The sequence below is a fragment of the Fistularia commersonii genome, chromosome 35, assembly GCF_037954325.1.
Source record: "Fistularia commersonii isolate RoL2024-O1a breed Wild chromosome 35, RoL_Fcom_v1.0, whole genome shotgun sequence".
Taxonomy (NCBI): domain Eukaryota; kingdom Metazoa; phylum Chordata; class Actinopteri; order Syngnathiformes; family Fistulariidae; genus Fistularia; species Fistularia commersonii.
Genome location: NC_141318.1, coordinates 10,131,269 through 10,203,357, shown reverse-complemented (window position 1 = coordinate 10,203,357; position 72,089 = coordinate 10,131,269). Strand labels below are relative to the sequence as shown.

The following is a 72,089-nucleotide window of genomic DNA, read 5'->3' as shown; positions in this document are numbered from 1 at the left end:
TGCGACCCCAGAGAGAACTCTTTTCCCTGCACAGCCCTCCATTCATCTTCCTTGTGAAATAATACCATCTAAAACGCCTTACCTCCTGAGTGTCCTTGTGTTTGGGTCAGGTATCACCTCTGAAATCATGACACTCTGGGACCTCCGCAGCTGAAACAAAGGTCGGGCATGGCCCACCATCACCTCCGCAGCCGTTTCCCGCCTGTCGGTTACTTCTGGCGAGGAGTGGCGCAAATATCCAACGATGACGTCAGGCCAGCCTTGTTAGCCAATTTCTCTATGGTGTCTCTCAACCGGTCTCTGGCTGCGTGTGAAGACCTGACGAACTGACCAGCCATCTCCTTCGACTAGCTGTAAGCAGTCCCTGTCGGACCTCTCCTTCATCTTCACTGTCAAGCCTGGGCATGCACCGGCCAATAAGCTAACTCGAGAAAAACTGCGACAAACCTTCTGACACCAGTGTAACACCAGTGTAATGTTAAGGTCCAGAGAGTGACAGGTCAAGAGCCTATAGCTTCCATTTCAGGGGTCACTACGCTATAAACACTTCAAAAAGAAAATTACATAGTATTTCTCCATGGCTCCCAGTTTGAAAGTGGTAGTGCAGGCTTAAAAACAACACAATTATCTGTCCGGAGTCCTTAAGGCTGTCTTTCTTCTGGAAGACTGGCTCTCCCATGTTGATGGTGATGCTGATACCCTGTGATTTTAGGCTGACCTGAGCCTTGTCCGGGACTTTTAATGGCCCCCAGAGGGGATCAGTCACACAACAACACAATGCATCCACTCCAAATCAACATGAAACAAAAGGTGAAGACAAGAGTATTGTGCCAACTTTATTCAACCCTACAGTTATCTCAGAGAAAGACTGGCACCTGTATAATTGTATTATGTGTTCACCCAAACTTTTCAAAATGAAGGTGTCTGAGGATGAGACACAGAAACAAATTAATCACATGAACTGGTTTAGTCCAGTTCAAGCTTTAATCAGATTCAGCTTTATGGGCCAAGTTCATTGCCCCGTTCAATGCAATCGGCTTCAGTTAAAGCAGTTTTCAGTTAAAGCTTTTATTGTCTTGAAACACAAAAAAGAATTTTGTGAACCTCCTACAGCCAAACGCAAATAAGCCCAATTGTTTGTGTCACATATGTTAGATCACATATGTCAAAGTCAAGGCCCACAGGCCGGATCCAGCCCATGAACAAATTATATCTGGCCCCTGGGATGAAACTAATTATTATTGGAACCGGCCCGCAGGCCGCACCAATACTACATTCCCCACAATGCAACGATACCCTGCGAACTCACTGCAGCGCAGCTAGCAGGCTTTGGTTTCATTCTTCATCACCAGTCAGAGCAGATGTAAAGTTTCAGCTACCTCTTCCCCAAAAATGGCTAAACGAAAGATGGACGCTGAGAACAGGGGATTTCAAGGCCGGTGGGAGGCAGAGTACATGTTTACGGAGGTAATAGGCAAACCTGTGTGTCTTTTATGTGGAGAAAGTTTGGCTGCAGATGCAGATGGAAAACTTGAGCCACTTTTCCAGCTGCCAGACAAATGAAAGAGAGGCTCTCGACCGCTCTGTTCCCAAGTGCACTGTTTACTGATAAACCCAACATATTTGCTGCTGACTTCCAACGCTGATTTGCTGACTTTGAAGCCCAAAAAAGCAGGTTTGCACTGCTTGGCAATCCTTTTGCAGTTGACATGGAAAGCGCACCATCAAAACTACAAATGGAGTTGATTGAGCTCCAGTGTAATGACAGACTGAAGGAAAAATATGTGAGAGTGGGTGCTGCTGAGTTTGCACGTTTCATCCCTGACAAAATGCCCCAGCTGCACATCCAAGCTGCTCAGATGCTCTGTATGTTTGGCAGCACATACCTGTGTGAACAACTGTTCTCTTTGATGAAGCTAAACAAAACATCACACAGGAGCCGTCTTAGTGATAAGCACCTTCACTCAATCCTGAGGATTTCCTCATCTCAGAGCCTGATCCTGAACATTGATTAACTTGTACAAAAGATGAGACACCACCAAATATCAGGCTCAGCCTCAGACAAGGGATCATAACACAGCATAAACGCATTTTCATTTTTTAATTCAGTCACATTTTTACATTTGTTTCTACAATACATGTGATTTTTCTTTGAAGAAAGTATTGTTTTGTCTGTGTGCCATAGATTTTTGTATTTTAATTTATCGTATTTTATTTATTTATATTTATTTTTGTAGGTAATTGTAGATAGGAGCCATCAGAAGGAATACAACTGATTTGATTTATTTATTCTTATTTTCTCATTTTAGTATTTGAAAGCAGTCATTGATATGATCATAGAGCAGCACAATATTGCATTTTCAGTTTATAATGCATGCAATTTCATTATGCATTTAGGTCTTGGTTCAATAGGCTATGTTCAGTCAGTTCAATATGTTTTAATAAATTCTGAATTAGTCCGGCCCTCGGCTTGTAACAACATTGTTTTTTTGACCCTCGGTGAATTGGACTTTGACATCCCGAGTGAAGGTGTTCTATGTTAGTACTGCTGAAATGCACTAACTTGCTCTGTATTTTGACATAATGGAGGGCAGAATGTGGAAGCACCATAAGCCTTACTGTAAACATTCTCTATTACTGCTGAAGTTTTCATGCATATTGTTGTGTACATCAACTATAAAAAATTACATTCTTAGTGCTAATCCCTGTAACTAATGACCCATTGTAAACCCAAACCCTTACTAAAACATTACAAAAATCCACTGATTTTCCCAAAAGCAACTGAGGGAATGCAAACTGGAATAGTGATCTCTTACCTTCAAAATCTGATTCAGAGATAAGTTTTGAAGGTAACATCACCCGAGCAGTTTGTGACAGTGATGCTGAGTCACAGATGGGGCCCTTACCTGTGCAGCCTTGATGTCACATCCTCTCTCATGGCTTGTTAGGAAAACTCTTCTTTGAGTTGGGATTAAATGGAAATTATTGCAGACAGGTGGCCCAGAGCTCTTTTGGACCTCCTTGTTCTCACGCAAAGTGTTGTGAAGGACATCCAGTGAGTTGTTCAGTTGACAGCAGCCATCATGCTGTTATCTGGTGTCTCTCAAGCTCTGGGCTCAGCTCTCTACAGATTTGTCATTTACTCAGAATATACGAGGCTCGCATGAGGACAATGCTTCCTGCGCACAGTAACATTTGCCTCACCGGCACCAATGGGTCTCATGGAGCTGCAGTTTAGCTGCAAAGAATATTTAGAGAATATACACGTGTTCAGTGAGGGCAGTCACTGGAGGCAGGGGAGGCACCTGTCATGTGGAAAGACAAAAAGGCATAATAAAATAAATAAAAAAAGGTTATATTTATTCAGTGATTTGTTCTATAAAGTTATTTTCCAAGTAGCTTCACCATTTTTAGTTTTTTTTTTTTTTTTTTTCAAAATCGCTGAAAAAAATTCCCATTTACCGTTTACCAAATGTGAATAGGAGACGTGCGGTGACGCGGCAACCAGCTGAGCCCACTATGGATTGTGGAATAGTGACGTGTCGTTCGAGAACGTAACGGCTCTATGAGCCGGCTCTTTGAAGTGAACGACGGGAGCCGGCTCCTGATTGGTGGGGTGCCGGCTCCCTTCGAGGCGCTTTTTTTTCTCTTGAAGGCGCACGTGATTGGTCAATATGCGCGGTGTCTTCTCTGTGTCTGCACTTGGTGTTTCTAAATCCCAATCTTCAGTAGAGACTGCTGATCTTTTTCTTCTTGTTGTACACATTTTAATTTATATTTTTTGCGTGTTTTTCAGGAGATCTGTGTTGTTTCAGTCTGAATTGGTTAAAAGTTGATGGGTAAATAGTTAAAAGTTCTTGTATTTTATAGTTTATTTATAGCACTGAAGTGTTAATATTTTTAATTTATTTTTAATTTTTAATTATTTTATTTTGTTGTTTTGCATTTTTTCAGGGATTCTTGGTTGTTTTTTGACTCTAAATTTGTTGAGTGTATAAAAAGCTAAAATTGTTTTGTATTTTATAATTTATCTTTTGTAGATCTGTAAATATTTTAATTTTCATTTCGTGTGTTTTTCAGGGATCCTGTGTTTCACTTTAAATTTGTTACGTATAAAAAAGTTAAAAGTTTATTCTTGCATTTCATAGTTTATTTGTTGTTGCACTGAAAAGTAAATATTTTTAATTTACATTTTGTTGAGTCGTGTGTTTTTCGGGGATTCTGTGTTGCTTGACTTTAAAGTTGCTTAGTATAAAAAAGTTAAAAGTTTAAATTAGTCAAAAGTTCACTGTAGAGCGAAAAAATAAAGGCTCTTATAATATAGTAGTATAATACATTTTTTTTTATTAATTATTAATTCATTTTGTGCATAATGTTACATTATTATTGGTAATATGTGGATTAAAGCAACAAAAAAAAATCTGAAGAGCCATTCGGGAGCTGAAAGAGCTGGCTCTTTTTAGTGAGCCGAGTCCTAAGAGTTGTGTAGCTCTATGCCACACTTTGTATATATAAAGAATGCTGATATGATATTTTAAACAAAACATGTCAACTGCTGCCAATAAAATGATGAATAAGCTACTCTGTATGTTTGTATGTTTGTAAATCTGACTTCAGTGATGACGTCAGTGCCTCACCGGCCATGAATCTCACCGCAGTTCACTGTTTTGGCCATACAATGACAGCTCTGTACCTGCATTCTGTGATGTAAGTATGTGGACAAGAGGGTGGCCAACCAACCTGGGTAGGGGGACAGCTTTGTATTGTCTGTCATGCTCGTGTGCTCCCATGCTCTACTGTACCAACCAGCGATTATGTGCATATATGCACCTGGTACCAGGACCCCTAGGTGCAGTTCGATGATCAACTTTGTGGTCATGACATTTTAATTGTAATTTTTTTCTGCAGAATACCATTATGTGATTGGTTCATACTTTTTCGCCTCATTGTTAGCCTGATTTTTTTTTTGTTTCTCTGACTTAATAATGTAATATTACGCCAATAATTTAACTACTTTGTCTCTGTGTGGACAGCATAATGAGCAAAAGCTATTGGGACATAAATGCTGACAAATAGTGATCTGAGTCATATGATGTGTGATCCGCAAATATTCTGTTCTCATTAGAGATGATTGATGGGCTTGTCCTTTGGCGGACAGATTGACTTTTTCCATGTCACAAAATCTGACTGTAAACATGTGAAAATGCTCCATCGGTTTATTGGGCCATGTTACCTTATGGCTTCCTTTGTTTACATTGACCTATTTCTAATGTGTAATGCTTTGCCTTGAACTCTTGATCATACAGTATGGTTGATTAATTTCCAACTGTAGGAGGCACACAGTGAAGTAATTAATGATTTTGCTGTTTTTGTTAGTTTTTTTTTTTTTGAAAAGAGGGTTCATTCGATTGTCAATGTAGTACAATATACTTCTCTAGCCTGAATCGCCATGTGAAAAAAAAACAACAAAAGCAAGCCCTGTCTTTAAAGTGTATTAAGGACCAGAGTAATCATTTTACCATGCCCATACTGATGATTTACAGCCTTCTTTATCTAGTATTGCTAACCTACATATTATGTAAATGCAATGTTGGGCCGTCAGGGCCTGCAAGGCCTACTCTGCCGGCCTAAAAAATATCTGGATCACAGACTGATTATAATTATATTTTGTCCATGAACACTCATTAAATAATTCCAAATGGTCTGTCCACTTCCTTTCATAGCTTTTTCCCAGCTTGTGCTGCTTCCAGATATGTATTTTCATATTAAGCATTTAACCAATCACATATCAGCCATTATTTGTTGCCAGGCAGGGTGAAAGTCATAGAAATCTGCCTGGAGGCCTGTAGAATCAGATTCATAGGCGCTCCAGCAAAAAATAAGTGTCAATAAAACTGTTGCTTCAACAAATCAGATTTTGAGTTGTGACACCGAGGCCTTCTCAAAGGGTACAGAAATGTCAGAATGTCACACACCCTTTGATTGAATAGTCAGACAGTGTACTAACCAGACCATCTGTAGCAAGCTGCACAAATACAAATGTAGTTGTGTTGATACATTAGGTAATTTGTCAACCCATGCTGGCTGAAAGAAGAGAATAAATTGATGCGGTTACATATTTATTGCCAAAGCCATTTTCAAGAGAGACTTTTTAAGAAAGCTGGACATCGTTAAGAAAGGTTGGATAATTCTGAACCTAGCAAGCCTGTTACAATGAGGAAAAGGATTTGTCTGTTACTTTCAGTTCACTAACTATGACCGATACCCCTTGCTCACAGGCTCCGAGGAACACTGAAAATTGTATTGCTGTGAGTGCGTGTTATTTGCGACTGATCGACATGATGTTTGGAGCCACACTGGGTAAACTGTAAATTTGACTTGCCTAACCAAGGCAGCATTGAGACACATGTCTGCATAATAGGGTGGTCTTTATAGCCATAACAACAATAATTGGGGGGCGCATTGATAAATGGAGCACCACCGAAGGCCGAGATGTGAATTGCACGGACTGCAACTGCAATTACATAAAAAAATCTAGGATTAGAAATACTTTGCTAATTCTGGAGGAAATGAATTCAATCAGAAAACATCTGGTATGATTTGTCTTATTAAGGTTTTTGTTTAAATTTTTTATATAATCAGTAATTTACAGTCAAACAAACATATGACTTATCTTTCAACTGGCTTATCCCAAACAACAACTGATGACGCTTATTAGTTCTTCTTAGTTTATAACAGGGCCTGCATTGCCTATTGAGGTTTTTTTATTTTTTTGCAAGGACCTTAATATAACTAAACTATTTCTCAAGGGTTGGGCTGAAATAAAATTCATAATGTCTATGGACATGATGGTGCCACCAGCATCTTGATAAAAATGACTTGAACATTTAAACAAAGCACCAGATGTTATATAATAAATATTAATTTAACAGGATACTTTGTCGCTTGTAATAGCAATGTAATGTAACAAATAATGATGGCTGTTTGATAATTGACAGTTTTAAAGAACAAAAACATAGTGACAGCTTGAGTCCAGGTGGTGACAGGTGTGTATGTGCACACGTGTGTGTGTGTGTGTGTGTGTGTGTGTGTGTGTGTGTGTGTGTGTGTGTGTATGGATGTTAATGAAATGGAGAGCAATGCCACTACATACACTTTGTGCAACATATCACTGTCAGCTGGAGAATGGTATAAACGAGGGTCGTCCCTCCTCCAGAGAAAGGTCATCTCAATACACACACACGTTCATGCACACACAAACACACACGCACACATGTGCGTATAGGCTGCTGTTTGTGGTATGTGTAGGCATAGACACAGGCACTTGATCATCCCGTGTCTCTTAGAAAACATCTTCAGTCTGTCTGATGAGGTGCTAAAAGTAAATCAACTAATTCATTTAGAAAGCATTGTCACAGTTCAGTCTAATTGTTGCTTAGTAACATAAACTCACTGTTCCCATATCAGGGTATTGGGGTATTGCAAATCGCATTTTATGTTCAGTGATGATGATGATTATTTTTAGCTTGGGGACATTAAAAAAACAGCCAATAAAAGCTTGGGTCTCATGGGGTTAAAGGTGAATTATATCCACTGAAACAAGGGTAAAACATTAAAAAAAAGATTCCACTGGAATAAAATTGCCTGGTCTGCTTTTCCATTTTGATTTGTTTGTACAATCTAAAATATAGATTATACTCAGCAAAAGAAAGACACTTATAAGACATCTAATGTCTGTAATAATGCATTGGTGGATTTTTGTGTCTGAGACAGGAGAATGGTGAGAGAAACGACAAGGAGAACCAGCATTAATGAGTCCACCCTGTCATATAAGGAGATAAGTTTCAAGTAAAGTACTTTTACGTAGTTGGACTCACTGAATTCTTGATGTCAAGGAACTCAAAATGAGATTCAGACGGTCAGATGTGATAATAAGTGTGTCTGAAATTTACACATACTATGTATGTGTGTGTTTTGTTTGTGTGTGTGTGTGTGTGTGTGTGTGTGTGTGTATGTGTGTGTGTGTGTGTGTGTTTGTGTGTGTGTGTGTGTGTTTGTGTGTGTGTATTTGTGCTTGTGTTTTTGTGTGTGAGTGAGGGTGAGTGTGTATATATTTATTCTTTTATCTATTTTTATTTTTTAACCCATTGCACAGCAATATAAGTTGCCAAAGGTCAACTTGCAAGACTGACTTTGAATCTGGCACTGGAATCTTAATCACAAAACCCACTGTAGTCATGTTACCGGTAAGTATTAGTTAAAGCTAATAATTGATCAGAATTAGGAATAAAGTACGACCATCAAATAATTGACAGCACTAATTGATGACTATTTTTCATTATGTTTTTTTTTCTGTAGGTTCAGAACTCTTGTTGACTTGTTCATTTACATGCATATCATGTGATATATTTGGGCATTTTCATTGCTTACAACATTTTACAATATTTTTAGTTTTAAATCATTAATTTGAAATGAATTATTTTGGAATATATTATATTATCCCAACTGTTTTACTGTAAAAGGTAGACCCAGGAAAAAGTTATGAATGTTCTGTTTTGTACAATTTTAAATCAATATACATCCTATACACTACTACAGAAACGTATTGACAGATGCTAGAAGAGTGTTGGGAAGATGGAAAGAGTACTTTGAAGAGCTGATGAATGTGGAAAATGAAAGAGGCAAGGGTAGAAGAGGGGACTATTGTAGACTACAAAGTAGCACAGATTAATAAAAGTGAAGTGAGGAGGCCGCTGAGGAGGATGAAGAGTGGAAAAGCAGTTGGTCCTGATGATATCCCTGTGGAGGTGTGGAAGTGTCTAGGCGAGGCAGCAGTAGATTTTCTGACTCGATTATTCAACAGGATCTTAGAGAGTGAGACAAATACCTGAGGAATGGAGACAAAGTGTGATGGTGCCTATGTTTAAGAATAAAGGGTATGTGCACAATTGCGGCAACTATGGAGGGATACGGTTGATGAGACATCCAATGAAGTGTGGGAAAGAGTAGTGGAAACTAGACTGAGAGCAGAAGTCAGCATTTGTGAACAGCAGTATGGCTTCGTGCAGGACATGTATGCTAGCTGTGAGACAGTGGTGCAGTGTGCTATAGTGGTAACAGAGAAGTTCAAGGTGGAGGTGGGACTCCATCAGGGATCAGCTCTGAGCCCCTTCTTGTTTGCAGTGGTGATGGACAGGCTGACAGATGAGGTTAGACAGAAATCTCCATGGACTATGATGTTTGCAGATGACATTGTGATCTGTAGTGAGAGCAGAAAACAGTAAGAGTAAAATCGAGAAAGGTGGAGATATGCTCTGGAAAGGAGAGGAATGAAAGTTAGTCGCAGCAAGAGAGAATATATGTGTGAATGAGAGGAACTTGGGTGGAACGGTGAGGCTACAGGGAATGGAGATCAAGAAGCTGGAGGATGTCAGGTACTTGGGGTCAACAGTCCAGAGAGAGTGTGGAAAAGAGGTGAAGATAGGTCCAAACAGGTTGGAATGGGTGGAGAAAAGTGTCAGGGGTACTATGTGATAGAAGACTATCGGCCAGAATAAAAGGAAAGGTGTACAAGACAGTGGTGAGACCAACAATGATGTATGGACTAGAAACAGTTTCAATGACAAAAAAACAGAATGCAGGTCTAGAGGTTGCAGAGATGAGGATGTTGAGATTCTCTTTGGGAGTGACCAGGATGGTAGGCTCAGGAATGAGTCTATCAGAGGAACAAAACATGTTAGATGTTTTGGAGAGAAGGTCAGAGAAGTCAGACTGAGATGGTTTGGTCATGTACAGAGGAGGGATTGCGAATATATTGGTAGACAGATGCTGGAATTGGAGCTACAAGGCAAGAGGTCTCGAGGAAGACCAAATAGAAGATTTATGGGTGTAGTGAGAGAGGATATGAAGGTGGTGGGTGAGAGAGAAGATGACAAAGAGAATAGGGTTAGGTGGAGAAAGTTGATTCCCCGTGGTGACCCCTGAAGGGAAAAGCCGAAAGAAGAGCAAGAACATACATACACATCACTAAAATAAAGTTTAAATTCGCTTAAAACCGGAGCTCATTATTGTATTTTTATTTTTTTAAACTTTTTTTCTGATAATTTCAAGCTAATTTCCATTAACAATTATACATTTCAGGCAATTTTTATTGTATTTTTATTTTCTCTCATTTTAATTGTGATGATATTGTTTTTTCTCAACAAGTTTCTGACACAATACACGCTCCAGTTTGGAGCTCCGTATTTTTTATACTTGTCAGAGTGAGAAGCATAAAAAACACCCTGAATCTGCTCGGACATTCAAAGGCTAACATGTGCAGTAATGTGCGGAGAGGTTCATGGCTGGTGAGGCACTGACGTCGTCACTGAAGTCAGATTTACAAACATATGAACCCTATAGAGAAGCTCATTCATCATTTTATTGGCAGCAGTTGACATGTTTTGTTTAAAATATCATATCGGCATTCTTTACATATCAGGAAGGGCATGTGGCATAAAACTTTTGCCAAAACCAAACATTAGAGTCAACCATAACTATATCACACTGGATCGGTCGTGGATCGGGTTAACAATGACCGCCATTGGTACTGATGACCTACAGGGGACTAATGGAAATTGGGCTACTGTAGGTTGAAGAACAAGAACAAGAAGAAGAGGAGGAGTGCGTGTTCGGAAGCAGAGACAGAAGAGGAAAGGAAAGAGCCTGGGACTGAGAGTAGGGACTTTGAATATTGGGACTATGACAGGAAAAGGTAGAGAGTTGGTTGACATGATGCAGAGAAGGAAGGTGGATATACTGTGTGTCCAGGAGACCTGGTGGTTTGTAGGATGACTGGTGACAAGGAAGATGAAGAGGACAAAGGCAGAGCAGAGGACAAAGTGGTGGAAGATGAAAAGGGAGGAGTGTTGCATGGTTTTCAGGGAGGAGTTGAGGAAGGGTCTGGGTGGTCAGGGTGAGCTTCCAGATGATTGGACAACAACAGCTAGTGTTATCAGGGAGACAGGTAGAAGAGTACTTGGTGTGTCATCTGGAAGGAAAGTAGAGAAGGAGATTTGGTGGTGGAATGAAGAAGTGCAGGAGTATATACAGAGAAAGCGGTTAGCAAAGAAGAAGTGGGATACTGAGAGGACTGAAGGGAGCAGACAGGAGTTCAGGGAGATGTGGCGAAAGGTAAAGATAGCGGTAGCAGAGACAAAACAAAGGGCGAACGATGACTTGTATGCTCGGTTGGATAGTAAGGAGGGTGAGAATGATCTATACAGGTTGGCACAACAGAGAAATAAAGACGGAAAGGATGTATGTATGTATGTTAGTTTTTAATTAATTTGAATATATGTGTACATTATATGGGTGGCACAGCAGTTAGGCCTCACAAAATTAAGGACCCTGGTTTGATTCCGACAAGGTACCTTTCTCTGTGGAGTTTGCATGTTCTCCAGGTTCTCCAGTTTTCTCCCACATACCAAAAACATCAGCAGGTAAACAGCAGCAGGGCAATTGGGAAAATTCCCCCAAATAAATGAGTTAGTGAGTGAGTGAGTGAGTGAGTGAGTGAGTGAGTGAGTGAGTGAGTGAGTGAGTGAGTGAGTGAGTGGTTGTTTGTCTACATATGTGGCCCTGCGATTAACTGGTGACCAGTTCAGGGTGTACCCCGCCTCTCATCCGATGACAGCTGGGATAGGCTCGAGCACCCCCCACGACCCTGATTGCAGGATAAGCAGCAGAGGATGGATGGATGGATGTCAATCATATACATGTGAGTGTGTGTGTATATACATAGATTATAACATACATATTTAACAAATGCACTATGAGCTGATCAGTTAATTCTTCATTTAGCTCTTAAGTTGAGACAATACTAGAAAGGTGTTACCTCATGCAAATGTATCCATTACATAATAGCATAATGGCCCTATAATAACATCTGCCTGTGGGATGATTCTCTGTTAACCTGCATGGCAAGTGTGTTTTTCTGTCACTGAGAGTTATTGCTTTTGTTCTACATAAAATCCTGTATTTCAGAGGTGTGGAAGAACACACCTTGGGGTGGAACGGTGAGGCTACAGGTAGTGGAGATCAAGAAGCTGGAGGATTTCAGGTACTTGAGGTCAACATTCCAGAGCAACGGAGAGTGTGGAAAAGAGGTGCAGACGGGTCCAAGCAGGTTGGAATGGGTGGAGAAAAGTGTCAGGGCTACTTTGTGATAGAAGACTATCGGCCAGAATAAAAGGAAAGGTGTACAAGACAGTGGTGAGACCAGCGATGATGTATGGACCAGAAACAATTTCAATGACCAAAAGACAGCAGGCAGAACTAGAAGTTGCAGAGATGAGGATGTTGAGGTTCTCTTTGGGAGTGACCAGGATGGATAGGATCAGGAATGAGTCGATCAGATGAAAAGCACATGTTAGATGTTTACAAGAGAAGGTCAGAGAAGCCAGACTGAGATGGTTTGGTCATGTACAGAGGAGGGATAGTGAATATATTGGTAGATAGATGCTGGAATTGGAGCTGCCATGCAGGAGGTCTCAAGGACGACCCAGGAGAAGATTTATGGACGTAGTGAGAGAGGATATGAAGGTAGTTGGCGTGAGAGAGGAGGATACAGAGAATAGGGTTAGATGGAATAAGTTGAGTCGCTGTGACGACCCTTGACGGGAAAAGCCAAAAGAAGAGGAAGAAGAAGAAGATCAGCATTCTTTACATATACAAACTGCGGCATAGAAAAAAGCACATGTAAAAAAAAAAACGTTATTATCTCTTACCTTTACTTATAAATGAAGTCCATGCGCCGCTCCCTCTGAAGCATTGATAACTTGCTTGTAGAAGTCTTCCTTTTTTTTCCTCAGTTTTAAAAGTCTCTCTGTCTCAATGGAAATCACTGCCAGTGAAGACAGTTGTTCTTGATCGGTCCTGTTCTGACTGTATGTTTTGAGTCTTTTCGGTGCCGAGAATGACCGCTCCACTGATGCTATCGTAACCGGAACAGTGACCACCGGCTGGAGCAACTTTGTCGCCTTAGGAAAAGTTTGAATGAGATCCTTCTGAGCGAAAAAGTTGAGAAGCTGCCCAGGAGATTTACATTCATCCCTCATCGTTTGTGAGATATACAGCCCGATGAGATCGGCAAAAAAATAGTTGGATGGCTGCACTTGACTTGCTAACTGTTTACTGTAGCTTGCTATTGCTAATTCTATTATTCTGTGGCTGAGTAGTAAGAAGGATCCCTGGGATCAACGGTGCCCCATACCATGAGGCACCGTCACTGCATGTCTCACTTAATGTCTCTTCGCAGTCGTTTTATGATTACGAGAAACATGAGAAACACGTTACATCTGTTGACGAAAAACATTAGACACATCAGCTTAATTGGACTGGGACATAAATCCCACACATACTGATACTGATACTGAATAAATTCAAGAAATGAAATAGAAACCAGAGTAGATAAGAAATTTGTTTTCTTAAACTGCAGTTGGCTGTTATTTTTGCAATCGTAGCCACACCTCCACAGAGTTTCAGGTGAGGATCATATTCCAAGAATGACTGAGTGAGTTCACGCCCCAAACCTTCTGTTTACTGAGGAAGGAGAAGTTAAGCTCATATGTCTCTGGATCCAAAGGTTAGCCAAGAACCTCTGCTCCCTCTATGGACTCTCATATGAAAACAGGGACGGTTTACCTTCGACCTCACAAAGCTGGAAGAGTGAGTTATTTCTTTTCTCCCTTTTTGGTAAAAAAAATGGCGCCGTCTTAGAAAAATTGTTAGAAACTGGAAACCTTTTGTAAAATGATAATAACTCAAGAACAGCAAATTTGTGACCAAGACAAACAACATTCTTGTACTTAAAGCATAGCAAAGCATAACATTACCATTAACAGATGATTCGTCAGTTTCATCAGATACATTGAAGCAGAGTGAAGGAACCCTTGGCCAAAGGTCTATGTTTTAAGTTTTTTTCTCTGGCAGGAATGATAGACACAGCAAAGATGAACAAGTTGCAACGCATTCAATACATTCCTGTCCAGCACTGCCAGGCAGACACATGCACACAAAAACACATTGCAAACTGTGTATGGATGATATGCTAACCTTTGTATTGTTCATTCAAAAATTAACTTGACATGTTTTTTTACTCTTAAGTGCTGCGGCACATTACAAGAAAAGAAATCTAAAAGGGTCAGCTGATTGATCATGAGATTATCTTTAAAAATCCAAGATGGAGGAAGATCATGAACAACTAATTCTGAGACAGTTGTTGCAAAAAAATAAGTAAATGACACATCTAAAAAAACAACCAAACAAAAAAAACTGTAAGTAAATTGCTTCTAATACCTTCACATCTTCATGAAATACATATAAAAATAAACGTATCAATCATTTTAACATATAACAAACACACCAAAAATTGGTATAGCATCATCACAAAAGAAGAAATGGAAAAATTGTTCGTTCTTTTGTTATATGATGCATGTCAACATATGTTACCTTTAAAAAGTCACTAATGTCTGTTTATCCTAAATATAGACAGTTATTTATACCACGGATTAATTCATTTTCAATGTGCACAATAATTCAAGCATAAAATGCATGCATTTAAAATTTCAAACTGGCCGCACGAATGTGTACTCAATCATCGTACCTATACATTATAGAAAAATATATGCAATATTTTACATAAACTAAGGAAGTTTAAAAATCCTCTGAATATGTTGCCAGGGCTGTGGATATTTTCACATGTGTTTTCAAAAATAATACATTTCCTTTTGATATTAGAGCCCAAAGCAAGTGAGGTAATTCCATTCTTTTGAGAAGACAGGGCAAGGTTGAGGCTTTGTACTGGTTTATAATGATTGATGTCATTGTACTAGGATATGGCTAATGTTTAACAATCTGTGTCTCGCAAAGGAGTGCTGGAACATACATCCATGGAAAAGGTTTTAGGTTGAGGGTGTGTTTGATATGACGAGAACTGTTTCCAGCTGATGAAACATACCCTGTATCCCAAGGTGCCCTAGGTTTTGACATTGTTTCTATTTCCTCCCAGAAATGGAAGCAGGTTTGGTTGTCTCTGCTACCATCCAGCAGCAGTGGAGTGGGAAGACTGGAGATCCTGAATACTGAAGGTACACAACCATAATGAACATAGGTTTTGTTGTCTATATTACCCAGATCCCACAGAATAGCCAATTTTCCATTTTCTCTCACAAGAACATTCTTTTAATCCTTTATCTTGATAAAAGTTTTCAAATGTTCTGCTAAAACTACTAGCGGATTATGGCAGTATCGCACTAAAGATCTGGCCTCAGTAGCAGATTTACATGTTGGCCACTTGCTTGTGTGTAGGGGTGGGTTAGTAGTCAGCCTTGGTGAATATGTAATACATCAAAGGTGTTTTCTTCCACACCTCTGAAATACAGGATTTTATGTAGAACAAAAGCAATAACTCTCAGTGACAGAAAAACACACTTGCCATGCAGGTTAACAGAGAATCATCCCACAGGCAGATGTTATTATAGGGCCATTATGCTATTATGTAATGGATACATTTGCATGAGGTAACACCTTTCTAGTATTGTCTCAACTTAAGAGCTAAATGAAGAATTAACTGATCAGCTCATAGTGCATTTGTTAAATATGTATGTTATAATCTATGTATATACACACACACTCACATGTATATGATTGACATCCATCCATCCATCCTCTGCTGCTTATCCTGCAATCAGGGTCGTGGGGGGTGCTCGAGCCTATCCCAGCTGTCATCGGATGAGAGGCGGGGTACACCCTGAACTGGTCACCAGTTAATCGCAGGGCCACATATGTAGACAAACAACCACTCACTCACTCACTCACTCACTCACTCACTCACTCACTCACTCACTCACTCACTCACTCACTCACTCACTCACTCACTCACTCACTCACTCATTCATTTGGGGGAATTTTCCCAATTGCCCTGCTGCTGTTTACCTGCTGATGTTTTTGGTAAGTGGGAGAAAACTGGAGAACCCGGAGAACATGCAAACTCCACAGAGAAAGGTACCCTTGTCGGAGTCAAACCAGGGTCCTTCATTTTGTGAGGCCTAACTGCTGTGCCACCCATATAATGTACACATATATTCAAATTAATTATATACTAACATTTTTACATATATATAAATGTATGTGCTTGATCCAACTCCAATTCATAATTGTACATCTATATGTGGCGGGTGGAGGCTACAGCCATTAGAGGCACGAGAGAAGAACATAAAACATATACCTTGAGTCTTTTTTTTACTTTTGTCGTCTACAAGGCTCAAACACAAACACCAACTTATATTAATAGGGCTCATCTTTATTTATCCATTATTGGTGTTTAGTTCCTATAACTTTGAGTAAAAGAAACATATTGAATAGGCATTAGTGAATATGGTTCAGTATCACATGGCAAGAGACCCCTCCTATTGAATCACATCCAAGATTTGGTGGCTAGCTGGTTTGCCTTATAGGTTTATACAGTTAGTATCATGGGGATTTGCACAAAAATACCCAGAATATTGTGCACTTTCCATGTCAATGTCAATGTTTTGCAACCCATTCATTTGCTTAAAAAAATCAGTCAACTAACAACATACTTGCTGATTTACATTCTGCTTTTATTTATTTATTTGGTAATTGTTACATCAGAGAGCTATATTTTGTTTTTGTTTTATTATTATGATTTTTTCTTGTCGGTTTTTCTATAAAGACAAGACGGATAGAGTAAACCAATATACTTTTAATTTAACGGTGTGGACTGTTGCTGAGTCAATAGGAGGGAAAAGGCGCAATCGTGTGTCATAGCTGCAGTATGGCAGGGTTTTAGTGCCACAAAATGAGGTGACAAATTGACAAAAAGAGGCTCTGATATGACTTGTTTAATTTCCAGTATTAGCAAGGTTGTAACTATAACCGTGCTATATTTGTCTGTCCGACAGGGAGCGCTGCCGGAGGTGATCATGGCGTCGGGCTGAGGAGACATCACACGCCTCACGGGGACAAGAAACCCAAAATAGTTCGCTTGTCCGAGCTGATCAGCGTCCTGAGACTCCCGCCCAACGCCGAGGCTTGTCCCATGGTCAGCTCCCATGCTGTCTCTGACAGATTCAAGTGCAGAGGCTTACCATCATCTAGTGGTTTAAACAAAAACTGCACCCTGATTGAAACGTTCAAAAAGTTCATTTATGTACGTAGAGAATCTAGCTGAATATGCTGGATGAAGAGGTAAATGACAGTAAATGTCAAAAGAAAATTTCAAAAGTGATATTAAACAAATGTTTACAATTGTTCCTAACATATCACTGAACATCAATCTAACTACAATATAACGAATGGCCTAATATAAAGGAAATGCAAAGAAATTGTTTGACTTAATATTGATCATATAAATAATATTTCTTTATCCTGGATTTCTCGTAGCATCGTAAGCAGCATAATTAAAAAAAAAAAACAATTATTCATACTATATATTTAACAATGAAAAAAGCATTTTTGACAAATGATATTCAAGGGACAATTTAAAACCAGTTATCTGAGAAATGCATTTTCAAAAGTTGAATAAAAAGAAAAAAAAATCAGATCCCAGGAAATTAGGATTAGATTATTATAAAAACAAAAAACAAAATCTAATATGAACATGTTTGAAAATATCACATTTCACAATCACATGAAAATACAAATTTATAAAATAATATGATAATTGTAAAGAATGAGAAGGAGAAGAATGTCTGAGGACTGTTTTTTTTTAAAAGTTGTTAGATGACTAAGAATTATTTTTTTTTACATCATACATTCTTTACTTTTTTTGTAAATTCCTGACCTTTATCTCATTGTTACCGGTCTGACCTGAAACTATATTTTTTTTCTTTACCGTTACAGTATATTGATCATACGTTCAGGTAAACCGTATGCTTATTTCACTAATCAAACCAATGCGTCGACTGAATACTGAAAATGGAAAAATTAAGATGAATTTTGCTTCCTGCTTGTTATCATCTTCATACATCTGTATCCGTATTTAGTTAAACAATACTTTAAAAGGTTTAAAAGCTTTGTATATGAATCTATATATGCTTCTGTGATGGATGAGTGAATACCATTTTGCAGGAGAACATGTCGGCATTTTGTGTGGAGACACAGGACAGAACCATGGTTTTTGCAGCATTAAAAGATGACTGTGTGGACTGGGTGGAAAAACTGTGCCAAAACACTTTTCAGGTACGAAAAAAAGAAATTGCAATTGTTGCCACACTTCTTTTATTGCAACAAATCATTTTTTTAAATTACTATTTTCAAAAAGGAACATTTAGATATTTTTGTGTGTCTCCTCCAATTGATGAGACTAAACAGCTGTTTGTTGACATTTTCAAAAGCCAACTCAAGATGTAGCCTATGTTTTTTAGAATGGATTTTGGTTCGATAATATGTGCATAGTTCTATTTCATCATATTATTTGCTATATCTATTATTTGTTTAGTCTTTGGGTCTACTTAGCTTATTTACTGTAAAACCTAAGTTGGTAATATCATCAGCATCCCACATTACAGCTAAATTTTTTACTCCAGTTTTTATTTAGTTTTCATATGTCATCATTCCTTTTAGCTTTCATAATGTTTAACATTATTATCTTTTAATGAACAATGACTGCCATTGGTACTGATGACCTACAGGGAACCAATGGAAACTGGCCCACTGTAGGTCAAAGACGGAGAGTAGGAAGGCATGTTGGGAAGCAGAGACAGAAGAGGAAAGGCAAGAGTCTTGGACTGAGAGTAGGGACTTTGGATATTGGGATTATGACAGGAAAAGGTAGAGTTGGTTGACATGATGCAGAGAAGGAAAGTGGACATATTGTGTGTCCAGAAGACCTGGTGGAAGAAAGGTAATAAGGCTAGAAGCTTGGAAGCAGGCTGTACGTTGAACTATCATGATACTGACAAGAAGAGAAATGGAGTAGGAGTTATCATGAAGGAGGAGTTTGTTATGAACGTTCTGGAAGTGAAAAGAATGTCAGATAGACTTGTGAGTCTGAAATTGGATATTGAAGGTGTGATGGTCAATGTTGTTTGTGGCTATGTCCTGCAGGTGGGATGTGAGTTTGAGGAGAGGGAGAAGTTCTGGAATGAATTAGATGAAGTGATGCAGAATATCCCCAGAGATGAGAGAGTGGTGATTGGTGCAGACTTCAATGGGCATGTTGGTGCAGGGAATGGGGGGAATGAAGAAGTGATGGGTAGATTTGGTATACAGGATAGAAACGCAGAGGCATAGATGATGGTAGATTTTGCAAAAAGGATGGAAATGGCTGTAGTGAACACTTTTTTCCAGAAAAGACAGGGGACATAGGGTAACTTATAAGAGCGGAGGTAGGCGCACCCAGGTAGACTACATCTTGTATAGACGAGGTAACTTGAAAGAGAAAAGTGACTTCAAAGTTATTGTAGGGGAGAGTGTAGCCAGACAGCGTAGAATGTGGTTTGTAGGATGACTCTGGTGAAAAGGAAGATCAAGAGGACAAAGGCAGAGCAGAGGACAAAGTGATGGAACCTGAAAAGGGAGGAGTGTTGCATGGCTTTCAGGGAGGAGTTGAGGAGAGAGGGAGAGCTCCCAGATGATTGGACAACAACAGCTAGTACTATCAGGGAGACAGGTAGGAGAGTACCTGGTGTGTGATCTGGAAGTAGATAAGGAGATTTGGTGGTGGAATGAGGAAGTGCAGGAGTATATACAGAGAAAGCGGTTAGCAAGGAAGTGGGACACTGAGAGAACTGAAGAGAATAGACAGGAGTACAGGGAGATTCAGCATAAGGTAAAGATAGAGGTAGCAAGGGGAAAACAAAGGGCATACGATGACTAGTATGCTTAGTTGGACAGTAAGGAGGGTGAGAATGATCTATACAGTGTGGCGAAACAGAGAAATAATGAAGGAAAGGATATACAACAGGTCCAGGTGATTAAGGATAGAGAGGGAAATGTATTGACAGATGTTAGAAGAGTAATGGGAAAATGGAAAGAGTACTTTGAAGAGCTGATGAATGTGGAAAATGAAAGAGAGGTAAGGGTAAATGAGGTGGCGGCTATTGTAGACCACAAAGTAGCAGAGATTAGTAAAAATGAAGTGAGAAAGGCATTGAAGAGGATGAAGAGTGGAAAGGCAGTTGGTCTTGGTGATATAGCTGCGGAGGTGTGGAAGTGTCTTGGAGAGGCAGTGGTAGAGTTTCTGACTAGATTATTATTCAACAGGATCTTAGAGCGTGAGAAGATGCCTGAAGAATGGAGACGAAGTGTGATGGTGCCCATTTTTCAGAATAGGGGGTATGTGCAGAATTGCGGCAACTATAGAGGGATAAAGTTGATGAGCCATACAATGAAGTTATGCTAGCTGTGAGACAGTGGTACGGTGTGCTATAAGTATAACAGAGAAGTTCAAGGTGGAGGTGGGACTCCATCAGGGATCAGCTCTGAGTCCCTTCTTGTTTGCAGTAGTGATGGACAGGCTGACAGATGAGGTTAGACAGGAATCTCCATGGATCATGATGTTTGCAGATGACATCGTGATCTGTAGTGAGATCAGAGAGCAGGCTGAGGAAAATCTAGAGAGGTGGAGGTATGTGCTGGAAAGGAGAGGAATGAAAGTTAGTCGCAGCAAGACAGAGGATATGTGTGTGAATGAGAGGAACTCAGGTGGAATGGTGAGGGAATGGAGATCAAGAAGTTGGAGGATTTCAGGTACTTGGGGTCAACATTCCAGAGCAACAGAGTGTGGAAAAGAGGTGAAGAGACTGGTTCAAGCAGGTTGGGATGGTTGGAGAAACGTGTCAGGGGCACTATGCGATAGAAGATCAGCCAGAATGAAATTAAAGTTGTACAAGAGAGTGGTGAGTCCACAAATGCTGTATGGCCTAGACAGTTTCAATGACAAAAAGGCAGGAAGCAGAGCTAGAGGTCACAGAGATGAAAATGCTAAGGTTCTCTTTGGGAGTGACCAGGATGGATAGGATCAGGAATGAGTCTATCAGAGGGACGGCTCATGTTAGATGTTTTGGAAAGATGATCAGAGAAGCCAGATTGAGATGGTTGGGTACAGAGGAGGGATAGTGAATATAATGGTAAAGGTCTTGAGGAAGACCAAGAGAAGATTTATGGATGTAGTGAGTAGTTGGTGTGAGTAGTTGGTGTGAGAGAGGAAGATACAGAGAATAGGGTTAGATGGAGAAGATTGATTCACTGTGGTGACCACTGAAGGGAAAAGTTGAAAGGAGAAGTTGAAAGGAGAAGAAGAAGATTGATTGATCCCAACACGACATGACTGTGACAAAAATGGAAACTTTTTATTTCTAATACCTACTTGAAATCAAGGCTGTTATTCTCTCCTTTTTTAAATATTGACTCTCAATGATGTCTCCTCAGAAAATGACCAGCCCAGCAGCAAATCAGCTCTACATGGAGGAGAACCAGATTTATGTCACAGCAGGTGAAGGTAAGTCTGCTCCTTCACAATTTTTATCTACCTTTCATCCTCTCAAGTCTTTTCCTCCAGTTTGGAAAATCCATGGAACAAGCACCCTACCAAGGACGGCGTGGCTTAGGGTGTTGGAATGGTTGACCTTGGAGCCGAACATCTCTCGTTTGAGTCCCACACTCCTTCTACCCTGTCGAAGTATTGTTGAGCAAGACAAAGAACCCCTAACTGACCCCTGTGGCACTGCTCATTAACTCTTCTGCTCATGGTTCATCCATGGTGAAGTGGTCATGTTGTGCTGTATGAATAACTAAATGGGACACTAAAGCTATTTCTTCTTCTACCCATGTGGGTAGAACAGTGACAGTAACAGTGTATCGAAAAAAGCCTTGTTTGTTTAACTGCAACAGCTGCTTGAGAAAAAACGCAAAAATGAATATATGACAGTACGGAGTGATGAGTTGTTCTTTCTTTGTCCTTCCAGCTTCAGATTTCTGGGTGGTGGTGCAGAGGTCGGATGCAGCAGTACGCTGCGGCCTGGAGGGGTCTTACTGGCTGCAGGTAGGGGAAAAGGCCTTGCTTCTAAAAGACACTCAAAAGATGAATACCGTAACAGAATGGCCATATGAACAACTGAGACGATATGGAAATGATAAGGTGAGATATGTGAGATACAGTTTCTTACAATATTTGATACTTAAATTACATCACAAAATAATTAGTGAAACATTGGAATAAGTATGATACAATCCATACAGGTGTTTTTTTTCCCGTTTTGATTCACACTTTTATGCCTGAAATATCCCCTGCGCTTTGTCTCTAGTCTCTATCCCCTGTAACTATCTGTTACAGGCAAAAAAAATCCAAAACAAAATGTATTTAAGTGAAGGACCATTTCTCTGGATCCATTTATCCTCCTTAAACTTCAATATATGTTTAGATTTTTTTCCTTTTTTTGATGCATCACAATTTTCACTCAGACTCGTTCTGACAACCTTTCAACTCTTGTTGTAATGTGCAAATCTATCTCTTATGTCCTTGAGCCACCTTTCCTCTGACTGCACATTGAGTATTAATGCAAGTGTCCCTCGATCTTTGACAATGTAATGTTGCTTTGCTCTCTGTTGTGACAAGAAGCTTTGTCATTGCCCGTTTTTTTTGTTTTCTTAACAGCTGGCTTTAACCATTGAAGCAGGGAGGCGGTGCACGAGTGGTCCTGGAACCTTCAGCTTTGAGACAAAGCAGGCAGAGAAAATATTCTCCTTGATTCAGAGCGCAATCAAACAGAAGACTTCAAGCATCGCTTCATGCAAATTAGAGGGTGTTGTAACCAACGTCATGGCTCAGTCTCCCCTCCCAAACATACCTGACATGAGTGGGGTGGCTGCCCTCCTGGAAAATCATCTCAAAACTTCGGACACCTCGGAAAAGATTGGGCGGTCTCCAAATGGTTCTGCTGGGTCACCAGAGACTGTTGCTCCTATCACCCTCATGCCTCTCCCAATGGTGCCCGCGTTTGATCAACCATCTGGTGATTTTAATTGTACTTATATGGAAGCAGTGTATGCTGATCCAGTTGACTGCATCAAGAATTTTGAAAAACCATCAATGACCACAGCAGAGTATATAGACCCTGCAAGTATTCTCCCACTTCAAGCCCCAAAGTCAAGAGAGCCCATCAAAATTACTTTAAACTCACCTGACTCAAATCCGTGTCACACAGATTCAATTTATTCAGAAGTGTTCGATAAAGTCATTCCAGTCCAGAATGAAATGAATATCAGCCAGAGTAAAACAAAGTCTTATACAGAAGATGAGCCAATTTACACTGAACCTGTGAGGGACAATACATCTACGGGTCATGAAAATAAAACCAAACTAGACCCATTTGCCCATCTTTATGCTCAAGTATGCAAAAAACCTCCGTCATCTCGACCTATTTCATCCTCCTTAACCATACCTGTTACAACCAGCATAACCACAGACCCATCTCGAGATGACATAATCTATGAAAATCTGGGGATAATTTAATTCAGCGCTTTAAAGTTTCTCATGACAATGTGACAATAAAATGACAATATCAAGAGAGAGTCAAGGATTCCCTTCTACAATATTATTTAAAAGCTGTGAAAGTACATTTTTAAACTTGGGTAGTTTAATTTTTATTAGTTTAGTTTAAGTTTGATCAGAAAACAAACTCAAAAAATAAGGATTTATTATCTTCCTAGGAGGAAGTTTCCATCACTACCAAGTTGTAATCGTTTTGTATTCCATTTGTAAAGATATATTGCTCTTCATCCAACACGGTTTTATATGTTATATATATATATTTATTTTCAAAATATCATTCATATATACATATATATATCTATGTATGATATATAAATATAATATATTAATATATATATATAAATGCAATTGCATCACTCTGTAAAATGCAGAACGGACAGAATGTCACTTGAAACCTCATTTATATTCGTTATAACGTTATAACGTATTATAACGTTTCTCAGATTTTCTAAAACGTATTTTAAGAGGTGGAGCTAGCGGCAGGATTTATTACTTCAGATATAGTTAGAAAACAGTTCAGGTCCAATATTCAGGAACACTAGTGTGTTCCAATTTCACAATGGCATTTATTAGATTACCGTAACCTTTTTCTCATGTTTTCTGTTTTTTTTTTTTTTTTTGTTTGTTTTGTTGGTACTTCAAGTCCTAACAGATTCATTTTTATTTTATGTAAGACCTTCCTTAAGACTGTTTTATATTCCTCATGTAATATCACATGTATATGTTGAAAAAGATCAATTCTGTGTATGTTATTTCACCTCTTTTCATCCTGTGAAATTATTTGAAATGATCAGTGACTTATTCAGTACTATAGAATAAAATAGAATAGAATAGAATATTGCTTAAATCATCCCGCAGTGGGAAATAGTTCAGTTACTTATCTTGTGTCCACTGCATTTTAAATCAATTAATTTCTTTGAATTTTATTTGTTGTGACTTCTTGATGACTAAATGAATCTCTATAACAAATTTCAAAAATGTAAGGAAAATTTTATATATATGTATATATCCTTTTTTAAATGATTGAATACATAATCATGGCACTGACACCAGCTCTCGTAATTAATCTCATATAGTACTTATTGTTGTTTTAATAAATGAAAGAGAAATTGCTGATTCTATCAACAATAATTTGTTGATTTTTTCAAGCCCAAAAACAGATAGATGAATGAAAAGTGTCCACTTTGTTGTGGTGAAGTCTTTGAATATAACTGCATAAAAATATGTTGTTTTTTAAATGGTTGAGCATGTAAATGTGCAATCAGGATACAAATACACAATTAAAAAAAAACAAAACCAAATAAAGGGCCTTCAGGCTTCCATAGTCCTTCCTGATTCTACACAATTTTAATCAGTCAATATGTGAGAGTGCAAAGACCAGACACCCCCCCTCCCTTTTTTTGATATTTAATTTATTTTATTTCCTGAGTCAGCAACTTGCTCCTTTCCTCTCAATCACTGTTCGTAAGTATGTAGTACCACATTCCACCACAGGATGGTGTGAAACCAACTGTGATTAGTTTGCCGAGACGCGGTCACAGCATTAGTTCAGTGCTGTGTCGGCGGCAAAGAGGTTGGACGCCAGCAATGTGGCTAATGTCTGTGTTACAGGTAAAGATTTATAAAAGACACGTAAATAGGTAGAAACGGGCGAAAGAGTCCCGGTGAAGTGAGTGAATGGGCGTTTAACTTGTAGGGTTGAGGTCGACAGTAGCTTGGGTAGTGCTAATAGCATGCGATCGCTAGCCGCTAGCTAACTGTAGCCTCGTGGCGGGACTACTGTGTATTGGAGCCGAGTGTCGGTTTGGAATGTGTGTAAATGTACATGTACAGAGGGGAAATGGGAGCAATTGCTATACTGGTTTTGTAAATAAGGAAAACTGTATTTAGTTTGCCGAGACGCGGTCACAGCATTAGTTCAGTGCTGTGTCGGCGGCAAAGAGGTTGGATGCCAGTAATGTGGCTAATGTCTGTGTTACATCCCACAATTAAACCCGCAAAACCTACACACTGAAACATCATCATTCACGTGTGCAACAAATACACTAATGGAGACAACATTGTTGGGGATGGATGGTATTCTAGTTATTTATTCAGAGAGCTATGCAGCCAGGAAATCAAGTTTATGGGATGTAACCGCTACTATGTTCCTTGTCTGGTCATTGTTGTTTCAGTGTTTCAGAATATAAAATCTCTTCAAATTATCTGATCCTTGATGGAATACTAGGTTTTAGGCAGTCAATTAGTGTAAACCAAGAGTATTACTGAATATACATATATAGTTAATATGTCCAGTTGTTGTGAAATGAAATGAAGACACAGACTCCACATGTTCCCTTATTAACAAGTACACAAGTGTATTATTTAATTTTATTTATATATGCAAGCAAATCTTTACAAATAAAAAAAGCCACTGTCTGCCCAAGCTATTGGCACAGATATGTACAAAAATGGGGGAGTGAGTCCGACAAAGCCTGCTACAAAAAAGTGTACAATGGAGATACTGAAAAATAGAAAAGAAAGGAAAAAAACAAAAACTACTCCTAACGTCCAAAATGTCCAGCTTGATGTGATGCATGGATCAGGGGCAGGTGATCGTCACTTTCAGTTTTTAGAGTTAGGGTTCAGTTTGTGATAGACAAGAGCTGATATCACTCAGGCACAGAGGATCTGAGTTGTCATGCTGATTAATTTTCTTCTACTAATCAAAAAAAAACAAAAAAACAGATCAGATCTCGCTCACAGTGTGAGAGATATCTGACACCATGTTTTTTTCAAATCTCACAGAATGCTGAATGTCACATATGCATGCGGAGCTAGATGGTGGTCAGCGGGCAGACAAGAAGGACGAGGAGTCTGAACGTGTCAGTATACATGTCATCTTCACGAGGAGTTGTGGATGAAACAAGGAGACAGAAAGAATGGAGAGCAAGTGGCACACATCCTTTTCCTCGCTCATTCTTCCAGGAGTATAAATGACCCACATTCATATGAGGAGGAATAAAATATTTGTTAGTGAGCACCGTCATAGCCTCCTCATCCTTTTTCTAACTGTCTAACATGATTGTGCAGCTCCAATTTACTTCATGAATTTGGCTTATTCAGCCTAAGTCTACATCCATTACAGATGACGTTTGGTTGCTTCAGTAATGCAGTCGATGCTTGTTACTAGGTAACACGGTGCTTTCCGTATGGATGGCTCACTCTTGTGCCACACACAGTGGTTGTCTTGGGCACTGGAAATTCAGTTTGAAAATGCCCCCAATGGATATGTATGGGACATTAAAAGCTGCAGTGGGAGTTGCATGAGGAAGAGGATGTGGGCAGCAGCGGGCAAAGGGTAACGGGTGGCCAGAGCAATACATTACACCACATCTGCAAATCTGCTTAATTAGATGAAACAATAAAGAACACCATGATCATATCACTTAGGACTTGCAGTCATAGAGTCATGCACTTTTATGCCAGAAATGAATGATTCTTTACTTGGTGACTTCATCAAACTGCTACAATATATTGCTCTGGTGATAAACAACTGAGCAAGCAAGTTTAGCTTAGCAACACCATTAGCAACAGCGACTGCAATACTGCACACAAAAAGTGTATAACAAAACAAAAACAGTAGAACAGCCCCAGTGGATTTTTTTTTTTTTTTTGTATTATTTAATCATTTAAAATTATGACCATTAAATGCATAACCATGCCACAAACAACAACTAGATTCACTGTCTTTTTTTTTTTTTTTTTTTTAAGTATAAGATTTTTTCATTATTATGAATTCATTCGTTTTCATCATTATTTCTTCAGGTTTAAACCAATGCTGCAAGAGTATACACAGGCCCCACAAAGGGGATGTCAATGCACTTATACACCAAGAATAAGAGAGAGAGAGAGAGAGCTCACAATGGTCAATAAGTGCACAAAAAACTATTTTTTTATCTGAGGTTAAAAACACTGACAAGACATCCATTGTCAGGCAATGAAATGATAGAATACTGTTACTGTAAAACTAGACCCTTAAAAATACTGACTTTTTGCAGCCAAGACACCTGAACAGGACAGGATTCTGTTGGGAGTCCCCCTTCACGGGCCTCATGTTGCTCTTTAATACCATTTAGCCTCGTTCAGCTGCATTTACACAGTCAAAAAGATAACTGTTCAACATTTTTTTTCATGAAGGAATTCAAGCAACTTTAGGGCCTGTAGGTTCCATGATTTATGTATTTTGCTCAGGTAAATCCTGGCTTCAATGCACACAAAAGTCCAAATTAAGGTTGACATTACAATATTTGGCAACACATGCACAAAAAGAACTCTGTATGGCACATCTTTTCCTTGTCACAATCCCTCTCAGTTGATATTTGTCCAGCTTGTCAGATGTACAATTTTGGCCAACTATTTCATGTAACCCTCCCAAAACCAGACCCCAAGAAGAAAAGAAAAGCAAAGAATACTTCTGCAGTTTGATGGAAGCTCAATACTGATTAGTTGCCATTGTTTCATTTGCTCACAACTATCCCTACTTTACTTTGTCATTCAGCTCAATCTGGACCTGGTCTACATCTTTAAAGTGGACCTTATTAATGAACCATTCACATCTGCCACTATGTTTGTATCAGTCAGTTCTCCTTAAAGTGGGGTATGAGTGGGCTATTTTATCAGAGGTTGGGTGTCATCTTTTGACAATTACTGGCATGTCTTTACATTTGTCATTACCCCAGATGTAACTGCACACTCAAAATTAAAGCCAGCTTAAAGCTTGACGTCAGTGTTTTTCCCTACGTTTTAGAATAGTCTCTCAAAGAGACTTGAAACACATTATTTATTGTTTTTTCTCTCCTCCTTTGGTATCCTTAGTGTGTGTGTAAATGCAGCTGAGATGAGGACTGGCAGCTCAGGACATTGTGACTGAACCACATCCTCCAGACCCTGTGCCTTCTTTACAGAAAATCATTCTCTTGGCTGCTCACCTCACCTGTTTCACATATATGTATATCTTTATACAGAGTTCATGTAGGTTTCATGGCCTACAAGAAAAAAAGGAGAAGCACACTTTTTAATTAAATGATTTCACATTTAAAACGTTTCGAACATTAAAGGTTATTAATAAAATAGTGAAATGTTATTTGTGAACATTAAAAGAGCAAAGAATTATGGCTCAGAGTGATGATGGTGGTGGGTTGCGTGTGTGCATATGTGTATGTTTGTATTTATCTGTGCTTGTAGTTTTACCAAATCAAACCCGTTATTACCTGTATTACCATAATCACCTCTCAGTGCTCTATATTGGTAGTAAAGAATTACCTTCCTTCACAGCTTAGAGGAAACGACACACATTCCTTTTATTCCAATTGAACTATACATGAAGCAAACACAACACACTGGCGTGCTGATTACACTTGAGAGGTGTTGCCCTTCAACAATCTTATGTCAGCAAAGAGAAGTGTAAGTCCAGTCAAGAAAAGCACTATTTTTAGAGAAAACAAGGGTTTTTGCTTCGAGCAATAGAGGAGACCTATCAGGGCCCGCATAAAGGTCTATTAAAGCTTATCGTTTCCAAACCGGTGTAGCACAGCCTCATCTCAAACCTCCAAGTCTTACTGAGCCCGTCTGTTCCGATTTCTGGTGTCATTACATCAAATGTGAGACAGAGCCAATTCAAACAAAGAGAAAGGAGAGCCTCATGATTGTTTCGTTCACTGTACTGGGTATTTTATTCTTTACAAGCAAAAAGAAACCCAGTTCAGGTGGCTTTGCATGTAAGATGTGTAGTTATCTTGAAAGCCAGCTCCATTATGTTGGGATTTACTCTCCATTTTTTATAAAGATGAATGATCTGGTTTCACCGGTTGTAACCAGTGCAAATGGGAAGCATCAGAATATACTGACAGTAATGCTTTATTCAGAATTTCCCTCTGCAATTCCATATTACTATTTAATAATATCAACAATAATGCATTTTATTTGAAGGCGCCTTTTTTGACATTCAAGGACACCTAGAGACACCTACTAACGTGTTCAAAGAGTACACATTAGTACTGGCAAGTAATTCGCGAGCAGAGGCAGCAAGTTGTTGCAGCATTCACTCACTCACCAAAACCTCAGCATTCGTATGACATAAGAGAGCATAAAAGTTTATAAAATAGAAAGCATAAAAGTCTATGACAGTGGTTCTTAACCTGGGTTCAATCGAACCCAAAGGGGTTGGTGAGTCAGTCTCAGGGGGTTCGGCAGAGGTCAAGACACACACCAAAATCATTTAACTGTGATGACACTCCCAGCTTGGCCATCACTGGCTGCAGCTGATGACGCTAAATAGCTTGGCTTTTGCTGCAGGGATTTTGGTGCGCCCAGTTGTCAACTTGTGGCTGTCATGATGGTACAGTGTGAGATTTCTTTCTTAATATTTTAATCCCTTCATACTAATAATGTTGAGCAAAAACAGAAAGTGGTTGGACGAATATGTGCAATATGGATTCACATGTATAACGGAACATGATGGGAGTCAGCATCCTAACTGTTTTTGTTTTTGTGTGAAAATCATGTTTTGCTGGTTTTGGTCTTTGAACAGATTCATATTGTGCACCAGTAAAACATATTCCAATGTCTTCAATTTGAAAAAATCACATTTTATTTTTCCAATAACGAAGGGTTTGGTGAATGCACATATGTACCTCCAACAAGGTTAAGAACCACTGGTCTATGGTCTGTCTCATATTTGAACGACAAGAGCAAAAAACTATGGCTGAGTTGATATATATATGTGATGGGTGTGTGGGATTGAAATCCATCATTTCATTTGAATTTAATTCATTCAAATTTAATTTACCGTGTGGAATCAAATCAAACTAATATACCAGACTTTGTGATAACAGTCAAATATCCTATTTTTTTCCATCGACTGTAATTGATGTTGCCTATCCTGATAAAACCTGTGATCAGGTTGACCTGTGAACAAATCTCAGCTTGTTCCAAGTATCCAGGCCTCAAACTTTCCTCCTGTTTTTATTTGTCAAACCATCCAAAATCTTGAGTGAGTCATCTGCTAGTTTTGCAGATCTTCCAAAGTGCTGCTAATTTCTTTTGTCGCCCAGCTCCACCCCCACCCAGACACAACCTTCTCCCTTTGACACCCTAGACTTCCCATCACCAGCATCAATCAAGGGATTATCAACCTACAATCAAGCACCAACATGTGATTTATTCAATCTGCTGTGATGTTTTCATCTGAAATGCACTTTTGCCATGCAGCTGTTTCCTTCTCATTCACCTCTGCTTATGTGATCAACTGCAAACGATGCCTTTGAAAAAATCCTGCTCTGAGGGAAAACCACCTCTGAAACCAATGAACAACCGCCCAGAATGAACAGCTTTCACCATTTTATGTCTGACGGTGACTTGCTAAAAACAATCTGACTGACAAATTTGGTTCCAGTTTAAAAAAAAAGACAAAAAAAGAAAAACATGAAACTCAAAGAGTCTTAAAGATGATTAGTGTATACACATGTGTGTGTGTGTGTTCGTGTTTTTGTGTGTGCATGTTTGTGTTTTTGTGTGTAGCTTTGTTTATGTGTGGAACCATGGAAATGCATGAAAAGTGTGAATGTGATAAAACCCCCTGCACCCTACACCCCTTCACTCTTTAAATGCACCCAATGCTAAAAACCACACATGGAGAATACTGACAAATGGTGGCAAAAATGTCCAAAAAGTGAGAGAAAGTATTATTCAATAGATCAATGAAAATATATCACACATTAAAAAGACTTTGTGCTGCTAAGATGTGCTGTTTCTGAGGACAAATTACAAGTTTTTACAAATGTGGAACTGGGGTAGGGGTTGAGAATCAGGGTCACCCAGTTTGATTAGTCATCTTAAATGTCTTTCTGCCAAATGAATTGCTGCTCAACCCCGGGAGACTGATTTAAATACATAAATCCATTTTGGATTCTACTATCAACATAAATAACCACTTCTTAAGTGCATTTTATCTCCTTGTGCCTGGTGAGGCCCTTTGTGAATGTACAAGAATGACAACTAATGAAACAGGGCTAAGTATGTAGCGGAATTTGGAGAAAAAACATATGTGGTGGGGTTGGAAAAGGGATGGGGATTGGCAAAGCTACCCATTTGTACCCATTCGGAGTACAGATTTCCTCTGGGGCCATATTTCTCTTCAATACCAGTCATCATAATGTGGCAAAATGACATAACACAGCAGAACACCACCATACAACACTGCCTGCACAACATTGACCATTCAGCCACATCGGTGTGTGTGTGTGTGTGTGTGTGTGTGTGTGTGTGTGTGTGTGTGTACTGCAAGTATTGAGGTGTTGGTGTAGGGAGTAGGGAGTCCTGACATAGGACAACCCCCCACCCAGGTAAATTATGAGCTTGTACACATTAAACACCTCCGTGTGTCTGCTATAAATCTTGGGCCTCAGATTGCCATGCTAACACACAGCTGAGAGTTAGTGAGCCAACCACCTGGTTGACAGTACAAAAGAGAAAATGTATTATGATTGTACTTTATTCATTTTATCTTTTTTAAAATAGTATTAAGTAATCAAAGTTCGAAGTTCTTCAGGCATCAAATATGAAACTACAACAATATTTTATATGGATAATAGAAGTTGTCTCGTATTACGAACATTCATTCCGATGCTCGTTTTCATTTGATGTTGAACTCTAGGACAGCTGACCTTGAGATTTTGTTTCAAGATTTGCTCAATAAACAAAGTTCCCCATCTTTCAAAAATCTCAAACTAAATCCATCTTGATAGTCAAATATAATGGCCATGCCTAAACTTCTGGCGCAGATCAAAATGTTAACGGCTAGACAGTCCACGACATGTTCAGACATGGATAATGTGTTGGTCCAAGCTGTATACATTAACCTGTCAACATCCTCCATCATTTTCATAAATTTGTATCATGTTTCAAGTCCAATGGTGGTGTTTGGAATAAGACTAGCCATGGGTGAATACGTTAAACAAAATAAAATATTTGGCTAAAATTCAACACATGAATCCAACATTTGAGGTTATATTGTTATTTGACAATAGCATTTTGGTAAAACTGCTTAATTGGTTAATTATTTTCTTTTTGGAATATAAGTCCATAATTTATTTTGGTGGATTTTCTTTTCCAGTTGTCATCATCAGACTGGGCCCAAAAGACAACTGCTCCCCCCCCCTCCAGGAAAAAAAAATAGAAAAGAGGATGAGGAACATACCACTGTAAGAAACTGGGGGAGACACAAATGACAAATGTAACAATTCTTTGGGATGGTTATTTTTTGGTATTTTTTCAAGTAATATTGTCTTCCATTTTCTTTAACTTTTGATGTGATTTGATGTTTTGTGTGATTTTACTGTTTTTTTTTTTGCAGACATTTATCTACTAATTTAGTGACAATGAAACTTTTTGGTTTTGGTTTTACCTAGAAATAAAAGGTATACCTGAAAGAATGATTCATAGGTGAAAATGGTCATGCTTGACAAATATAAAACACAACCTTAAATAGACAAGATATATTTTACAATTTAATTCAAGCAATCATTAATTTTGCTTCCCATAATTTAACTAATGACTCAATGTAATGCCTCTGTGTTAGCATAGACCACCTGAGCATGCGATCAACTAGCGACACTAGGATGATGTTAGTGTGTGTTTTTATCATTTTTACCTATTTATGTCTTTAGTTGTGCATTTTAATGAATTTTTAAATTTATTTTACTCATGTATATTTACCCTATTTTGGCTTCTGCCAGTCTCTGTATCCAAGTGTGTGTGTATGTGTGTATGTGTGTATGTGTGTATGTGTGTATGTGTGTATGTGTGTATGTGTATATGTGTGTATGTGTGTGTGTGTCATCTCGTGTGTCTGACAGGTACGTGTGTGCGTCATTTCTCGTAGGGTATGTGTGTTTATGTGTAGGCATTGAGGCGTTCTTTGGAGCGTGTAGAGTGGATGTCATGCAGCTCCTGCTCCTCCTTCGACTTGATGTCTTCATATTTTTGCATTCGGCTGGCATCCTTCAGGTAGCCCCAGTTAGCAGCAAGTGCCATCAGGAAGTGGACCTGAATAGGGAATGAGGAAAGGCTGAATACAAGAAGACAACATGCATTCGGCAAAAAAAAGAACATAAGCAAAATGAAATATTGTAACCACAACATTTTGCATTTTAAATGACAGTCTGTGAGTCTTTTTTTGATAAACATTCCAAATGTATTTCCACCAAAATTGGTGCTTCAGCTATCAAATATGTGCTAGTCCATTAGTCAGAGATACATTGGCCCTCAAATGATTTTTCCTTTGGGCCTGAAGTCTTATATGAATATAACAGTGAATGAATAATTTTATTCACAGTATCAAACATATTTTCTTGCACCTGCCCCATATACTTAATCTAAAGATGATACATATCAGCTGTAAAAAGCCCAGAACCTTCATTGTCTCATTCAATTTCATATCAATCCATCCATCCATGGTCTACAGCTTGTCCTACTCAGGAGTCGCCGGGGGTGCTGGAGCCCATCCCAGTAGCCACTGGGTGAGAGTCAGGCTACACCATGTCAGTCAATCACATGGCCACATAAACAGACACTATTCACTCTGTCATTCGCACATCTACAATTTTGCCATTTTTTTCATTTGACCTACTGCATGTTTTTGGACTGTGGGAGGAAACTGGAGAAGCTGAAGGAAACCCACGCAGACACAGTGTGAACTTCCACACAGAAAGGTCCCCCGTCAGAATCAAACCAGGGTCCTTCGTGCTGTGAGGCTGAAGCCCCAAACCTCAGTTGTATATGCATTCCCTTAATATCATCCCATGTACCTAAGTCTGGTACCACCCACAACAGAGAAGATAACATTCAGTGATTATAGTCAAGTTAGATGTCCCATCTAAGACAGACAAGATTCTTCAAAGGCTCCACAGTGTTATTCCTCGGAAAGAAAAATGTGGGGGAGGTGGAGTATTTTCTGGGAAAGACTCCAACCCCCTACGACTCTGAGCAGGAATAAACAGGTGCGGAAAAGGGTGGGTACATGTTTATCTTCTGACATAGGAGGGGGACTGGACACAGAAATAGAGTCAGCAAGGAGCACAGGTCCTTGTTTGTATATGACTGCAGAGAATGTGCTGCAAGGGGAGGATCCTTGAAAGAACTGATTCTGTCCACAATTCAGATAGCTGAACAGCTGATGACTCACTGACAGAATCCCCCTCTCCTCCACCACACACACAAATACTGCACGCCCCCCACCCACTCCTTCCGTAGCCCTGGCATTGAAATGAAGACAGATTTAGTGTTCAGCATTCTGCCAGTACATGGAGGTGAATACATTCATACTGTGTCGTCATATATAATGTCAGGCATAATCTGAGCATGTGCATGTTCACGATGTGTCATATATTGTATTTTTACACATGCAGTAATATGTTCATGAAAAAGAGTTGGAGAACATACTATACAAGCAGTAATGGTGATAAAAAATTCTGTGCTGCTGTGAAACTGCACGGTAAAGGTATCTTTTCATAAAAAATCCATAGCATTTACACACTTCCTTAAAAGATCAGACAGATCGATCTGTTTCAAATTACCAATCTCGGTGTTGCAAATACAGATTTTGTTGCATACTGGGTCATTTGGAGCTGGATCATCATAATGAAAGTAGGAAGAAATACCTTTATTGTCATATATTATACATACTTCGCAACATGAGCAAAATGTGACCACTGCATTTAACCCATCATGGATGAACCATGAGCAGAAGGCAGCTAAAGAGCAGCTAGGGGTTCTGTTTCTTGCTCAGTAACGCTTCAACAGGCCAGGAGGAATGCAGGAATCGAACCAGAAGTGCAGGAATCGAACCAGAATGAGGACCTCTCAAACCCCCCTGAGCCATGCAGCAATAAAGACATGCAACCACCCACTCACTCACTCACTCACTCACTCACTCACTCACTCACTCACTCACTCACTCACTCACTCACTCACTCACTCACTCACTCACTCACTCACTCACTCACTCACTCACTCACACTAACAATTTTGTCTTCAATGAGCCTACTGAACGGTTTTGGACTGTGGGAGGAAGAACCCGGTGAGAACCCTGGCAGAACATGCAAACAATACGTGGGAAGGCAGAAATCAATAGAGCTTTCCCGATAGATTTTAGAGAATTTTTGGAATATCCAAGTAGGATCTACCATTTACTCATTAAATGTAATTGATTTGATCAATATTTTAATCTATTTTGAATGTGAGACAGATTAACACAGAATGTAGTGGGTGTTTCATTTGCATACCTATATACTATAATTTTAACTTTTCTTTTTCTTTAATGTTTATACTCATAAATATACCGGAAGGCCATTTGGACCATACAGTTTTTGCATTCATATAGGCCATTTGTACCGTACTATTTTACTTTTTCTTTTTCTATAATATTTATTTTTGCATTAATATAGGTCAATTATAAGCGCGGGTAAGCGCATACATTACATACACTCACAACTCCACTGGTAGTACGTTCTGCGCAAATTTTGATTTTGTCGTAAAGCTCATTGTAACTCCGAGTCATTGTTTACCGAGTACGTCGTTAAGTGAGGGCCACCAGTATACAGCCTAACATTGAGTAAACAGCCCCTTGCCTCTGGCTGTTGCTGCAAAGAATTTAAAGTTCTACAAATTAAGCTGTTATGTATGGCTCACAGAGGCTCTCCAAGCGATAGCTGCCTCATTTTATAACTTCACATTTAATCGTTTTGTTCTATGTCACCCGTTTCTGCAAGAGCAAAACAAGGAATGTTGGGAAATTAGAGTGCAGTATCATACATTTCAGAAAATGTCATTATCAGTTCGAAATAGTAAGTAACCAGTGCAGTATGAAAGTAACAGGTCTCACCATAGCAATCACTGCAGCCCCTGCTCCTGCCAAGGCGCATACAAACAGATGGAAGGTCAAGTCCAGCTGAAATGTGCACAAAACACTATTTAGAAGTATGATTTTTACACATAAATTTATACATAAATTACAAAAAAGTGCTTAAAACTCTGACCTCATTAGATTCACACATCTTGAGGAACTTCTCAGATCCTGTGCACACTTTCCTCTCTTCAGAGATGGTCACGGCACCTGAAACAACACCAAGACACAAGGAGGACTAAAATGAACATAATGAAGGAGTGCTGATTTTTTTCTTGATCAGAAAAGGAAAAGCACTTTTTATTCATGACCAAATAAAGTACATACTGTTGTCGCTTGTATTTTGAACAATATGTTCATTTAAGACAATCATTCTCATTATACCATTAGAAATGTGTCATAAATATGGCGTCAGCAGTCATACACTTTTTTATTGAATGTCAAAATATTAGTTTGAAGATGATGGTGAGAGCAATGTTGCCATTCACGGAGTTCTATGGACAGTTTTTGTTTCCATTTTTGAAATTCTGCTTTACAGAATTAGCAGTGTTGGCTCATCTTGTTGATTTTTTTAATATGCTGTTATTTTTCCATGTTTTTTTTTCCTTTAATTGCAAAACTATACATTATTGTTGCATTTAATTATGTTTTAAGTCTCAATTTGCAAGACAGAGCGGTGGTGCAGTGTTTAGCATTTTCAAGGACCCTGGTTAGATTCTCACAGGTGTCTTTTATGTGTGGAGTTGCATGTTCTCCCCATGTCTGTGTGGAGGTAATTGAAATAAATTGGAAAAATTGCCCAGATGTGCGAATCTTTGTCTGTCTCTGTGTCTGTCTCTGTAATTGACTGGTGACCGGTCCAGGATGTCCCCCCCCTCTTGCCCAATGACAGCTGAGATATGATCTAGCATCCCTGCAACCTTATGAGCAGGAAAAAATGGTAGATAACGGACAATAAGTAAAAGCCATGAAAGGCTGTTTTTTGGGTTTGCTTGTTTGAGATGTTAATTCACCCACAAAGTATTCAGGTGACAAGAGGTCTTTGCATAAAATTCCTAAGCAGTTCAGACAGTCTCCCACAAAAGTAAATTTACCAACTTAGAAAACAGTAAAATAAGATACATTGTGGCAGAGGTCTTTCAAACTGATCAAATATCACTGTGGTTACTGAGGGAATTGACGCTTATTAACATTTACATTAGGGACAGTGGGCCCAGACCCCAGGTGCCCACATTCCAAGAGAGTGTGAAATCAAAAGGTCAGGGAGGAAGTTCTTTTGGGGACTTTTTCCGACCTTTTGATCAGAGGTGTAAAATGAGCCTGACCCTTTGGCTCGGGGCCAGAACTTCTTTATGTACACATTCGACTGGACGCGTTCCAGTGGGCGTTCCAGGAGCTGAGCGATCCTTGTGGGGTGACATTCATTCTGGCCCGGAATATCTCGTAAATTAATTTTCCGTACTTTGAATAAGCCATTCTTGCTTGATTAGTTCCTGGCCATTGTGACGTTATTCCCTGAATGATAATCTGAACACACTGGAACAGCAAAGTCCGGTCCTGTGGCGGGAGCCACAAAAACGGACAATATAGACCAAAGATATATATGTGTATATATATATATATATTTGTCATACATGCAACTGTTTTTAATCGGATCGAATCTGTCCTCTTCTCACTATTAATCCCCATGGGGAAATTCGTTCTCTGCAATTAACCCATCATGAATAACCATGAGCAGTAGGCTGCCATCCACCATTGGAGCATTTAGGGGTTAAGTGTCTTGCTCAACAACACTTCAGCACACTAGGAGAATCTGGGAATTGAACCAGGAATGTTTGGTTCCAAAGATGATTGCTTTACTTTCCATACCATGCCGTCCCTAATGAGTTACTTTGTAGGAATTCTGTTGCCAATATTATGAAAAAGTCCTCATCTCATCTTTGTGCTCTGTATTGACTGAGACTCAAGTTTTAAGTGTGCCTCAACCCTCATTATCATCTTTTTTTGTTGTCTTCTTTGAGGCAAAAAACATACAAAACTCAACTTGTGCTAGGTTTCTTTTCCGTGACATCACAAGAGCGTTCCTCCTCCTTTTGACATGACTTTCTATGAACTTCCCCTTGTCACATCACTAGTTCCCATGGATTTGACTGCACCTCTATATGACATATGACTATATGTCTACCCCCATCACTTAATCATTTCTGTGTGCAAATCCATTTGCCATCAGACCTGTTTTTACAGTGGACCGCTCTATTGGGCAGTCATGAACACAGAGAATCCTACAATTTTAGTATGATATGCATATGCCCATATGCCAATGTAATGTGCAATGTACTTTAGATTACTTCTCAGACTTGTATCAGTATGCATTATCAATTAGGTGAATTCAAATGTTTTCAAAGCATTGTACTGTCAACGTCAGAAGGAAAAAAAAACATTCTGTTCAGACAATAACATTTGATGGTTTCTAGTCTGTCCATGTACAGTGAGATCCGATAAACACTGGATTTAACATTAGCCTGCATTTGATACAGTGTCTGTTGCTGGTTCAGAGAATAGTGTCAAATTAAATCAAATACAATAGAATCGAATAGAAATGAATAGAACCAAATAGAAGGTTTAGTGTCAATTTATAGCCAAACAATGACATTTGACATCCTACAGAGATGAAATCTGGGAATTGCAGTCAAACAGCAAGAAACCTTGAGCAAAATCTAACTTAGTTCAAGCTAAGTTTATAGAAGACTTAGCCAGCAAACATTTGATAATGGAATGACAACAACACAGATAATAATAGATACCAGAATGAGGACATGACGTGTGTGAAGGAGTGAGGCAGTGACATGACAGATCACAGTATGTAATGATATACATCTTCCCTTTGACTAATTACATTTATTTTCAGTCAGATCACATGACCACTTGTTTAGTTCCTTAAATACCTGGGAAAACAAAGGAATTGAGAGAGACAGATCTGCCCTAAGAAGTGAAATTGTCACAAGTGCAAAAAAAACACATATCTCACTATTAAACCTCTTGTATAGAATAACTCTTTTAGACCTATAATGTTGAGTTGTGTAAGCTAGGGGCTGCACTAGATTCTCCATGACAGCACACATGTATGCACACACACGCAAACAGGCACAGATTTTTCCATTGCTTTTACCAGTTTGGTATTTTGGTGATTTGCCATTAATACATGCAGGGTGTATTGCAGTGGAAGCTGGGAAGATCAGTGGCCTACTATCACTGATTTAAAACAAGGTTTTTCTGAGTTCACTAAGCTTGAACACTTAAAAGCAATACCTAATTATGCTGTTTCTTTTCTTCACTATTTTTACTACCACATGATGTGTGAGTGGAACACCAAAGTAAGCTTAGGATGCTATTTAGGTTGCCTTAACCAAGCATATCATAACTAACTGACCATGTTGCAGCATTTTCCTCCCATGTGAGCAAAATCAGTTATCAGTGAGTTGGAAAAATAGTCCACAAGATTGTAAGATCACATTTAGTCCTCATTTGTATGTGGAAAACAAATATAGATCAGATATCTTACAACCTGTCCATCATATATTAAGACAGATCAAATATTCCTGTTTTGAAACTTATATTTCAAATAATATGAGACAAAGATTCATGTAATGATGTATAGTTAACAGTATCTTCATATGCTGCTGAAGAAAAGGGAGCATGAGGGTCTTAAACTGCTGCTTGAAACAATACCTGGTAGCTTACATTCTTGCGAATACAGGGATAGGTAATTCAAATCAATTATGCAGCTTTAATAATTGATTTAACATGCTGCAAATTGATTTTACAAAGGCTGGTCAAAAAACAATTGCTAGTCTGAGTGCATTGCATTACACTTGAAGAATTTGATCAGATGGTGAAAAATAAGTGACTCAAAAGTATTGGTACATATGTGTGTCAATAAAATAAATAATAAATAAATAAATAAAATTAGGTAAAAAGAGATCAAAATCACTGACAGTCTGAGGTCACTGACATCAAATTCTCAAGAATTGTTTGTTATGTTGTTCAAATAGTGATAAGGACAATAGGGATGAAAAAAGGAAAAACATGTAAAGCAGTTGCATTTATTTTGTTTATTTGTGACCCAATATTGATTTGGATGAATGCATAGATCTACTCCTGGCACTTTATGGCTAGGTGTTTATGGATAGCGATATCACTACTGATATTCAGCCACCCTCTGGCAATCATATATTTTTGCTGAGCGTGTTAAATAAACCTCATAGTAAGTGGATGGTGGGTGATGTCATGGTTCTTAGTCTTTATAAAGTTGAAAACCTATTACAGTGGTTGTAAACTAAATAAAATAACTCACCAAACTGGCGCAGGTCCAAACAGAGGTTTGCTCCCTCAACCAGGCTGGTGTTCTGACACATGGACCACACGTTAAAGTACATGAACACCGGCAGACCTGTGAACGCTGTCACTCCTAGCCACACCAGGAAGAACAAGTAGGCCAGGAACATCAGCTGGAAGCAGACAAGGCTACATAAGTGACAGTTAAAGGAGTAAAGCAGAACTCAGGACCATTATGTTATGGCTGCAAATTTACGGAGAAATGGAGCTGCGGGCCAAACAGAGCCTGCAGTGCCATTTGTTGGCTCAAGCCCTTTGTTGGCCCAAGATTGCCCCATATGATTGTAGAACCAAAGGCTCACAAGTCTGCATACACAGGGAAAAAATCATAGAAAATGACTGATTGGTTACATGTTTCTGTAATATTTAGAAAAAAAATCACTCCATGAACTTGCAGGCAACTATCTGATACAAAGCTATCTTCATCAATACTTTGTGCTGCAAATTCATTTTACAAAATCGGAGCAAAGGAAACAGCTAGGAACACAAAACTAGTTAGGCAGCCATTTCAGGTATCAAGTGGAATTAAAATGAATAAATCTATTATACTGATTTGTTTTACATTTTTTGTGATTTCATCAAACAAAAAGGCCTTAAAGATGCATTGAGCTCATTTGAGATCTGAACTCTGACAAAACCTAATCTGCTTATTTTGCTAAAACTACAGCCCTTACACTGTGTGTGATACTATAATTCTTCACTAATTGCATAGGTAATGCCATATATTCTTGATTTGATGTGCATGTTTTGACTCTGGTACTCTACCATTTCAATTTTCTTGAATAGATTATTTTTAATTTTTGGTTCGTTTCATGCCCTCTATTTCAATGTACATGTTGTTTTTGCTCCGTATTTTCTTCTTTTCCTTTTGGGTACTCCCTACGGGAGTCACCACAGCGAATCAACCTCCTCCATCTAACTCTATTCTCTGTATCCCCCTCTGTCATACCAAATATCATCATTGCCTCTTTTACGACATCTATAAATCCTCTCTTTGGTCTTCCTCTTGGCCTGTTGCATGGCAGTTCTAATCTTAGTACCCTTCTACCATCATATTTACTATCTCTTCTCTGTACATGACCAAAACATCTCAGTCTGGCTTCTCTGAACTTATCCAAGAGAGGAGGACACAGAGAATAGGGTTAGATGGAGAAGGTTGATTCGTTGTGGCGACCCCTGAAGGGAAAAGCCGAAAGGAGAAGAAGACTGTACTTCTGAAAGACTCATTCCCTATCCTGTCCATCCTTGTAACCTCTAAAGAGAACCTCAATGTCTCCCTCTCTGTTACTTCCTGCTCTGTTTCCTGTCTTTTCTCAATACTGTTGCCTCCAAACCATACAGAATTGCTGGTCTCACCACTGTCTTGTTCACTTTTCCTTTTAGTCTGGCTGATACTCTTTTCTTACACACATTATCCCTCTCACTTATCTCAAGCTATTCTAACATGCTCAAATGTGTTTCTTCCTTCACCGTCTTTATCTCCACTCCCCTAACCCCAGTTCTTTTTGCTCTGAATGAAGTATTAGACATATTCAAACTACTAAGACACTCTTCGGATATAAATCTAATTTATTTATCTTTTACAAAGCATCATGGCCTCTATCAGTTTACAGTCATGGCCAAAAGTTTTGAGAATGACACAACCATAGAAACATCTGGCAGCCACCTGAACACCCTGACGGAACAGACTTTGTGAAAGTGTCATTCTCAAAACTTTTGGCCATGACTGTAGACTCTGCTGGTATCAAAACAATGCCATCAGAGGAAAGTACTATGGATGTTGAACAGTAGTCTTAGTATCTGAATGCACACACTTGATATCTGGAAGCCAAACTTGGTCCACCAAATAGCCATCCATTCAGCCATCCATTCATTATCTATAATATAATCCGGGACAGAAGTAAGTGTTCAAGCCTTTTAAACCTTCAGAACCCCGGAGCGAACCCACCCCCGCAGTAACAGGGGAGAGTGTAAACACTCTAAACGGACAGGCCTCATTCAAACCAATATTTTTAACCCCTAGGTTTTCTTTGTGGGAGTGTGTTAACCATTTGCACATGATTACTATTGTTTTTATTTCTGCCTTTTTTTGTTCAAATTGCATTTCATTCGCACTTGTCTGTTTCAATGATTATGTGGTTCTCTGACTTTTTTTAACATCTTTACTCACTGTCTTGTTACTCCTGTCAAACTTGTCTTAAATGCCACATGGTTTTGTGTGTGGCGTGTGTATGTGTTTTTGTGTGTGTTTGTCTGTACTGTGTCCAGGTGGCATGCTCTGCAAAGCAAACCGTACAAAAGACTGCAGATATGAGGAAAATAAATAAATAAATAAATAAAAAGCTCATGTGCAGGAAAGGACAAGGACTAATCTCTCCCTGTCTCACTCCCCCGCCTATGTGACTGAAAGACGCATCAACAAATGTCATTTCACAGAATAATGTCACAAAGATGAGTAAGAGAAAAGTTTTCTTTTTTCATTTATATGTATTTGGCTGCACAGTGCCCTTGAGTAAGGTTGAGTAAGGTGGCATATATTATATTATATTATATTATATTATATTATATTATATTATATTATATTATATTATATTATATTATATTATATTATATTATATTATATTATATAAATGTATGGATTATTAAAATTAATAACAAACATCCGCAGTGAGCTCTGTGGTGAAAAAGGAGACATCGAGTTTTGGTAAATGTTGATAGTGGAATGCTACAGTTTGGCTTAATTTTCCAGAGGCCTTGCCACAATTGATCTGCTAGAGAGAGCTCAAGTAAGTATAGTAAAATAAAAGAACAAACAAAAAAAATAAAGAAACTACAGTACATGGCAAGCTTGATGTCACCTCATAAATGAAAAGAAAGGAGGCAGAATTCATTTGCAAGTTGGAGTGTGATTTAAGTAACAGACAACTTACGATATGACAACTGTATTACCTGCTTTTCTCAAACTCAGAGAAACTATGCTTCATATCGTATATTTCACAGGCATTTTATTTTCATTAATATTACGTAAACAGAAACGTCTGTGAAGCAAACCCTTGGCTCCCTGTGTCAATATGCCACAAGACCATCTTGTTCCTGTCATTATTTATTTGTCATTCTTCATAAGCATCCTTTTTTGTACTTGAGTTAATTTTCTTTACACATCAAAACAGCTGTGTTTACGTGGTGTTTACATCTTCATTGGTTTTCCCCAAGAAATGACTGCTATGCATTTGAGATTCACTTGAAGTTGTTCCGTTGTAGACATTTAAAACGATCACGTTACTTGCATCACAGACAAATGCAAAATCCAACAAATAGTATGTCTTAGCTTTCCATCTTTGAACCAGACACTCATTTTAAAAGCTTGATCATTTTCTAATTCAGTGATTCTGGGAGGTTTGCTGATGCCTGACTAGAAAATCAGCTGCTGTGAGCAAAATGCTTGGGCTCAGTGAAAACCCCAAATTGATCTCCATTTACATGACAACTCATCTGCTAACATAGACTGTCGGATATTTTTTAAAGGTCTGATTACAGTCCTCTTCAGACTATTCAGAATGTGTATTGCGATTAGTATTATTATTGCTATTTTGTAGTAGATTTATTGAGGCTTAAATTTAAAGTCCAACTGCGACTCGTGAATATTGGTAGACCTTATTGACAAGTGATATTTGTTGTGTGACTATGTAATACGTATGTCCACACTAATATCAAGGAAAAGAAACACAAAAATACTCTATATGGAACACAACTCATGCAAGTATTTTATTGATGCCTTACGAAAGCAGTCAGGCAGCGTCCACAGGCAGTGATCTTGAATTCCCCATACAGATCCCTGATAGCGCCGGTGGTGAAAAAGCCCTCAACCAGCAGCAGCACTCCGAACACAAAGAACCCTGCAGCAAGGCCATAGATGATATACTTGAGGATGTCGATGCTGTGGAAAAAGAATATTGTGTCAAAATATATGTTATTCCCGATCTTGAAGTGTCAATCAACAGGTCTTACTGCAATAAAAAATCAAAATCAATAAGTTGAGGTGTTAGATAGGGTTCGTGTATGACAGCTGGTGGTGTGACCTGTTATTTTTTCCATAGGATTTTTCATCATTCATTCATTATTGTCTATGCAGCTTATCCTTTACTCTGGGCACAGTAGGGCTAGAGACATTCCCAGCTGTGATAGAGTGAGATGGTTAAACTAGGTTGAAATCTTCAATTAACTTACTGTAGGACTTTGTTCAGAAGGAGGAAACCAGACTAGCTAGAAAGACCCCACACAGGTAGGTAGAGAACCGGCCTGTACTGAGGTGGGAGTGCTAACCACAGCACCATCTTTCTCTTCATCTTTCAGCTCAGCCAAAGTGCATCATCTGTTTCCATGTAACTCTGTCCTCTGGACTGTCCTCTGTTACAACCTCTAACAGTAAGAGTCTAACTGCATGTCCTGCTTCACCTTATCCGCAAATCCCTTTGGTCTTCCCCTTTTCTGGCAGCTCCCCTGCCTAGCAGCTCCGCCTCCCCCACTATTCTTTTATATACATTTATTCTCTCTCCTCCTCGTGCGCCAAAACCATCTAATTTGGGCCTGTCTGACTTTGTCTCCAAGACATCTAACCTGGGATGTCCCTCCGATGTGCTCCTTTATGACCTTGTCTGTCCTCAACCAAACAGATACCAGATAACTCATGACAGCCTCTTCTTCTCTCTCCCTCCTACCTGCATTTCTTTCTTTACCTCTTTTCCACACTTTCCGCTGCATTGAACAATTGTCCCTTATTTTTTAAATTCCTCTGTCTTGCTACAACTGACCTTCATTCTGGTTCTCTCCAGAGTATATCTCCATTTCTTTAAGTTCTCCGCTACCTGACTGTGTCATCTCACAGTGTCACCTGTAAACATCATTGTCCACAGAGATTTCAGTCTAACCTTGTCTTCCGGCCTCTCAATCACTTTCGTAAATAAGAAGGGCTCAGAGCTGATCTTTGATGTTGTCCCACCTCCAGCAGAAACCTATCTGTGAATCCTACTGCAGACTTCTAACACTGGACCACCATAACTTCCAATCCAGAAGTTGTCTGCAATCACATGTTGGTAATCTGGGTTAACATTTGATTTTAGCTGAATCAAAAACTCATATTTAGTGCTCCATTTATTTAATGGTGTTGATTTGACATGGATACAAGATTATCTTCAAAAACTCTGATGCCTGCGGTGCTTTCTTCTTCTCTTCTCTTTTTCTCTATAGGCCTAATATTCAAATTTGTTTTAGGCACTTGTGTTTGTGTGGCATTAACTTGAGTGTTTTAACAATGGGTAGTTTGAGATGTGAAGATAAATAGATTTTTCATGGAGCATTATTGAAGACATTAACCGTTCAATGGAAAACTTTACCCGTCATTTATCTTGTCAAGGTTTTTAAGCCTGTTTCCGGCTATCTAGCTTTGAGGTATATCAAATTGTTTTCACATTTTCTATGTTTTAACCTTTAACTTTTAAGGGTAGGGCTAGGATGTAAAAATTGTTTGGCTTTTGTTGTTGAAGCAGGCCACTCAAATTGGAAGAATTTTCAATCGTCCAACATTTTGTCAGAAGCACTTGAATCGATTCCAGCAGTCAGTGGGAAAAGGTTGATTGTTTGTTCAGTCATTGCTATGTAAAGTTGGAGAGGTTGGGGCTCACAATAAATATAAAGATAATGCCAAAATGATCAAACGCTACACCTAATGTCCGTTAATGTTAGCTGAACATTTTAATCATCCTGAAAGGGGATTTATGGTAGGCAGTCCTTACCATTTACCCAGGTATGTGTTATAGATTTCCCTGTGATATTATACACAGCTGATTATATTTTTTCGTACAGGCACAAACCATATGTGAAATTAGAAAATTTCCACAGCTTGTTCAGAGGCATGGCACGATAGTCAAAACACGAGAACCTAAATGACAAAATCCTACATTATCTGAATCAAATGGATTTAAAAAATCAAGTCAAACATTTCTACCATGACGGCTAATGTATTAGTAATTTACTGCTAAATATGTGTTTAGTTTTGTTTTGCAAAGGATCTGAAAGCTTTTTCCCTGAATTTCTAATACTTGATTAGCATTTGGCCCTTACATTTACCAATTTTTTTATACTAACTGGTGCTATTTATCTAATTTCCCAAATTAAGACGGTAATTTTGTTCTTTTTCATGCCAATACTTAAAAAACATAATCGATTCGATCTGAATATGGCTTAAGCATTTTAGAACCCAGACAAACCCACGTTGATTTTGTTCGGACAGAGGTTTAAAAGAAAGATGTTGCCCAACATAGCAGACCTTGTCTTTTTGTATTTTTTGGGGGGGGTTATCCCCTTGAGTGTCTACAGCTTCAATAAAAAAAATGCAGCATCAGCTGCACATAACGCTTTCAGGACTAAAATCCTTTTTTTTCAAATAGCTTTATTTGTCACATTCAGCTATACATACAGCACAACATCAGTGATATTTGACCACTGCATGAACTGTGAGCAGAAGAGAACCACTGAGCAGTGCGTTGCTTGAGGCTAGAAGGAGCTGGGAACATGACCAGGAATGTTCGGTTCCAAGGACAACCACTCTAACCCCTTGTGCCACAGCTAAAAAAGAACACCCATAGATGTTATCTTGCATTATGTCACTGATTATTCACACCTCCAATAGTCTGGCTTAATTTTGAATTGTGATATAGATGCAGCAAACAAGAGGTTAACGTATTTAAAAATAAATCACGGAGATGTCTCACATGGTGAAAACATCCAGCGTTTCCTCGGGAGCTCGGATGACTTCGAAGTAGTTCTGTAGGATGGTGACGGTGCCGCTCAAAGCCTCATGACCACAGCCGCAGAACAAGGCCACGCCCATGTAGAGGAGGATGGTGGCAATGAGAGAGGCCCAGGGCAAGCTGCCCACGCATCGTTCACAGCACTCCTTACAGCCTGGACACACACACACACACACACACACACACGCACACACACGCACACACACGCACACACACACACACACACACACACACACACACACACACACACACACACACACGCACGCACACACACACACACATACACGCACACGCACGCACACACACGCACACACACAAACAAACAAGAAGATCATTTAATGGACCAGGTAGTGACAGGTAAGATTTTACAATATTGTATCAACAAAAAAAACAAAGATATTGTTTCAAATGGTTCAGATAGTTCCTAAAGTGGGATGTTATGAGGAAAAAAATAAAATCAAATTAAGTAAAATAACACATTAATCAATTGTCAAGCATGAAAATGCAAAAAATAAATAACCCAAATGGATTAAAAAAAGTAGAAAGTAAAGAGTTAATCATGCATTCCTTTTCATCAAGTGTTCTGTCTTTCTTTATTTTCTATTGTTCTTTATCTCTCTATAAGAAAACATATACAAATATATAACAGATTTCCTTGGCAATATTCTGTAGAAATTACAGAATTATTAGATCAGTTTTCAAGACTCAGGGAACATAGAGCTGCAAGAAAGAGCAGTAGAGTTAACATATATACTGTACTTTACTCAAACAACCACATTACCTTCAACCCAAGGTCAAAATGGACCCAATTTGAATCACATGCCCAAACAAAAATTCTATCTTCCAAGTTTTGGGATGTTTACTGAATGGATGAAAAGAGTATCAAAACACTACCTACAACCTTTACTCTTGAAATAAAAACAAAATCATACACATACAAACGTGTGTGCATACACAAAACACCAAGGCAAACACATACACACTTCTTCGTTTTCTTTATCTTCTCCTTTCGGCTTTTCCTTTCAGAGGTCGCCCCAGCGAATCAACTTTCTCCGTCTAACCCTATTTTATGTATCTTCCTCTCTCACACCAACTACCTTCATATCTTCTCTAACTACGCCCATAAATCTCCTCTTTGGTCTTCCTCTTGAAGAAGCTGCCTGGCAGCTCCAATTCCAGCATCTGTCTACCAATATATTCACTATCCCTCCTCTGTACATGACCGAACCATCTCAGTCTGGCTTCCCTGACCTTCTCTCCAAAACATCTAACATGAGTCAGCCCTCTGATAGACTAATTCCTGATCCTATCCATCATGGTCACTCCCAAAGAGAACTTCAGCATTTTCATCTCTGCAACCTCTAGACCTGCATTCTGTTTTTTTGTCATTGGAACTGGTTCTAGGCCATACATCATTGCTGGTCTCACCACTGTCTTGTACACCTTTCCTTTCATTCTAACTGATAGTCATCGATCACATAGTACCCCTCGCCACACATACTGACCTGCTTGAACCCGTCTCTTCGCCTCTTTTCCACAGTCTCCGTTGCTCTGGACTGTTAACCCCAAGTACCTGAAATCCTCCAGCTGCTTGATCTCCACTCCCTGTAGCCTTGTCGTTCCACCCGAGTTCCTCTCATTTGCACACATATACTCTGTCTTGCAACGACTAACTTTCATTCCTCTCCATCTCTCTAGATTTTCTTCTCTCTGTTTGCTATTCTCACTACAGATCACAATTCATCTGCAAAAGTCATGCTCCATGGAGATTCCTGTCTAACCTCATCTGCCAGTCTGTCCATCACCACTGCAAACAAGAAGCAGCTCAGATGGAGTCCCACCTTCAACTTGAACTTCTCTGTGACACCACCAGCACACTGCACCACTTTCTTCATAGCTGGTATGCATGTCCTGAACCAGTTTAACATACTTCTCTGCCACTCCAGACTTCCTCATACAATACCAGAGCTCCTCTCTTGGCACCCTGTCATATGCTTTTTCCAGGTCAACAAAAACACAATGCAGCTCTCTCTGGTCTTTCTGTACTTCTCTATAGGCATTCTCAAAGCAAATACTGCATCTGTAGTACTCTTTCTAGGCATGAAGCCGTACTGCTGCTTGCAAAAGTTGACTTCTGCTCTCAGTCTAGTTTCCACTTCTCTTTCCCATAACTTCAGTGTGTGGCTCATCAACTTTATCTCTCTATAGTTGCCGCAGTTCTGCACATCCCCCTTTTTCTGAAAAATGGTCACCATCACACTTCGTCTCCATTCTTCAGGCATCTTCCCATTCTCTAAGATCCCGTTGAATAATCGAGTCAGAAACTCTACCGCTGCCTCTCCCAGACACTGCAACACCTCCACAAGTATATCATCAATCCCAACTGCCTTTCCACACTTCATTCTCTTTAATGCCTTCCTAACTTAATTTTTAATTATCTCTGCTACTTTGTGGTCTACAATAACCCACCTCATCTATCTTTGGCCTCTTTCATTTTACACATTCATCAGCTCTTCAAAGTACGCTTTGCATCTTCCCATCACTCTTCTAGCATCTGTCAATACATTTCCCTCTTATCCTTAATCACCCGGACCAGTTGTACATCCTTTCCATCTTTATCTCTCTGTTTCGCCAACCTGTATAGATCATTCTCTCCCTCCTTACTGTCCAACCAAGCCTACAGGTCATTGTACACCCTTTGTTTTGACTTTTCTACCTCTATCTTTATGTTGCATCTCCCTGTACTCCTGTCTTTTCTCATCAGTCCTCTCAGTATCCCACTTCTTTTTTGCTAACCGCTTTTCTCTGGATATAATCCTGCAGTTCCACATTCCACCACCAAGTCTCCTTATCTACTTTCTGTCCAGATGATGCACCAAGTACTCTCCTACTTGTCTCCCTGATAGCACTAGCTGTAACTGTCCAATCATCTGGAAGCTCACCCCGACTACTCAGAGCCTTTCTCAACTCCTCCCTGAAAACTATACAACTGTCAACTGGTGTATTGCGATACTCAAGTAGGCTCAAGTATGGATCCTTGTGATCAACTTTGGCTTCTTCCATAAGCGTCTTGGTGAAGTGGACAGCTTTCCCTGCAAGACCGTTAGGGTATTGGGTATTAGTTAGGGTATTAGGGACCGTTGGGTATTGTGGACTTGAAGTTACATGTTTGAATTCCCACATATTTGCAAATGACTCAAACTCCTTGCTTGCGTATTGTGGCCCATTGTCTGAGATCACAATTTCAGGAATATCATGCAAAGTATCTGCTGTATTAATCAACAGTAACAATGTACTTGTCGTTGTTCCAGGTGAAAAGATCAGTTGCAGCTGTTTGCCATGGCCTGTTGGGGATTGAGTGGCTGATCATGGGCTCCTTGGTGTTTGCTGGTCTGTGCTCCAAACACACTGGGCATTTTGCAACCATGTCTTCTATTTGTACATTCATCCTTAGCCAAAACAATATGTCACAAGCTCTTTGCTTGCACTTTTCTGTACCCATGTGGCCTATGTGAATTTTGGACAATATTTCCGGACAGAGTGACTCTGGCACAATTATCTTTTCCCCTTTGAAAAGAATGTTGTTCATCTGAGTTCATCAAGTTTGCAGCATCCCAGTTCATGCGGGGCGAAGGCACTCCAGACATGTCCATCTCTTCTCCGAGTTTCCTTTTTACTCTGACACCATGTTATGTTTCTCGGTTTGAGAAATGCACCGTGTGTACAACAACGGTCAGTACGACAGTTCGAGCGGGTGGGTGATTTAATGGCAGAGCGTACTCCAGAATGAAGTAACAGGTCGGTTGATACAGCTTAATACAGTTTACATAGCATCAACATTAAAGCATCAACATTAAAGCATCAACATATTCTCACAGAATATTACAATAAAGACATGATTATAAGTGAATTTTGCCTCTAGGTATGTATCACTCTCAGAGAGGACTCCTGAATCACTACAATTAAAAAAAAAAAAATTAATACTGTTCCAACTCTTTCAGATTAAATGTTATTATGATTAATTTATGCAAATAATATTTGTTTGCATCTTATATGTTGCACAATAGAACAAAATGAGCAGCAAAGTGAAAAAAAAATTGCTCTCTTCTTCTCTGCTGAATATTGTTTTCATGTATAACATGAATCTTATAAAGGAGAAAATGTGAGAACACGGCAAAGGGAGAGTTGGGGTCATTATTTTTAATCAGGCACCAGTGACAGCATAGGATTGAGAATCATTGTGGGTGTGGTTAAAACAGCACTTCCTGTAGTTGATGACTTTTTGAAACTATTCAGTAGAAGTGGATGAGATGCATTACGGAATGATAAATGGACAGTTCTTAATTGAATCCAGATTTCCAAGTGTCTATCAACTTTTTGAGATTCCCTTTATAGGCCATTATTGGCGTCTTTCTGCCATTTTGTAGGATAAGCCAAAGCTGCCATGAACTTGCTGGGGGGATGGATTGGCATTTACATCCAAACACCCCAAGTTCCCTTGGTAGAAGCAATGTGGGGCCCTAGTTTGACCACAAATGAAAAGCTCCCATGATCTCTCCTTCCCTTTCATGCTAAAAGTGACATTTAGTTACGCAGATTTAACCCAGATTTAAGGGGAATTGGTGGGAAAGGCTTAATTTAATTAGAAGAAGTGTGATACATAATTTGTGCTCCAACTTGTGCTGACACTAGTTGTACAAGTTGACACTTGTAAGACTCTTTCAACGGTGGAAGTTCTTCCATACTTTTTTCTGACATTCCTTTCTGTTTTTTTTTTTTCCTTAATTATATTTTTTGGCTTGGCCAGTTTTTTTTTTTTATAGATAATGAGGATTTGTCTGTAAATATGCTGATTTTGTTCATGTCATATTCGTTGTCTTAATCACGTGTGGTGATAATATGGTGCCCCACATTAGCCTGGACACCCACTCAGAGCCACGTATGGATAATCTGGCCTAGAACAAATGGTGATTGACACAAGTAGTCATGGAAAAGGGACAATAAAACCTGATAAAGCAATTTAATTGGCTACAAAATTTGTAAATTAACTTGATGCTAGTTTAATCATTCATTCCAAGACTTGACAGGTCAGAGAAAAGACTGGCATTTGTTTTATTTTCAGAAAGCTCTACATGATTCACAGATGCCTCACTCAACAACAAGCGATGATACTATGACATAGCTACACTTCGACCTACACTTTTATAAGCCAGGAGGATAAATTGCTTTCTGAAGAAAGTATGAAAATAAACACACCATCAAATTATGATTCGAATGATTTAATTTAGAAGCCGTCATTTTTAGCCCATGAATGAATATGTGCCCTCCCGACTTGAACACATTGTGAGCACACAAACTAGCGCGTGCGCACACACACACACACACACACACACACACACATACACTCAACATGGCTGTCAGAAGAAGAGCAACACACAGTGCATGCATATGTAATATCTCCCTCCTTGCCTCCCTGTTGCTTAGAAAAAAGGGTTTCTGTGTTTTCATGTATGTTTGACTCATCTTGCTACTCAGGTTTAATTGACCAGTCTTGTTGCCATGCCAACAGGGCTGTGGCACAAGCTCGCTGACCCACTTTGCCTGTAGCGTTGTCATGGCAACTGTGCGGCTCTCAGAGCGCTACAGTCACACCAATGCACACATTTTCACATACATTTTCGCAACACAGACACAAGTCCTGCTCAGGTCTCAGACCATGTTCGAGGAATAGATGGATTGATCATTTCTACCTCTTGGCAAACTATTAACTGGTGATAGTGGAACAAAAATGCCTACCCTGCCCTGGAGGAAGGTACCATTTTGCACTGACGGACTCCATTTAATATAATCCTTGTGTTACCTCAGCTTCATGTTATCCTCCATGTTATGTTTTCTGTAAATGCACACAGCCCTGAGTGAGTCATGATTTTGAACATGATTTTATATTAAAGAGCCCACATTTGGAGGCAGATGGGGGGGATGGGGGGGGGCACTGTGCTATGATATAAATATGTTATGAGTGTGGTTGAAAAAGCAGCACTCCTGTGCTCTGGTCTTAATTATTTCATAACAACATATATGTGCATTTGTATGACAATTCAGTTGTGTCTGACTGTGTGTGTGTGAGAGAGAGAGCCCACTTGTGTGTGTGTCATCCGTATTATAATCCTTGTCATATTTCCATATTTGGGCTTTAATGCAGGATAGACCCAGTGACCTGGTAAAAAGTGGGACAGGCTGAACACAAATGGCCGTTCCCATGTGCACTAGGGTGTTTTCTTTGTTTAGGAGCTTCACTCACTGATTTATTGGCTCAGATTTATTGTCTCTTTCAAAATAATTCAGCCCTGAAAACAACTTTACGACGTACCTTTATTAAAAACAAAAACAAACAAAAAACAAAAAAAAAACAAAATGTGTCAGCATAGTTTGAATCTTTACTAGAGTGTCAGTCAGGTGGCTGTAATCAATGGAGCTGAAGAGCTATGATTATATAAAATGAATAAAAAAAAATAATTACCCAACATTAGTTTTTTAATTAACAAGCATGGATAAGAAAGAACTTTAGATTCTATGTTAATTTGCCAGGCAGAATTTTTGTTCTATTCAAGTCAAATTTGGACTTAGACTTTTTTTTGTTATATTCATCCAGCATATTTACTGTAGTATATGTTGTATTAACCAAACATAAGCTTCACTACAGACTTCAGTTAAACAGGTTATTTTTTCCCCATTTCTTACAACACTGAGGATTCAGGAAATGAACCTATACGCACAGTGACATTTATTAACAATTTATCAAGCCTGGCTGTCTGACATCCGTACCCTGAATTCAAACCAGCTTCTTCCTCCATATTTATAAAACATTGCAATACAGTACTGAAGTTTCATCATTCAAATTCAATTGACCATCTAACCATCTGCTGTGTTGCACATATTCACAGATGTGTTTGTCTGTCCCAGAGAATGATCTGAATGCTCAGCTAAGACCCCTTGCAAAACATGTCTTTGAATACTTAACCAGTCTTCATACTAAAAGTCACAATTGCTTTGCTTTGATACAGAGATTAATATAATTTTTCATCATATGAAATGCTGTGTACTGTTTTATCTCTCAGTGAGCATTCACACACACACACACACACACACACACACACACACACACACACACACACACACACACACACACACACACACACATGCACATGTTGGCATAGCCTCCTGAAATGATTCTCGTGCCTGCCAATCAAAATGTCTATTCATCCACCAATCCCCCCTTGCCTTTCCATCTCTGTCCATCTCTACAGCTGACCTACATGCTGAAGGTCTGGGGGTTGGGGCTGGGGGGTCCCACAGTGGCAGCCAGGAGACTTTGACCCATTGAAGAAGACAAAAAAAATATTTTTGTCACTTTGACTAAAAATGGATAAAGGGCTCAGCAATAATCACAAGTACTGAATAAACTTAACAAAAGATTGGATTCTTTCCAGATTTCACTTTGTATATTGGATGGCCTGAGGCTGGACTACACAGAAGAAGAGCTTAATGGATGATTAAATGTTCAGCTCTTTTTGAAATTGTTATTTGGGTGGAGCCGCTCAAAAACCTTGGTGTTAGAGTCAATATATGTTTGCAGCTCATCCAGCATTGACTGGCACAAAATCATTGATTACAGTTTTGATGAAGCAGTGCTTCACTTTGAACACATTTACAATAAGACTTTCTATCAATGAGGAACACACATCATCGGCTTTGAACAGCCGGTTGAAGGGAGATTACCCCCACCTCTCAACGCTGGATAAATAAAAATCAAGCAACTGACTCAGTTTTGTCTTGCTTGTTAACATACAGTTCTGTGCCATGGCATAGAGGCTGTCTGCAGCAACGCTTCAATCATCAAACCAGACAGACAAAGAGAGAAGGGGAAAGCCCCAGTAATCCTTGCTGTCTGAGAAAAATGTTGGTGTATATGTCTATGAACAGTGATAACCAAAATGAATTATCCCATTACTGGAGACCGGTTGGACTGCACAGTCAGTGATTTTCATAAAATTTTTGCCAAATTATAGGTGATAGCTGTAAAGACTCTGGCCTCCACGTTGGCCTAATCTTATTGCATCATTGTAGAGTGGATGCAACCACAGAAAATGATGATGTGGATGATATGGAGAGAGGAAGCGGTATATTACTTGTCAGGCACATCACACATTAACAGGAACCACAAGTTGCTGACTGACTCATATAAATTCTTACATGGAGTTATAAACCTCTTGCATTTTCTATACCTGTACATATGCATGGCTATAAATACAAGCAGGAACTTAGTACAGATAGATTCCTTTTTTTTACATGGCTCAGTATAAAAGATAAAATGATGGCAAATTATTCTTATAGCATGAAGATGGGTGTATTCTGTATTGGTGAGAATTTGAACCACTCCCCCCATGAAATGCTGTGGCAGGGAGACAAACTGTAGTGATGATATCATCATCAGATTCATGCTTGAGCTGCTCCAAAACTGTGAAACCTGGAAATGTGGCCAGGACTGGATAACAGCAGCCATAGTGGCGAGTGGGATATGAGTAGAACTTTTGACCCACAGCAAAAAACCTCGAAATACAACTGTGTGATATTCAACAAATTGTCTATTTTGTAAAAGTTTAGTGACAACACCCGACTCCATGACTCTTAGAGGAGGTTTGTGTTAGCGACGCAATCATCATAGCGATTGGATGCAAAAGCGATTGGATGCTTGAGGTTTGAGCAATTCGGTCTAGAAGCTTCCGCCATGCACCCATGAATATTTTAATGTGGACTCAGTATCCAAAAAAGACTAAGGCCCTGTTCAAATGCAGCTCCTCACTCCGTTAAATGTTCAAGTCTCTTCCACGTTGACGGCCCAAGTCTCTTCAGACTCTTTAGATGAAGATTAATACTCATGGTCCTTTGAGAAAATGAGCGGTTCAAGGGAATGATACCCAACCACTAAATAATCTTCCAAGCTGGTTTTACAGCTCCAATAAAAATTGTTTCCATCCAACTTTATTTTTTAACTTCAATTATCAGGCAGACTTAACACTACCACTTGTCAAAGCTATTCCTACTAGAATGTATCAAGCAAATGTCTTTGTTATCGTATTTTGTATTGTTTTTGGTGCTGCAGTGGTTGGCACTCCTGTGTGACAGCAAAAAAAAAGGTGCATGGTTCAATTCCCTGTCCAATTTGCATGTTTCTGCACTTTTTCCACAAGATTTCTCTTGGGTTCTTGTTGACAGGGTTAACATCAAATTTATTGCATTACATTTGACTGTTGACATCAGTAATCTGATTAACCATTATTGTTCTTGTTCTTGTACTTGTTCTTGTTCTTGTTCTTGTTCTTGTTCTTGTTCTTGTTCTTGTTTTTGATCTTCTTCTTCTTCTTCTTCTTCTTCTTCTTCTTCTTCTTCTTCTTCTTCTTCTTCTTCTTCTTCTTCTTCCTCTTCTCCTTCGTTCGGCTTTTCCCTTAAGGGGTCGCCACAGAGAATCAACTTTCTCCATCTAACCCCATTCTCTGTGTCCCCCTCTCTCATAACAACTACCCTCATATCCTCTCTCATTACGTCCATAAATTTTCTCTTTGGTCTTCCTCAAGACCTCCTGCCTGGTAGCTCAAATTCCAGCATCCATCTCTCACTATATTCACTATATCTCCTCTGTACATGACGAACCATCTCAGTCTGGCTTCTCTGACCTTCTCTCCAAAACATCTAACATGTGCTATTTCTCTTATACAATCATTCCTGATCCTATCCATCCTGGTCACTCCCAAAGAGAACCTCAACATCTTCATCTCTGCGACCTCTAGCTCTGTTTGTTGGCCATACAGCATCGCTGGTCTCACCAATGTCTTGTGTACCTTTCCTTTCATTCTGGCTGATAGTCCTCAATCACAAAGTAGCCCTGACACATTTCTCCACCCCCTTGAACCCGTCTCTTCACCTCTTTTCCACACTCACCAGTGCTTTGGACTGTTGACTCAAGTACCTGAAATCCTCCTGTACCTGAAATTTTTTGATCTCCACTCCCTGGAGCCTCACCGTTCCACCTGAGTTCCTGTCATTCACACACATATACTCCATCTTGCTGCGACAAACTTTCATTTCTATCCTTTCCAGTGCATACCTCCACCTCTCTTGATTTTTCTCAGCCTGTTTTCTGCTCTCACTAGAGATCACAATGTCATCTGCAAACACCATGGTTCATGGAGATTCCTATTTAACCTCATCTGTCAGCCTGTCCATCACCACTGCAAACATGGAGGGGCTCAGAGCTGATCCTGGTTTCGGTTTCCTGGTTTGGCCTGAAAATTATCAATTGATGCCAGATAGTGGAGATGTGAGTACCAAGTATCAACTGAATCCCCTATACAATCTATATTTGTCTGGTGTCATGTTTGGTTATTCATATCTCCTAGATTAAACAATGACCAATTGTTGGCAGCAAAATGGCAGAAAGAGGATCTCCACCTCCCCACCTCCACCTTGAACTTTTCTGTTTTCCCTACAGCACATCGTGACACTGTCTCACAGCTAGCATACATGTCCTGCACCAGTCTAACATACTTCTCTACCACTCCAGACTTCCTCATACAATACCAGAGCTCCTCTCTTGGCACCCTGTAATATGCTTTTTCTAGGTCTACAAAAACACAATGCAACTCCCTCTGGCCTTCTCTGTACTTTTCTATTAGCATTCTCAACAGAAATACTGCATCTGTAGTACTCTTCCTAGGCATGAAGCCATACTGCTGTTCACAAATGCTGACTTCTGCTCTCAGTCTAGTTTCCACTACTCTTTCCCATAACTTCATTGTATGGCTCATCAACTTTATCCCTCTATAGTTGCCACGATTCTGCACATCCCTTTTATTCTTAAAAATAGGCACCATCACACTTCATCTCCATTCTTCAGGCATCTTCTCACTCTCTTAGATCTTGTTGAATAATCTAGTCAGAAAATCTACCGCTGCCTCTCCTAGACACTTCCACACCTCCACAGGTATATCATCAGGACCAACTGCCTTTTTTTTGCTACTTTGTGGTCTACAATAGTCACCTCTCCTACCCTTGCCTCTCTTTCATTTTTCACATTCATCAGCTCTTCAAAGTACTCTTTCCATCTTCCCATCACTCTTCTAGCATCTGTCAATACATTTCCTTCTCTGTCCTTAATCACCCGGACCTGTTGTACATCCTTTCCATCTTTATCTCTCTGTTTCGCCAACCTGTATAGATCATTCTCTCCCTCCTTACTATCCAACCAAGCATACAAGTCATCATAAGCCCTTTGTTTTGCCTTTGCTACCTCTATCTTTACCTTTCGCCGCATCTCCCTGAACTCCTGTCTGTTCTCTTCAGTCCTCTCAGCATCCCACTTCTTCTTCGCAAACCGCTTTCTCTGTATACACTCCTGCACTTCCTCATTCCACCATCAAGTCTCCGTATCTACTTTCCTTCCAGATGACACACCAAGTACTCTTCTACCTGTTTCCCTGATAACACTAGCTGTTGTTATCCAATCATCTGGAAGCTCACCCTGACCACCCAGACCCTTTCTCAACTCTTCCCTGAAAACCATGCAACACTCCTCCCTTTTCAGCTTCCACCATTTTGTCCTCTGCTCTGCCTTTGTCCTCTTCATCTTCCTTGTCACCAGAGTCATCCTACAAACCACCATCCTATGCTGTCTGACTACACTCTCACCTACAAGTACTTTGCAGTCACTGATCTCTTTCAGGTTACCTCGTCTATACAAGATGTAGTCTACCTGCGTGCTCCTACCTCCGCTCTTATAAGTTACCCTATGTTCCTTTTTTTTCTGGAAAAAGGTATTCACTACAGCCATTTCCATTCTTTTTGCAAAATCTACCACCATCTGTCCCTCTGCATTCCTATCCTGGATACCAAATCTGCCCATCACTTCTTCATCCCCTCTATTGCCCTCACTAACATGTCCATTGAAGTCTGCACCAATTACCACTCTCTCATTTCTGGGAATATTCTGCATCACTTCATCCGACTCATTCCAGAACTTCTCCTTCTCTTCCGATTCACATCCCACCTGCGGGGCATAGCCACTAACAACATTGAGCATCACACCTTCAATTCCCAGTTTCAGACTCATAAGTCTATCTGACATTCTTTTCACCTCTAGGATGTTCCTAACAAACTCCTCCTTCAAGATAACTCCTAGTCCATTTCTCTTCTTGTCAGTACCATAATAGTACAACTTAAAGCCTGCTCCTAAGCTTCTAGCCTTACTACCTTTCCACCTGGTCTCCTGGACACACAGTATATCCACCTTCCTTCTCTCATGTCGACCAACTCTCTACCTTTTCCTGTCATAGTCCCAATATTCAAAGTCCCTACTCTCAGTCCCAGGCTCTTTCCTTTCCTCCTCTCTCTCTGCTTCCGAACACGTGCTCCTCCTCTTCTTCTTGTTCTTGTTCTTCGACCCACAGTAGCCCAATTTCCATTAGTACCCTGTAGGTCATCAGTACCAATGGCGGTCGTTGTTAACCCGGTCCGCGACTGATCCGGTATGGTATAGTTTTGGTTGACTCGCATGTTTGGTTTTGGCAAAAGTTTTACGCCGGATGCCCTTCCTGACGCAACCCTCTGCATTTATCCGGGCTTGGGACCGGCACAGGGAGGCACTGCTCCGTGCCCCCCCAAGGCAGGCTTGGAGAGACATAGGCCAGTGCCGCCCTGTGGCTGCATTCTCCTTAAAACCATTACATGTCCTTAAATCATGGGGATGTTGTAATCACCACTTATGAAAAACTGCTCATGCATGGTAATTCATTGAAGGAAAGTTCCAAAAAGTTTAAAAAATACATGGACCTTTAATGTGTAAAGAAATCTCAAGTTGTGAAGTAGCTGTAGTGTATTAATAGAGGAGTTGTCTTGTTTACCTGGAAAAAATGCCAAATGCATTGAAGACCAGGTTATCTAACCCGTGAAATTATATCTCAATCAACACCAGGAAGCCACCTGGCAGCTGAATGGCACATCAGAGTAAGTGAGAGGGAAGGAACCAATCCAGTATAATAAAATGTGAAACCACATTTTTTCCTCCTAATTGACACCAGCTATTTACATTATACAAATGAATCATTTCCCTCAGTACCTTACGGTACTTACTCAAATTCTCATCTAGATTACCAAGAGTGATAATAGCAGGAAAATGTGATGTTAAAAAAGGCCATTTTAAATGATGCGATTGACTAAAGCCTTTATTGGGTGTTCCAGAGCGGGTGTAAAAATGGTAAGTACAGACAGCACTGGACCCAGTAGGGGGTCTATAAAGATAGGAGAGAAGTGGGACTTCATCATATAAATATTGTCCAATAAAGTGTAGTAAATCAAATGACCGTGTTCTTTGTAAAAAAAAAAAAAAAAAATTAAAAAATTTGATTCCTTTCCTGGTTTTCATGTAGAAGTGTAATGGTACATTAGAAAAAAAATCAGTATCCCTCTTTGCAATAAATTTTCTGCTTTCACCTACTTAACTGCTTCATCATTTCTGTGACATACTATAATAAAGATTGACAAATGTAGTTATTCACCTCAAATAAACTGGTACCATTTATTTAGTTGCTGTCTGTAAAGTAGTAACTGTAGGGTGTGTGTTCCTGAAAGCCACAGATTCACAGTCCACTATGTATCACGAATATTGTTGGAAAATATGTTAATAGTAATAGATGGAGAACGACATGCTGGCTATGATATGAACATAACAGGAATAAGTGTCATTTGTATTTATTGCAGAGTTCCCTCTATTGCTATAAAAACACATGTCATTTGATTTTGCTTAGGCTCGGTTGGTCCACATTATTCGCGAGAGGCTGATCAAATACCACCCAATGCTTTTTTCACACTTTGTGTAAGACATATGGCAAAATTCCATCTGAACTAAACTAATCTGAACTATACACCAGATTATTGGTGATGTTGAAAAAATCTTCAAACTGAATTGCCCAAATTTTTGAGGCTGTGCAATGCTGGAGATCCTGTCCTCTGCTAAAGTTCCTTGGGGTTGCCTTTGTAATTTCTTTGCACACGTGTGCCAAACTACAACAACGGCAAAAACTTTTTGGGGGGAAATGTTGCACTCTTACAACCCCTAGTTCCTTGGAAAAAGTGTACCCTTGACCAGATTTAATTTTTTTGGATGAAATTGATGGTTACTTTCAAATACCTCTTAATTTTCTACTTATTCACAAGAGTTGGTTCTGATTGTGGAGAGAGAATCACCCAAAGTTATGGCTTTGACTTTTAGTCACAGTGAAAAGGATCAGGACACCCTTCGACGTCGCCCCCTTTTTTTGTGATTTCTTTTTTGATTAATTTTTGTAACTATGCTTCACCAAAAAGCATGACTTGAGTGTGAAATTGTCAGTGACCAGGATCAAACTGCTCTGTTACACATTTATTGAAAGAAATACATTTTTATTAAATTGTCCAATGTCTCCCATGAATGCATCTTCAAACCCTTGCTACAGGAAATGTTCGGAGTCCAGTAGGAAGAATTACTGCTTTGGTGTTGGGCCAAACACTTTTCCCCTTGAGGTATACTGAGAAAAAAAAGGAAGTTCATTAATTTTATTTCCATTTGAGCCTTTAGTCAAGGGATAACCTTGATGTTAGCTGATTGTTTTGTTATTTTGTTTTGTTTTATACTCCCCCCTGCAAATAACCACCCACTTTCAGTATCAACACCTGGGGGAATGAGTCTTGCTTCCAGCCAAATGAACTCTACACTCTACTGTTGGTCCGAATAAAAAACTCACAGGGAGCTAAATGGAGCTCATTCCAAGTCTAATTTAATTTATGTGTCGATGGAACGTAATGAAATTACCCTCAGACTACCTGTTTCTCTGCCTCAAACTTTCCTCCGCGGCCTCTCTCTCTCTGAGCCCACTCAGTCAATTTGTATTGACTTTTACTTCTCTCCATTAGGTTGCTATCTATTCGAGAGCATGATAATGAAATGGATATGAAGCAAATACATGAGCTCCACTTTTGGATGAGTGACTGGTCAGTTACTTCATTGACTTTATTGATAAACTTCAACATTAATTTTTAAAGTGGTGCAAAGAAGTTATTGCTTCTTCATATTATTTTCTATGGAATAACCCAGGACTGAAGGGATATTGGAAGATTTTTCACTGTGTGAATATTTGATAAACCCAGCATTGCAGAGGCGTTTTCAGATGTTGAAAAAAATCCTTTTGTTAAATTTTGAATATCACTACATATATGGACGAAAGTGTGTATCTAATGAACAGAGTGGCACCTACTCGAACCTGAGAAACTAAATTCCCAAGGAAACAGATCAAATATGATTAAACGTTCTCGACACACCTCTGCAGGTTTCCTTGGCTGCTGTTTGTTTATCCACATCTGGGATGCTCTGCTCTCATCCATCTGTCTGCCCCAATTAAAATATATGATTAAAGATTACATCAATTTAGCTTTTAGTTACTGTAAAACTCCAGCCATACATATTGCACTACCTACCCATTTACATGCTGTCCTTCTTATCCTTGTTGGTCTCAGCCCACACACATCCTGCCCATATTTGTTTATATATTTTTCTTGTCATTGCTATCGTCACTCTATTTATATTGTTGTTTAGTTCTGGTTGTGTATTTTTCAACCATACTGTTCCTTTATGTTGTCCATTGTTACCTGATGTTGCCGTATCTTATCTTATCTTATCTTATCTTATCTTATCTTATCTTATCTTATCTTATCTTATCTTATCTTATCTTATCTTATCTTATCTTATCTTATCTTATCTTATCTTATCTTATCTTATCTTATCTTAGCAACCATTTTTGGAGCACTATTATCTCACATTTCAGCTAAGGTTTCAACAATAATTTTTCTTTTTAGAATATCTTGTTAATAGGTTAACACATAGCGTCAGTAGCTGACAGCATTGGTCAACAGAGTTAAGATGAAGCTGACTGTGTCAAATGGCTGATGTCTTACAAGGAAAGTGAATACAGACAAATGGCTATCCACGAGTAGTTTCATAGTCCTTCAAAGTCCTGCAAAGATGTAAAAATCTGATGGAGTTGGCTGAGGTCTCTGATTTTAGGGGCGGGAGACTTCTTGATACTAGGGTGTAAAACACAAGACACTTATTCCCATTGTTACTTGTTATTTCAATAGAGCTGTCATAAATTGTAAAGACGATACAATGGACATGCCAACATTTGTACTAGCACTGTCTGCTAATCCCTGTGAGACTGGCAGTATAACTGAATCAAGGGGAATAAATTGTTTTTTAGGGATACCTGGTTTCTTTCATAAGAATTGTCTTCTCATTGACTTTTCATCACATGTTCTGGTCTGAGTCTAACAGAGGACCTTTATTGTGCTGTTACAGGAGTGTTTAATCTCTATTGGTATATTCATCCCAACAGTGAGTTGAAAATACCATTGGATCAACACATGAGTTTTCACTGCAACAAATAACACTTTGTGTTACTACACTATCCAATGCAACATTTTGTTTTTTTGTGTGTAAATGTGCTTCTTGCTAGATGGCTTATTGTTAAACATTAACTTTCAATTTTGAATTTCATTCATTGTCTCTATTTGTTCATCTATTTTTTGTTTTTTTGTCCTTGTGTGGGTAACAGGTTTAATGCAATACATGTGGGTGTTCAATTTAATCTATATGAACCAGTAGGGCATATTGGTGACTTTATTAAATCTTCTTGCTCTAGAATTTAAATATTTAACAAAGGTTGGAAATAATATTGTAGCACATGTTGCTTTGAAGTTTAAATGTCAAATTGTTGTTTCAAACTGCACTCTCAGGAGGAATGGGCAATAGAATGTGTGATACATTATTTATTAAGCAATAAACATCATATGTTCATTTGTGGAAAAAAAAAAAAACAATTTGAAGAAGGAGTCTTCAATATAGACTACACACTCAAAATAGATGAATGATGTAGATTGACCACAGGGCTGTATCACGGTGACAATTTTTGAAAACATCTTGAATTGGTTTTATAGCACAGGGGTGTATCCCAGATGGTTGAGTCTTTGGTTTCAATGCAACATGTATAAAACATGTCCTGCTTTAACCCCTTTCTCAACAAAAACAATTATGTATTTATCATTTCAATTTATCAATACACTTACCAAAAACATTACATTACATTACATTACATTACATTGCATTTGGCACACGCTTTTATCCAAAGTGACTTACAATAAAGGACATAGGGACTGCAAATACACTTGCAAATACACGATGCACAGGAACAACCCAAGAGGAAAACACAATGGCCTTGATATGATTTCTCAAGGATGAACCAATCATTGATATAAATGCATTTAAGTTCTAGCAACATAAAAACCACCGTCAGACCACATAATTCATCAGAATAAATTTAATAAACAATTACAGGTGGATTTTAAGAACTGCAGGTGATTAATTCAGTCAGAACAAGAAACGCAGAGGAGCTTCCAATTCAATTTTCCTCTCAAGAGTTCAGCATTTCTTGCCATACACACCCATCATGAATGTGTTACCAGCCCCTTGCATTATATTTATTAACTCTGGGAGGAAGGAGAAGAATTTCTTAAAATCCGGCAGGAGCTAAACTGACACGAGAGGGAAAAACATAATGGAAAGGAACAAAGATGAAAGAAGGAATGACGGTAGTATTTGTAAAAGATATGGAAAAAAATAAGTGGGTGGAATGGAATATTTTGTTTGCTTGTAGCCTCATGTGTCCTCACACAGCATTCTGATTGGCTAACATACCCACCTTCCAGAAAAAGCACATGAATCCACCTATCACACAATGAAGGCAATTTTATAACACTGTTTCCATAGATACAGTGTTTGTTCACATTTAAGATTCTTGTAACTACGAATTGAGCTGTGTATCAAATCGGCTGCACCGTATGGATCATGCCCATGCACTATGTATATAACTTGTCTATTTATTATGCGGTACATACTCCAAGCCGGGAGCTCTCAATACAAAATTTCACTGTGCGTGCACAATGACAATTAAAAATCTTGAATCTTGACTCTTGAATCTTTGGCTGTTGTGCAGTTTTTGTTGGTGATGGCAGGGTGTGATTTCGAGCTGAAGGTGCAAAGAAGAAAAAGGACACGCCCATTCTTGTAGGTGACAACCAAAAAAAAAAAACATAATCTGAAAAGAATAAATATGGGATGTGAATTGCAATACATTTGCTAATATAGAAATATACAGAGGAAAAAAAAAATGGTTGATTTAAAGCCAAGGGGGGTACAGAGAGGAAGTGAGGGGGACGGGGGGAGGCAGACAGTAAAAACACGCAACCTGCAGAGGCAGCGATACAGTTTGATTGGTGGACCCAGGCGAACGCTGATGCACAGTCACAAAACAACACACAAACAGAATGAAGGCTGGTGATGAAGAGAAAATGGAGGGAAAGGCAGGAGAGAGTGGCACAGACGGCAAGGGGAGAAAGGGAGAGGGGCAGAAAGCAAGGGGGTGAGTGAAGAGGGAAAGGCGTTCAGACAAGCGTAAAGCATCAACAATGGAGGCAAACAAAGAAAATCCCAATGGAGGCATCAATCACTGCTCCACTTACCCCCCTTCTGATTTTTGGGTTTTATTCCATCCCCCACCCCTGCCACTCCCACCTTCTCCATCCATCCGTCCATTCATCCATCTGTCCATCCATCTGTGAATCCATCCAGCCTCCAAAGCAAAACAACCCTGATCCACCAGAGTCTCCCATCCCCAATCTGCTTATTTATCCTTTCAGTCATCAAAACACACGGTGGAACATGACTGTCTAATCTGCAACATTCACATCCAGCCCAAGTGCTTTTACTCTCAATGTCTGTCAACAGTAATAATGCGCAAAATCACCAAATGTGAAAGTAATGCATAAGAGCTGCAATCTGGGCTTTGTTGTGCTGCAGGACATGTATGCTGCCTCTTATCTCAGCCCCACAACAGACGCACAAAGGGACCCCATCACAGCGAGGAATCGATGAGAAGAACAATGGCAGCAATGATCTGAAATGAAATGAAGAAATTGCCACTGTGGTCTTACCTTTCTGGCTCTGAGATTCATCCATGTTTTCCTCCATTGTGGCAGGTTAAAGTCCCCTTTGTCTGTTTCAGGTGAAGCGGTTTAAAGACCCTTTGCTAGCTCTCAGCGTTGTGTGTGTGTGCGTGTGAATAGGGGAGGCTGTGCATGTGTGTGTGTGTGTATGTGTTTTTTTTCCCTCCCTGCAGATGATGGAGGCTAAGGGAAGTCCCTGTTTCAACACCTCCTCTCTTCAGTCTGCAATGGGCTTCTCTAGCATCCCTTTTCAGCATCTATCTCTAAACATAGCTTTCTTGGCACATTTTAAATGCACACACACTATGTCTGTATATTCTGCATGTGTATATATATATATATATATATATATATTTACTATGTCTGTATATTCTGCATGTGTGTATATATATATATATATATATACATATATGTATATATACACAAACATGAGTAGATGCTTTTTTGTCTTTTACTGATCTTATTCCCGTCCTTTAGACTATAATGAGACAGGAAGTGAACAAACAATCTTTTTATTTATAATATCCCAAAATAAGTTCGGACATAAGATAGAATGAGATGAATGAATCACATCAATAATAGTCCCTCTGAGCCTTTATTTCATAGGACTTGCTGTTTCAGAGACCTGGGAAAATGGCTTTTCAATATTCCATTGTCTGCAGAAGATGATCAATGATTCATAGGTAACAAAAGAAATGGCATTTATCAAGATTAATATTTAATGTAACATTTCAAAGTTAAATCACAAATTTTGGACTTTATAAGTCTTTCGTATAATCAAACTCCCTAGCTTTTGAAAAGCATTTAAATTACAGTGTTCAACACTGACATGAGGCAAAGATTAGTTAAGTTACTGGAAAAAAGAAAGAAAGAGAAAAAAAGAATAAACAAAGAAAAACTGTTAACTCACTGATTTCATATTCAATATCAACAAGCACTCGTAAGACTCCATGCAATAAAGGGGCATCCCTCCCTGGAATTCCTGTCTCTGAATAGAATTTCATCTGTTTTTCTCAACCCCAAGTCTTTTCAGAGGCATTTGCTTCTACCAAGAAAGTCTAATGCAAATATTTATTTGAAAGGGTCAGGTTTAGGGTGAGGGTCAAAGGGTTAGGAAATACAACAAAACTCCTTACTTACATAACTGCTTGGCTACAGCAGCCTCTATGTGCAGGATAAGTGTTAATGACAATTAATACATATATACAGTGTATATACATATATAAATATATGTATGTGTATATATATATATATATATATATATATATATATATACTCTGGAGCGACTTATGTGTGAAATTATTGAGCTCTCTAGCTCTGATGTGTGTCTGTCTGAGTCTGCGTGTGTGTCTGTAATATATCAGCGATCGTCACACACAGACACACACACACACACACACACACACACACACACACACTCGTTGGCATAGCCTCCTGAAACAATTCTCTTGCCTGCCAATCAAAATGTCAACAACCTTGATGTTAGAGTCAGTATACGTTTGCAGCTCATCCAGCATTAACTGGCATAAAAAAAATGATTACAGTTTTGATGAAAGCAGTGCTTCACTTGAACACATTTACAATAAGACTTTCTATCAATGAGGAACACACATCATCGGCTCTTAACAGCCAGTTAAAGGGAGATTACCCCCACCTCTCAACGCTGGCTAAATAAAAATCTAGCAACTGATACAGTTTTGTCTTGCTTGTTTACATACAGTTCAGTGCCATGGCGTAGGGGCTGTCTGCAGCAACGCTTCAATCATCAACGTTCTCAGTTCGTTGTTTATGCGTCATATAGGCTATACTAGGCTATACTTATTCGGCCTTTTGTTCTCTAATCTATTTTTATTTCAGATTGCCTATCAAGATGAAATGTCTATTCTTGGTGTCGGATTTTATCAAATAAATTTCCCTTAAAAATGCGACTTAGATCCTGGTGCGACTTATATATGTTTTTTTCGTTCTTTATTCTGCATTTTTGTCCAATGAGACTTACATTCGTCGTATGTTTGTGGAGGCAATAGAGGGGATTGAGAAGTCTTCTTCTTTTTTCGTCTTTTCTCTTCAGGGGTCGCCACAGCGAATCAACCTTCTCCTTTTAACCCTATTCTCTGTATCCTCCTCTCTCACACCAACTACCTTCATATCCTCTCTCACTACATGCATAAATCTTCTCTTTGGTCTTCCTTGAGACCTCTTGCCTGGCAGCTCCAACTCCAGCATCGATATACCAATATATTCACTATCTCTCCTATGACATCTGTGATGGCTATGATTCGATCTCAATCCATCAAATAAAGATGTATGCTACATTTGTCAGCCACCATTAGCCATTTGACATCTGTTGTATAGCCAAGTTCAGTTCTGTAATTTGCTGCTAATATATGGCTGTTTATTTCTGAAAAATACATAAATAAATAAATGTGCGCGCGCGCAAACACACACACACACACACACACACACACACACACACACACACACATATACATGGATATATGTATATATGTGTATGTGGATATATGTGTGTTTTTTTTTTTCATTTATTGTTTATATGTCATTTAACTCCTGACATTCAAAGCGTGCTATGTTATCAATGTTTAATATCTCTGAGATAGATGAAGTGAGGAAAGTAATGAATATTAAACTAAGCATTTCTAAGCATCTTCTAATATACAGAATTATTTAAAGAACACAACTCCCAGGGTTTGCCTGTATTATTAAAAGGCAAGTTATGGCAAGAGTATGTAGATCAGCTTTTCTTGGTGAATGACATCGGAAAACATGGGCAACATGAAGTCAATTCTCTTCAAGGTGTGTGGGGATAAAAATTCCATCAATGGCCCTGCCGCTTATCCTGCACCTGGGGTAACGAGGGATGGTGGAGCCAATCCCAGCTATTGTTGTGTAAGAGACAGTTACACCCTGGACTGGTTGTCAGTCAGTCCCAGGGCCACATATACAGACAAACCAGTGACGTGCAGTCAGTCGAGGCAGGCGCAAAAGACATGCAAAGAAAAAAAAGGAAAATGAGAAATAAGTTGAATGGTTCTATTTATTCAGTGATTTGTACTATAAAGTTATTTTCCACCTAACTTCACCATTTTTAGTCGTTTTTTTTTTCAAAATCACTGAAAAAAAAAAAATTACATTTGGGGTTTAAATATGAAGAAGAGCCGTGCGGTAAGACGGCAGCTAGCGGAGCCCACTATGGATTGGGCAATAACTGCGCCGCCATGCTATGTGGCTGAGATCGTATTGCCGTCTCTGTGGATGTCATTATTAAAATTTTCAAACTCATCAAGCACTAATATATGAACTAAATTTCCATACTTTAGTTGACGTGTATAATTTTTTTCGCCAACAACCGTAACGTGTTTCTCGTGCCAAGCGATTGTAAAGCGGCAGCGAAGACACACTAAGTGAGGCACCCAGTGACGGGGCCTCATGGTAGGGGGCACCGGTGATCCCAGGGATCCTTTCTACTACTTGGCTGAAGAATAATAGAATTTGCAATAGCAAGCTACTGTAAACAGTTAGCAAGTGAAGTGCAGCCATCCAGGTATTTTTTCCTCTAGCTTGGCTTTATTTCCAAAATGGAGGATTACACAACTAAACTGAAAGAATTCTCTAAACTGGACTTTGCAAGACTGACGGAAGACTCGGTTTCTTTGAACAGAGTGGTACCCACGAAAGGGCTGGCTGTGTGGATGTCCAGTAAGAGAGTGCCTTTTCTGCTTTTCCTGCATTCTTTTCTCAACTTCTGACAACCAAACATGAGTGGTTGGCCACTCACATTCAAAGTCAAATCGTGCTAAAAACATTCAGGATGTCAAGGATATATTTGGCTTTGAATGAACAGCAAAGACTTAACATCAGCATCCACAAAGGAAAGTAAAGGAAAACCGCTCAGCGCCGCTCGGCGACGTGTGGACTTCATTTATAAGTAAAGGTAAGAGATAATAGCGTTTTTTTATGTGCTTTTTTCTATGCTACACTTTGTATATGTAAAGAATATTGATATGATATTTTAAACAAAACACGTTAACTGCTGTCAATAAAATGGTGAATAAGCTACTCCGTAGGGTTCATATTTTTGTAAATCTGACTGATGTCAGTGCCTCAACCGCCATGAACCTCACTGCACGTCACTGAGACGAACACTCATTCACTCACACATTCAGGGCAATTTTCCCAATTTTTTCCACAGACCTGCTGAACGTTTTTGGACTGTGAGTCTAAAACTGTAGAACCCGGAGAAAACCCAGGTACACATGGGGAGAACAGGCAAACTCCACACAGAAAGGTCCCTTTTTCGGAACAGAACCAGGGTTCTTCATGCTGTGAGACTTGGGGCTAATAATTAGAAATTAATATAACATTTAACCATGCAGCAGCATCAGGGTGTTATCACATTCAAAAGAGCTGATGATGCTGGTGGTAAACATCATTGCAAATCCAAAGCCTTTTCTTATTGTTCAGCAACTTTAAATTCCTATAGTTAGAGTTTTCTAGCTATATTCATAGCTATGTTATTTCTACTACTCACATGAAGACAGCAGGACTTGTGAGCAAAAATGGCCTTCGTCCTTAAACAGGAACCTACCCCCGTGATCGTAAATTCAAATAAGCATAAAGGTGTTGCAGCTCAGTGGTAGAGCGCATGCATGAGGTCCCGGGTTCAATCCCCAGCACCTCCAATGTAAGTCGCTTTGGATGAAAGAGTCTGCCAAATGACTGCAAAGCAAATGAGAACCTACCCCCTGATAAGGAACCTACCCCCCTGAATGTAAACAGGAATTACCCTCTCCCCATATATGATCTTGTCAACAACACCAATACACATTCACACAATAAAAGGCCGAGCAAGGAGGAACTGTGATTCTCTGGATCTTGCCTCCAAAGAGCGCACTGAGTCTCCCTCTCTGCAGAGCTCAAAAGAATAGTCACTTGTCTGTGTTATTTCTTGTGATAACTTCGGTCTCCTCTTTACAGGCTTCAACTTAGACCAGCATGAATTAGAATTACTCTTTAACTCCTATCATTCATGCAAACTAGGGTTAAGGTTGAGGTTTCCGGAATAGATTTCTGGAGTAGCTGAGACAATTATTTGAACACTCCCAGTCTGCATGGCACTGGACAAAATGCTGCAAGAGACATCAGTCTCTGGTTGCAGTGCTGAAGAGGCCAAGCCCACTCTTTAATATATTCAGCACTAACTATATTTCAAGGTTTAATGGAA

At 39.2% G+C, this 72,089-nt stretch overlaps 2 protein-coding genes across 4 annotated transcripts; one reads left to right on the top strand and one right to left on the bottom strand.

Annotated features, from left to right (window-relative positions):
- Positions 1–13,589: 13,589 nt before the first annotated feature.
- dok1a (docking protein 1a) lies at positions 13,590–27,733 on the top strand. Of its 3 annotated transcripts, none has more exons than XM_086142919.1 (7): positions 13,590–13,707; positions 15,050–15,128; positions 16,965–17,104; positions 18,133–18,243; positions 21,436–21,505; positions 21,972–22,048; positions 22,661–27,733. In XM_086142919.1, the coding sequence occupies exons 1-7, from the start codon at positions 13,651–13,653 to the stop codon at positions 23,516–23,518; spliced, it is 1,392 nt and encodes a 463-aa protein (XP_085999045.1). In that variant the 5' UTR covers positions 13,590–13,650; the 3' UTR covers positions 23,519–27,733. The 3 variants fall into 3 exon arrangements, with proteins under 3 accessions (XP_085999045.1, XP_085999044.1, XP_085999046.1); XM_086142918.1 differs by having other exon boundaries at positions 21,972–22,144; XM_086142920.1 differs by lacking the exons at positions 13,590–13,707; positions 15,050–15,128; positions 16,965–17,104 and adding an exon at positions 17,718–17,924 and having other exon boundaries at positions 21,972–22,144.
- On the bottom strand, positions 25,890–67,043 carry gpm6ab (glycoprotein M6Ab). Its single transcript, XM_086142921.1, has 7 exons — positions 66,836–67,043; positions 47,666–47,858; positions 44,676–44,832; positions 40,855–41,008; positions 36,634–36,710; positions 36,480–36,545; positions 25,890–33,643 (listed from the first exon to the last, which is right to left on the bottom strand). Exons 1-7 carry the CDS (start codon positions 66,870–66,872, stop codon positions 33,491–33,493), a joined length of 837 nt encoding a protein of 278 aa, XP_085999047.1. The 5' UTR covers positions 66,873–67,043; the 3' UTR covers positions 25,890–33,490.
- Positions 67,044–72,089: the final 5,046 nt, after the last annotated feature.

Coding starts and splice junctions, on each gene's coding strand:
- gpm6ab (XM_086142921.1), bottom strand. CDS start 66,872: ATGGAGGAAAACATGGATGAATCTCAGAGCCAGAAAG. Junction 47,859..66,835: donor TGAATCTCAGAGCCAGAAAG/GTAAGACCACAG, acceptor GTGTGTGTCCAG/GCTGTAAGGAGTGCTGTGAA. Junction 36,546..36,633: donor AGATGTGTGAATCTAATGAG/GTCAGAGTTTTA, acceptor TGCACATTTCAG/CTGGACTTGACCTTCCATCT.
- dok1a (XM_086142918.1), top strand. CDS start 13,651: ATGGACTCTCATATGAAAACAGGGACGGTTTACCTTCGACCTCACAAA. Junction 17,105..18,132: donor ACGCCGAGGCTTGTCCCATG/GTCAGCTCCCAT, acceptor ACCATTTTGCAG/GAGAACATGTCGGCATTTTG. Junction 18,244..21,435: donor TGTGCCAAAACACTTTTCAG/GTACGAAAAAAA, acceptor ATGTCTCCTCAG/AAAATGACCAGCCCAGCAGC.